Source organism: Magnolia sinica, chromosome 7, assembly GCF_029962835.1.
Source record: "Magnolia sinica isolate HGM2019 chromosome 7, MsV1, whole genome shotgun sequence".
NCBI classification, from domain to species: domain Eukaryota; kingdom Viridiplantae; phylum Streptophyta; class Magnoliopsida; order Magnoliales; family Magnoliaceae; genus Magnolia; species Magnolia sinica.
Genome location: NC_080579.1, coordinates 95865470 through 95937558, shown reverse-complemented (window position 1 = coordinate 95937558; position 72089 = coordinate 95865470). Strand labels below are relative to the sequence as shown.

Sequence of the window (72089 nt, the reverse complement as noted above, 5' to 3'; positions counted from 1 at the left end):
CACACCTTGCATGATGAAGTCCCTATTTGAAAACTTAACTAAGACAATTTATCCAGGCTTAGCTCATGATATGTGTGCGACTTAACAAATTGCGTACTCTATGAAATTAGCTGGAACATGAGACTTCTATCTGGAACATGAGACTTCTATCATAATTATATTCCAGTGTGCATTCAGTTCTTCCACATTTTCAGCTTCTCCCACACCTGTTGAGCACCATTTCTGATTTTATTTTGTTTATTTTTATTTTTAACATTGCAGTTTTGCATGTTGGAAAATTGTAGCCTAAACCTTCTAATTTTCCAAATTCAATCCAACTAGCATTTGGATCTGATTCTGAGTCAAACAGGCCTGCCTAGACAAGGTTACCTTTTGGCTGGGACTCAAAAGAGTTAAATCAATGCCCCTTTTAATGAAGAGTATTCTTTCTTCATATATGGACTTTGTTATGTCTGTGCTGTGATCTGTCTTGTTGATAAAGGACCCGAGATACCTTGCTCTCACATGTCATTAGAAATACTTTGTTATGTACATTGACTACGCTGGCACCTTCACCTAATAACTTTATCAAAGGCAATACCTATTACAGGAATGCCCTTGGGTATGCCTGCAGCGATCTTGACAGCCCAATAACCATTTTGGTCTTAAGCGATAACCAGTTTCACCAAAAGATGTAGTCTCCGGAGTATATCGCACCTGAGTAACTTGTGAGGATTTTTTTTTCCCCCTCACCACTTAAGAGATGCACATGAAATATCTGTAGGATAATCATTTGGACCATTATTCTTGCCCATCAATCAGACATTGGAATTTGCAGAAAAGTCTGCTGCATTCATGTATGATCTTCTCACCAATCCCACATCTAATGTTGCCTATTAGTATGTATTAAGCACAACTACGAAGTATGTTAGGACTTGAGAAAAATGCTGCATTGGATCTATTGCTTGCAAACATGGATAAACATCTTCTGAGGGACTTAAAGATGTATTTTTGGGCTCAAGTGCGCAGTGGGAGTTCAGGATGGTATATGAAGGCAGAAAATGAAAGCGTCCAACTGATTTTTAATGGATGGAAAGAAATTGAATTCACAACACCTTAAATGGGACATCCTACATCCCACCAGATGGTTATCACCAATCTAGTCATTTTTTCCAAACCACAAAGCTCAGAGACTTATGCTGAGCTACATGCACTTCCATCTGGCCTGCAACTTGACAACCAAGGTTGGGTGATGCGTGTGCATGAATGTGGACCATCCTATTGGATTTTTTTTTTTTCCTTCTTCTTGTAAAACCTCCATCATTTTCATACATGTGAGTTGCACGTAATGGATTGATTGGGTAATGAATTCTGGCAAGTTGATCATCATCTAAGCGGGGACAAGGAAATTGGGATCAGCTACGTGAATCCTCTACTGGCATGTCAAAGGCCATTTACTCGGTTAAATCAGATACTCCATTGCAATTCTGAGGCAGGTAATCTATGCAAACGTGGCCTATCTGATGAACCGCTTGACAAGTACGTAAAGTAACAAGTGGAACCATGTGAAGTTGGATATGGAGCAGCGCATGAAGCTGATATTAAGGGCCTGTTTGGATACCATCAAATAAGTTACTTTTCAACTTATTTTAAGTCATTAACCTACTTTTTGCACTAAGGTTTGTTTGGTAAGCATCATTCTAAAAGTAACTTAATGCTAAAAGATAGTTATCTCTCTCTCTCTCTCTCTCTCTCTCTCTCTCTCTCTCTCTCTCTCTCTCTCTCTATATATATATATATATATAGCCTTTTGACCTATTACTTTTCTACTTCTCTCTCTGAGAGACAAAAGAGCCCCCGCATGATGGACTGTCCCCATCGAAGGTGGGGCCCACACGATGGACAGTCCACATCTAAACTTGGAAACTCGCTGTCACTAACAGTTCTAAAATTAAATTGATTGAATAATCCTAACCTCTGCTTGATGGACAATTGTTCTTTAAAATTGGACCATTGAATAATCCTAACATCGCTATCACTTCCACAGAAGAGCCTTTGTTCCAAAAGCAGTAGCTATTCTAATCCCCCAAAACCGACCAATCAGTTATTTATATTTTTGTAAATGCTGTTAATAGTTAGTTTGATGATGATTAATACTTGCGATTGAGAATGACAATAAACAACTTTTATATATATATATATATATATATATATATATATGTTATCCTTGAAGGATATATTTTTTAGGGGGATATGATATTCTTGCAGCCTATGGTATGGTGCCTCAATATTGCTTGTATGTTACTAGTATATAGTAGATATTATTAGGTTAATTTATCAAAACAAAATCTGTTTATTCAGTTTAAACACATTTTGTTATCATTTAGCTAGATGTTGAATGTGAATTACGATTAATTATGAAATTGTTTGAGTATAGGACAATCAGTTGCCAATAGAACGAGAACAACATCCCGTTTGGTAGTAGAGGTAATACTTCTAGCCGTGCACTTTGAGCAGTAGCTCCTTTGGAGTCTGCTTTCACGTCGGCCCAAGGGTCATAGGGTGGAACTAACATATATGTCCGTTGATTCTAAAAGAGATACAATGTTTTCTGTTTTTGTTAGTTAGTCTTAATCTATGCTTATACCAATTGCCTATTAGAAATATTTTTATTTTTTTGTTTTTGTTGTTGTATTATAGGATAATCAATTGCCCATTTGAGGATTTCTATGTTGCCAGACATAAATTGAGTGTGTTCATAGATGCATAGAAATTCTCAAATTGTCTATTTTTAGATAGTTCAATGTTGGATAGTGATGTAGAGCGGGTCGCGGACAGTTACATGGCCAAGATGGATCAGAAAAGGCCCGGTCAACGACAGAAGTGATCCAGACCATCGAACCTTAAATCGGGCGTATCTTGCAATCCGGAATGAGTTATCTGACGTAAAATATATGATTTTGGGGTAGAACGAGCTACTGAAGCCAACCTTGCGCAGCCCGGAATTGCGAAAAACCCCTGGATCGATGGTCATTTCCCTGTTTTAATTTCGTTTTTACTATAAATAGTAAGTTTTAGTTTGATTATAACTCTTCATCCGTCGGGCTTTAGGAGTTGCGCCCAACGTGAAAAGAGCTTAGAATAATTAGGAGAACGGTTTGGTGAAGCCAAATAGGACACTTACTATTTTTGGCCAAAAACCTCGCGCACTAGTAGACATCACGACTGTCTATAAATAGTAAGTTTACTATTTATAGTAAGTCGCGGATTCTAGGAGTTTGAGTTGTAGTTTGATTCTAATTTCTTTCCCATTGCTTGGCCTCCCACGAACACAACGCGGCATGGATTCGGTGTTCGTGGTGGTAGATCGTTTCTCAAAGATGACGCACTTTATCCCATGCAAGAAGACCTTCGATGCAACACACGTAGCGAATTTATTTTTCAGGAAGGTCGTTTAGCCACGCAGGGTCCCCAAGACCATTACTTCCGATCGTGAGACGAAATTCATTAGCCACTTTTGGCGGACTTTATGGAATCGATTTGATACACGACTTCAATTCAGTAGTGCTTACCACCCACAGACTGATGGACAGACCGAAGTTGTGAATCGCACGTTGGGAAACCTCCTTCGCTGTATTTCAGGAGAAAAACTGAAGCAGCGGGATTTGGCCTTGTCTCAAGTAGAGTTTGCATTCAACAATATGGTGAACCGCTCGATAGGGAGATTACCGTTTCAGATTATCTACGGACAAATGCCTCGCCAAACACTTGACTTGGTCCCTCTGCCCAAGCACCCAGGCACGAGCATTGCAGCAGAACATATGGCAGACAAGATCATGGGTATCCATGTAGAAGTGCAGACCAAGCTATATGTCTCGAACGAGAAGTACAAGGAATAAGCGGACAAGCAGCGGCAACAAAAAGTGTTCGAAATGGGCAACCGCGTTATGGTTCATCTGCGCAAAGAGAGATTTCCGACCTAGACGTACAACAAGTTGAAAAATAAGAAGATTGGACCGGTACCAATTATTCGAAAGATCAATGACAACGCTTATGTTGTTAATCTCCCAGATGACATGGCAATCTCACGGACTTTCAATGTCACGGACCTAACCGAGTATCATGAACCAGAGCATGACGAGAACTCGAGGACGAGTTCTTTTGAAGTGGAGGAGACTGATGTAGAGCGGGTCACGGACAGTTACATGGCCAAGATGGATCAGAAAAGGCCCGGTCGACGACAAAAGTGATCCAGACCATCGAACCTTAAATCGAGCGTATCTTGCAATCCAGAATGAGTTATCTGACGTAAAATATATGATTTTGGGGTAGAACGAGCTACTGAAGCCAACCTTGCGCAGCCCGGAATTGCGAAAAACCCCTGGATCGATGGTCGTTTCCCTGTTTTAATTTCATTTTTACTATAAATAGTAAGTTTTAGTTTAATTATAACTCTTCATCCGTCGGGCTTTAGGAGTTGCGCCCAACGTGAAAAGAGCTTAGAATAATTAGGAGAACGGTTTGGTGAAGCCAAATAGGACACTTACTATTTTTGGCCGAAAACCTCGCGCACTAGTAGACATCACGACCGTCTATAAATAGTAAGTTTACTATTTATAGTAAGTCGCGGATTCTAGGAGTTTGAGTTGTAGTTTGATTCTAATTTCTTTCCCATTGCTTAGTACCCCTATTTAAAGGGTTGTGAACTCGTTTTTATTCATCAATTAATCAATTTCGAATTTATTAGAATTTATTTCTATTTTCTGCTTTCTTTCCTCGTGGATTCGAGAAGTCTCTGTGAAGAGTCCAGAGAAGCTCCTTGGATTCGGAGTAGTTATCCTCATCACGTTCATCCCTGCGTCAGATAGACAGTAATGTTTTCATTTATTCTAATTTAAATGCACATGCTTGTTTCGGTTCGTCTCTCCTAATTCTTTCTGGATATATTTCTTGCATTTACTTCCTCATCAAATTTTCACACTTTATGTGGATAGTTGACGTGTAAATCAAATACAAGATTAATATATTCTGGAGAGATAATGAGAGATGTTGCCGAAATTTTGAAGTGGCATTTAAATTGAATAATGAAAGCATTATTATCAATTCAACATTTAATGGGTAACTGATTTAATTATTTTTTATATTGATGTTGTAGTATAGGATAATTAGTTGCCCATTTGAGGATTTCTATGTTGTCAGACATATATTGAGTGTGTTCATGGATGCATAAAAATTCTCAAATTGTTCCTTTTTTGACAGTTCAATGTTGGATAGATATTAATGTTTTCATTTATTCTAATTTAAATGCACAAGCTTGTTTCAGTTCGTCTCTCTTAATGCTCTTTGGATATATTTCTTGCATTTACTTTCTTATCGAATATCCACACTTTCTGTGGATAGTTGATGTGTGAATCAAATCCAAGATTAATATATTCTTGAGAGATAAGGAGAGATGCTGCCGAAATTTTGGCGTGGCATTTAAATTGAATAATGAAAGCATTACTATCTATCCAACATCGAATGGGTAACTGATTTATTCGCTAAGAAAATTCTTTACTAAGGTCTAAGAATAAATGAAATTGTTTTATATATTTAGAGATGGCTAGTGAGGATGAAGTCCCAACTACCCCTGGTGTCGGTGCCTCAGCCACATCACCATTTGTTGTTAAGGGAGAGGGGTCTTCAGCTGCAAATAAAGGAAAGAAACGGTCAGCTGTCTGGGATGATTTTGAAGAAGTAGTAGTTAACAATGTCACCAAGATCAGATGTCTGAACTGCAAAAGTCTATACACCAAAAGTGTCGGAGGGTCGACATCTCATTTAAACAGACATAGACAAAGTTGTGTAAGGAGACCTAGACTTCCACCTTCAGGCTAACAATTGCTATCGTTTACAAAGTCCGAAGGATCTGCTTCTGAAAGTACACTTACCACTCATAAGTTTAAAAAAGGGAAGCTGAAGGAGTGGTTTGCAAAGCTTATTATCATTAATGAGCAGCCATTTAAGATGGTAGAGAGTGAAATATTTATGTGATACAGTAAATTATTTAATCCTCAGTTTGAGAAGGTCTCCCGTGTTACTGTGAAGAGGGAGTGCATGAAGATGTATGCCAGTGAGAAAATGAAGCTAAAAACAGTTTTAAATTCGGTTTCAAGGATAAGTTTGACGTCTGATATGTGGACGACGCAAAATCAAAGAAAGGGTTATATTTCATTGACTGCACACTATGTTGATGAAAATTGAAAACTCTGTAAGAAAATATTGAACTTTCGCCACCTTCCACCTCCCCATTCCGATTTGATTATTTCAGATTGCATTTACAACTGTCTACGAGATTGGGGCATTGAAAAAAAAGTCAGTTCATTAACTTTAGATAATGCTTCGACAAATGACAGTGTAATATCATTCTTATGTATCCAGTTCAAGGCAACCAACAATCTATTTTTTGAGGAAAAAATATTTCATGTTCGGTGTTGTGCACACATTCTCAACTTAATTGTATAAGAAGAGTTGAAATCAATTGACCAAATTATAGAGAATGTGAGGGAGAGTGTGAAGTACATAAGAGGCTCGCCGTTAAGATTGAGTATATGGAATGACATCGTCCAACGTTTGAATTTGAAGTCTCTAAAAACGTTGAGGCTATATATATGCACACGTTAGAATTCGACTTTTGAGATGTTGGATTCAGCCCTGGAATTGGAATATACATTTCCAGAATATGCAGCACGTGATAGAACATATGCTTGGTTGCCTACTGAAGATGATTGGAGCAAAGTGAAAGAAATTTATAAAATTTTGAAGGTTTTTTATGACTGTACGAAAATATTTTCTGGCAATAAGTTTCCTACAACAAATATGTTTCTTCCAGCTGTGTGGAAGATAAAGGATGCCCTGAAGAAAGCTGCTAATGACGGTCCATTTTTCTCCAAATCATGACAGGTGGTATGCAAATGAAGTTCGATAAGTACTGGGATGATTGTCATTTGATAATGTCCTGATTTGTTGTTCTTGATCCTCGGTGCAAGATGAGTTATGTTAAGTACATCTTCATGAGAATTTATCCTAATGAAAAGGTAATATCTGAAACCTTGAAGGTTCGTGACGCAATCGAAGCATTGTACAAGGCGTACACAACCACAGTGTCCACACCAAGTGCTTCTGAAGTTAGATCGCATGTTACTTCAAGCTTCGATGATAATTACATGTCTTTCTTAGCAAAAGAAAATACAGACACAGACACGAAAGAATCAGAGTTAGACATGTATCTCAAAGAGTCAGTCGTACTACGGTAGGATTCAGAGTTCGATGTTTTGGAGTGGTGAAAATTGAGAGTTACTGAAGGAAAATACCTTACACTATCGACGATGGCACGGGATATTTTGTCAGTTCCTATTTCAACCGTGGCATCGAAATCTGCTTTTAGCACAGAGAGTAGGGTCGTGAGCAAGATTAGAAGTTCCCTTGCACCAGATATAGTGGAAGCATTAATTTGTACACAAGATTGGTTGCGTCCGAGTCTAGGAAGTTATGATCTTGATGAGGAAGATGAGAAAAATGTGAATAAAACCGCAACACATGAAACAACAGCAATATGATGGATGTTTGGGATAGATGTTATGATCTTGTTAGTTTATTTGAATTTGCAAATGCTGTAATGAGTACTCTTTTATTTTTATTTATCTATTATGTTGACGGATGTTATGCAAGCTGCGCAATGCATTAATGACTCTTTTTTAATCTATAAATCGCTTTTATTTTATGTCGGTATTTCATTATTACTAAAAGGCCTAAAATACTTTTCCAACACTGTGTAGATGTCTTTAAGCGAACTTTCGATTGACGTTTGAGACTATGATTTCTTAATCCATTCTCCAAAGTCTGGAAAGTTAAAGATTTTCTGTAATTTGTGTGGAGCCAAGTTTGTTAACAAAACTAATTGGCTTAGATTACACTTATCCTGTTGGGGTGGAGATGCAAAACTATGTCCTAAAGCCTCAAAAGAAATCCAAGTTCTTTTCTAAGCAGTTCTTAATTCAAACAAAAAAGCTTCTACTCCCCAATCCAAACTTTCTGAGGCAGAGAAGGAAGCTAAATTATTAGCATTGGAAGAAGAACAATTCCAACTTGCCTTAAAACGCAGTATGGAAGAGGCATCTACACATCAGTGATGTCCTCCAAAACCACATGATGTCGAAACAGGTTCAAGCTGCAAGGGTAAAAAGAAAAATAGTAAAAATTCAGCTAAGTTTCTCTCCAGTCTGGGCGCGTTTTACAGGACGTTAGGAACTACGTATAAATCTTCTCACAAAAATAGTTTAAAAATTTTAATTCAAACTATACAAGAGGAGGGCAATAAAAAGTTATCTCTACCTTCTGAAGAGAGAGAGAGGTGAATGAGTACATATATGAAGATTTAGATAGCAGCTCGGGCTCAGCAGATGAATCTCTTCGACAGTAGTTAATAGTGTATGACTGTATTCGGTTTGTATAAAATATTTTATTTTATCCTTTGTCGAATATATGTAAATGTAGTAAAATTATAATATATCCTCTCTCTCTCTCTCTCCCTCGCTCTCAATCTCTCTATCTTGCAATCTCTCTCTTAACTTTTGGGATAGTTCACTGTCCATCTTTTAAGTGACAGTGACTTATCCGTTAATCGAGGGCCTTGTAATGGGACGCGAATTACCTGCAAAGTGACGTAGGGATGAACGTGATGAGGATAACTACTCCGAATCCACGGAGCTTCTCTGGACTCCTCATAGAGACTTCTCGAATCCACGAGGAAAGAAAGCAGAAAATAGAAATAAATTCTAATAAATTCGAAATTGATTAATTGATGAATAAAAACGAGTTCACAACCCTTTAAATAGGGGTACCAAGCAATGGGAAAGAAATCAGAATCAAACTACAACTCAAACTCTTAGAATCCGCGACTTACTATAAATAGTAAACTTACTATTTATAGACGGTCGTGATGTCTACTAGTGCGCAAGGTTTTCGGCCAAAAATAGTAAGTGTCCTATTTGGCTTCACCAAACCATTCTCCTAATTATTCTAAGCTCTTTTCACGTTGGGCGCAACTCCTAAAGCCCGAAGGATGAAGAGTTATAATCAAACTAAAACTTACTATTTATAGTAAAAGCGAAATTAAAACGGGGAAACGACCATCGATACAGGGGTTTTTCGCAATTCCGGGCTACGCAACCCAGCATAGCTGGGTTGGTTGGCTTCAGTAGCTCGTTCTACCCCAAAATCATATATTTTACGTCAGATAACTCATTCCGGATTGCAAGATACGCCCGATTTAAGGCTCGATGGTCTGGATCACTTCTGTCGTCGACCGGGCCTTTTCTGATCCATCTTGGCCATGTAACTGTCCGCGACCTGCTCTACATCACAAAGCCCATCCCATGAACTTGCTGTAAGGTTCGAAACTGGCCCGAACTCGCCCGATTGCTGACCGGGTCGAGTTCGGGCTGGACAAGTTGGCCTGGTGACTGGGCTGGGCCGAGTTCGGGCTGGGTGTGGTTGGTGACCGGGCCGGGCCGGGTTGAGCCCAGTTCGACTCGGATCGACTCGTGTACACCCCTACTCAACATTAATGATAAATAGCCACATCCAAAGCCAGCCAGTATGATGGACAACCCAATTCAAATGGTGTGGCCTACAAGATGGACGGTCCAAATCAAAGGTGGGCTCTGCATGATGAGCAATGGACTTTGTAGTAGGGCCTCACATGATGGATGGCCTACATCGAGGTGTGTCCCAAATGATGGACGGTCCACATCAAAGGTTGGACCTGGCCGACATCCAAGGCAAGCCCTGCATGATGGACGACCCACATTGAAGGTGGGGCCCACATGATGGAGAATCCACATTAAAGGTGGGGGGCATACTGATGGACAATCCACATTGAAAGTGGGGGGCATACATGATGGACGGTCCACATTGAAGGTGGGCCCCACATGATGGATAGTCCATGTCAAAGGTTGTCCCTAATGTTGAGTGGCTCACATGATGGACGGTCCACAGGATGGGCGATGGATATTGAAGGAAAACCTCACATGATGGACAATAATATTGATGGTAGGCCTCACATAATGGACAACTAACATCAAAGGTGGGCCCTACATAATGGACAATGCACATTAAATGTCGGCCCCTAATGATGAATCACACACATCCAAGGTGGGCCCAACATGATGAATGACCCACATCAAAGGTGAGACCCACACAATGAACAATCCACATCAAAGGTTGGCCCTACATGATGGACTGTGAAAATGAGGGTGGACCAAACAAACTCGAGGGATAAATACTTATTTGATGTTGGGAACAAAACATGCTTTTATACTTTTTAGCTGATAAGTTAGTTATTTAACAAACAAGCTTATTTACTAAATAAGTATATTTACTGAATAAGTAGAAACCAAGATAAGCTACTAAAGGCATAAGTAGCTTATCTAAAGTAACTTACAATCCAAAGGCCCCCTAACTATCCTTTTAGCCCTCACCGATGCTAACTTTGAGATGGGCCATGTTGAATCTTGCATGCCCTTGCTTTTCGAGTTGTTCTTGCCTGTGTTTGGCAGTCTGACAACTCATCTGGGGAATTCGACCGTTCAATAAGAAATTGAACACAAGGTGCAAATTGCATGCTTGAGACTGAAGAAAAATGCACCCTAGTTAATGAATGTCAATACTATATAATGAGCTATTCAAATACAGATATCATAATATCAATACTCAAGTGTCAAAGACCCACAAAATCTTAGCATTTCGTCTGCAAGCATGATTAAGTTCGGCTTTGGATATGTCATTGGATTGCATTGACTTACCCAGCTCAATTAGCTGAATGACAAAATCATGAAAGGTATTTGCAGTTCCATCCCTTAAAAGCTATTGCAGTTTGGAGCCTACTCTCTCAATACAAATGCCAAGAAACAAAATCACAGATTGGTCTTTCCTCCAGGGCCCATGTGCCAGGAAATCAATCAATATCCAGAGTTAAAGCGTCAATCCAACCCTCATGTCCTCCACATCAGATTAAGCACACTTGAAGACGCTCCTGCAAAATCGTGACACTTGAACATTTGAATCAAAGCAAAACATCCTTATACCACCATTTTGTGGGGGAGTTTTAGCCATGCTCAATCTGATGTCGAAGTGCATGGGGCCCACCAACTAAGGGACTAATATCCCAAACAGACCCTTAATTGAGCTAGTCATTGCGATTCAATCCAACAGTGTAACGACATACTGCGTCGAGTTCAAGAAAACCATTTGAGAGAAGTCGACCTGTCAATACATACTGTTGTTAAGTAAATTATTTGGTTGCAGATTGTTGATTATAGTTGATGCTCGACAATACAGAAATGATGAATGGTAGCAATCGATGGAAGATATTAGATGGCGCACACATACTAGAAAGCAGAACATCCTTTCCAGCAGCAACATAAAGTCAGTTTACAACACATTCAAGCAAAGAGCCATGCCAAGTACAGAGAAGAAATGATCTCATACCACAAACTAGACTGGTGAAACATGGAAAATTCAACATGACGATAGATTTTCAAACTCAAATAAGCATACACGTCCCTGACTCGAACCTTCATGCATGAAGACTGTGGAAAAATCCATGGAGGTAGCCACCAGCCATTATCAAAGAAACAAGAGATACCACACCTGCCGGAAAGAATTTCCTTGTCTTCTTGAAACGAGAACCCATCATGCCCAAAAGTGCAACCGACAAGCCTGAAAAGTTTTTTTTTTTTTTTTTAATAAATAGAGAAGTTGAAATGGATGAGATAGCATCAATGAACTAGCACTGCAGGAACAGTCAAGTTGCAAACAAGAGATCACCATCTCTTACCTAGCCCCAGAGATGCTGCAAAAGTTGGCCTCACTGGAAGCTCTGAATACACATAGAACAATAGTGCGGATGACAAGCTCCCAGCAGCTAACGACTTCTGGCTACCGCTTTTTATGTAGCCCATGACTCCACCAACTGTGAGTATATCAAATAGACCATTATAAATTTCACTTACATCTATACTATATATAAGGCCACTAGCTTTTAGACATTTTTTCCCCCACAAATAGTTTTCCTAGAGTGGAGAACTTCAAATTTTGAAAGAGCATGGACGAGATTGTAAATGAAGTTGCGGATATTTTGGGAACTGGCAAATGTGGTTGTTATCTGTTGTATGGTTAAATCTGGAAAAAGCCTGCAATGGCTTATATTTTAATTACATATTTTCAATTCTCTAGCTTGAACTTCCCATCGTTGTGTGTAGTCTGCATGAAGCGTAATAGGGAGGCCATGTAACAAAGGCTCTATTGGCTCCACTATGGTGACTGTGTGAAATACATACTGTACAAATATTGCACCGGCTCATGTTTGGATGTCATCCAAAAAAATGAGGAAAAGCTAAAGCTTGAGTGGGCCATAACATAGGAAATAGTGGAGATGGGTTGCCCACTGTGAAAACTATGAGCACCCTTCTCTCTCTCTCTTTGCGTGTAGCCTGCACCTTTGCTATAATTTCTCCAGGTTTTTCTTTCCTATTTTGGATCCCCCTCCTCCCATTAGCACTACTCTAATACATCCTGCATTATTAGATATGGGGAAATGAATTATTTACAAGTCCTTGAAAAGGCTTCCTCATTACCCATGTTTCAGATGCATAACAATGACTTTGTTGTGCTATGACAGGGTAGGTCATTAGTTGCTTTCACTCATCTGGCCTCGACGGCATCAGTCATTCAAGTGCAAGTTCTCAGCTTTACAAATAGAGTCAAGCCAATTGTCAAAAGTTGCTCAATCAATGATTTGGATGGAGGGAATTCTCTCAACTCCATTAGATGGCTTCTGGGAGATGATCCGCCTCATCAAAATTTCAAGTCAGGTGATGTCTACTGTTGGCATTAGTGGGTCCAAAGCGATGCAAACCATATAACTTTTGAGATTTTAAGCATATAAAAAAAAAAATGGGAATTATAAATCATACATATTGTCTAACCACTTTATAAATGATAATTCACACTAAAAAAAGAAGGAAAATAAAAATAAAAATAGAGTCTATTGATTTGATTTGTATGATAAATGCAAGAAAATCAATTAGGACTGTTTGGATGGGAGTAAATGGAGGTAAATGACATTTGAGGTGTATTTGGATGGGAGAAATGAAATGGGACTAAATGGACATGTAAATGAAATACTCCCTCTCGGAGAGGATTTGGAAGTAAATGGGGTGAAATGCCCTTTTGAGCTTCGCACAAGTAAACAAGGGTGCTGCCACGCACACGACCGCCACACACATGGCACACTGATGAGACTCTAAAACAATGCAATTAGCAGCTACATCACTAAAATCATGCCAGTAGAATGATCCAAACTGTCCAAAGGCTAGTCATTTAAATGTACGGTTAAAAAATGTTGGCAAGTTGATTGCTTGTGATCCTTATGTTTGTGGCCCACCTGAGGCTTCCTCATTTTTAGTAAAAGTATATATTTCGATGGGCTTATTACAATCATTCTGTAAAATATCACATACGTACGCTAATTTGGGATATTAGAGCACACTTAGGATATCACATATGTTCCTGCGAATATAATGAAAAATTCTAATGCATTCCAATTCCTCCCATTTACTCCCATCCAAACAGGATATTTGGATTTCAAATGCATTTCATTTACTTCCATCCAAACACAACTGAGTAAGCCATTTACTCCCAATTCATTTACCTTTAATTCCATTTCCCATTTACCTCCATTTACAAGCTCCCAAATGGGAGAATGAACTGAATCTTGGGGTCATTTGGATGCCTGTAAATGGTTTGCAGTCTGTGTTGGGATGCTGAAAAATGCTTGTAAATGATTTATAAGGTGCAAATCATTTACAGCTTTCAGCTTCATTTGATTTACAGGTAAAAAGCTGTGATTTCATTTTACAGGAAAGATTGGCTCTCCATTTACAGGATCTAAACAATTTACAGGCTATCCAAACACAGACAATCATTTACAACTTACAGACAAATAGGATAAGCTGTAAATATTTTACACCTGTAAATCATTTGCAGGCATCCAAAAGATCCATTATAGATGCAGATGGGTTTTCTTCCAAGTACCAATATTTAAAAAGAGGAATTGGGTGATGCTGGGTTCAAAAGAGAGACAGGCCGTTATGTGTGACAAGTAGCTGGAAGCCAATGGTGTGTTCATAAGCCATCTGATTGGTGGGTTGCACATCTACCTTTGGATTGGGTGGACGGATATTCATTAACAAAAAACAACAAACCAACACCTCACTTATAAAAATAAAAAATAAAATTGATTGGAGGGGTCCAAATAGAAATAGAAATAGGAGAATGGGATGGTTTTGATTTGGGAAGTGAAAGTTAGAGGGGGGTGAGGGGATAGAGAGTCGAAATTCGGGAAAAGGAAAGGAGAGAAGATACCTCCTACCAAGGCAGCATAACCCAATGTTAATTTCTGAGACAGCGACATCCCCGACATCTTCTCCCACTCTCTTCTTCTGCTATTGCTGCTGCTGCTGCCTCCCAACACAAGAAGAAGATGAACAACTACAGTTTCCCACACGCGCCCCTTGTGTTATAAAAAGTCCACCCTCTACAATCCAACCACTCCCATACCATACCTGTTAATTCCGCAGCCGCCCACAAGTAAGCTCGTGTGCAAAACTGAGCCAAGCCCAATATCAGATTAAGACAGAAAAACCAAGCCCACGACCAAGCCCAAAAAATTTGGTTAAAGCCAGCCCAAATTGTCCCACAATAGATTTATTGGTTTCATCTGTCGTCACAGAGAGAGAGAGAGAGAGAGAGAGAGAGAGAGAGAGCCAACGCAGTTAGGCAATGCAGAAGTCAATGGCAGGGCAGTAGCCACGGTGGGAGTAGCGTTATAGGGAGTGGTTGCGTAGAAAAGATAGCATTGGGTCGGGTTCTGTCATGCTAAAATGACCTGAGCCCAAGCTGGAGTTGATGAAGGGGTATGGATAGCTGTATATATGTATCTTATACTCCAATAAGGGCCTGTTTGGCCGGGCAGATTGGATGGGATTGGAAGATAGATGCCGGGATAGGCCAGGCGTGCCAAACAGACAGGGGATCCTGATCCCAAGATAAAGCAATCACATGGATCTTAAGACAATCCACTGACATCACCATCATTACCTTTAAATCCCATCCAATCAACCCTAATCCCTCTAAAATTGCCTGGGATGTGTTTGGTTCGAGGGATTAGAAGGTTTAATCCCGGGATTGGCTGGGCGTGCAAACAGACCCAATATAACAATCCCGGGATATAACAATCCCATAGATCTTGCACTAATCCACTGACGCAACTATCATTACCTTGATATCCATGCAATCGACTCTAATACCATCCAATCTGCCCGGCCAAACAGGCCCAGATTAATAAGATTAATGGATTAGATGAACATATGCTAACTTGATATACAATAACAAGTCCATCTATTTATTACAATTAGGGAACTTAATCCACTCCCCATTGTAGCTTTCCATGAGATGGGCCAGATTGTTTAGATCATCTTACCCAAACGTCTGGCAGATTCACTGATCATGCAGGCTCGAGGACACCTTACCCATAAAATGATTATTATTATTTAAAAAAAAAAAAATCAAAAGTTCAAACATGCATATTTTGACCATGAATGCTCACTTACACAGTTACATGCCGGTAGCTTGGATGACATCTGCACATGACACGTTGGCCGTATGTGCCACGGTCGGTTGAGATGTATTATGATGTTTGATTTGACATGAGAAAAATCTAATCCACAACAACCCAATAATGTCCCATTCATGAATACTGTTTCTACTCCAATTACTGTTCAAAAATTTTGTCATCCACTCCGTACATATGGTTCACCTCTCCAGGTTCGGAAGCAGATTGCGTGGTGTGCCCTCCTTGGTGATGTGTTGACGTGATCAAGTTTTATGGACTCCACCATGATATATGTGTCATATCCAAACCGTCCTTACATTTAGAGAGAACTTTTTTGAGCTTGAACCCAAAAATGAGACAGATCTAAGATCAGGTGGACCCCACCATATAATTAGTGGAGATTCAACATCTACCATCCAAATCTTCTTGGAGTTTACAGAAGTTTTGGATCAATCTGATATTTGTTTTTTCACTCTTTATCCAGGTCTGTGTGACCTTATGAACTAGTTAGATGGCAAATAAACGTAATGGTGGGCTGTAGGAAGGTTGCAATGGTGGAAAAGATTGTCCCCACTGCTTCTTTCTGTGGTATGGTCCACTCTAGCTTTGTATCTGCCTCATAATTTGGATCATATCTTAAAATGATCTAAAAAAATGGATGAACAGTCTGGATATAATATATACATCATGGTGGGACCCACATAACACTGAAGTCGGTGGTATGTGAGTCCACTTGAGCTTTGGATCTACTCATGTTTAAGTCATCCCATAAAATGATCTGGAAAAATGGATGGACAGTGTGGATACAGCACATCCATCATGATGCCCCTCACAGTGCTTGAGGACGTCAACACACCATGCAATCCAGTTACTACTGCAGGTTCACGCCGTATCCCAAAAAATCAGGTTGATTAGCCACGCCACATTGAAAATTTCAACATAATGGGTGGGTCTACCATATTTTGTAGTCCATCCAATCCATTCATAAGACATCCCATCAAGATAAATGGACAGCCCAAAATCAGGACTATGGTGGGCCAGACCACGTGATTTTAGAAATTTTAGGAATGACAACCCAAATTTTGGATTGTCAAAAACTTTTTAGCATCCAAGGAGAACATAATGGACGGAGTGGATGTGATGAACAAATTACAATGGGACCTAGAACGAACGTGACAGAGGACCAGCCTCTCTTTTGTGGAGATAGAATAGCTGGGATCCAATGAATAAATAAAAGTTAGGTGGGCCTGTGGTTCGAGAATGCATAAAACAGCAAAAAGTCCGGACTCATTTCAATCTCGCCAACCTAATCATCTGTCTCACCCCATCTCGACCGTACATGATGTTGCTCCGATTGTAGCTGTTCATCTGGTGAGCCCTACCTTTGTGGGCATGGACCCATATTCTCTCCATTTCCACGGATGATTAGAATCGATGGTTGGAATTTAAAATCAGCTAACGGTTCTCACCAACTTCACGACCTCAGCAGAGTGTCATTGTATATGGGGTACACACGGCTTCACGTACTACTCATCCGAACTATTCATGAAGGTGGAACTATCATGGGTTGGTTATAATCAAAGCATAACGTCAACTGAGGATCCTAACCATCCAATTGGTGGCACTGAAATGGGCAGTTAAATGAAAACTAATCAACGATCCGGATTCTACTGGGAAAATCAATGGACTAAGATATCTCATCTTGATCATGCCCTACTAATCAACCGTTTGGATAAAAGAATGCCCCTTGCCTTTTATATCCGTCTCATTCCAGGGCTCTTGTTCTAACTCGACCTCGTGAAACTCGATGGATGGACTGGATGTCACACACATGTTGGGGTGGACCCCACACTACATACGTTTAAGCTTTTCACTGTGGGTACGTGAAATTAGACCGATCAACTTAAAAGTCGGCTACAGATTCAGATACACAGCAGACTGTACGATCTAACCCGACACAAGTTTCATGCACACGTGTAGAACGGACGTTGGGCATGAATTTCGGAAGTAAGAAGCAATGGATAGCCCTGATTTTCATTCCAAATGATTTTTATCATGGGTCCCACCATTTTACACGGTTTGGATGTCCCGGATACGGTAAAAATTAGGGTGGGGGAAAGGTGCAGGACGGACGGTAATCTATACTAGTGCCGGTAGGAATCCGAGTTCCAAAGCATAAAATTAGCCAATCTGAGTCGTCTAACTAATAAACTGGGAGTCTGGATCTCTCGAATCTCGAACCTTGTCGCACAAAATATCTGAGCTTTGAGTGCGATGCGTCAAGCGACTCATGCCACATGTCCGACAGATGCAGTGCGGAGTGATGGACGGCTGGCATTCCACTAAATGAGAAGGCTACAGAAAGAAGGGCGTAGGGTGAACACGTAGGCATTATTGGGCAACGAGCTACCATAGTGCTCCCTCGTCTGCAGCGGACCGTTGAATGGGTGAGATGGGGTCCAGCATTGCGTTTGGATGAGTATGACAGATGTCATCATTACACTGGGGACACGTAACAAACTCCAATATGGTACGACTCTCTACTTACGTTAGTTCCGACGTCCGACCGATCGCTCCTCTCCTCCTTTTCCTATATTTATTTTAGAAAAAAAAAAAACAGAAGATGGCAGCAGCAACATTGATGTTCTCCGGTAAAGGTACCCGATGGACCCGGCTCGACTCTTCGGGTCTTTATTTTTATTATTATTATTATTAATTTTGGACCAGTTTAGAAGTTATGTCGAGTCCTGACGCTGATTGGAATTTGGGTCGAGTGTCCATCACAGAACTTGGTTAACTACCGACGTGTGAGGTGAAGTCCAAGGCAGATGAGTCAATTTTATCTGGTTGACGGTCAAGTCCAAGTCAGTTCAGTCAATTTTATTGGGTTCATGGTCAAGTCCAAGTCATCTCAATCAATTTTAATAGGTTCGTTCTTAAATGTGAGAATGCAATGGATTCCATTGCACTGTAACATGATCATTATGATGCCTTTGGTGACCTGTTATGATGAATTTGATTGGACCATTTGCCCTTGTTAGAGGTGGGACCCATATAAACATATCTTAAAGTTATTTGGCTCAATACATACACAATTACACTGCATCACTGGCACCAGCAAGTGGCCTTAAAATCCCACCATGTCGAGTCACAAGGCAACCCATATCTGAGCACAACTAGTTTACATTAACAAGACATTGCACCTATTTAGGAAATAGTAAATTGTGTGCATTTGCTTTCCTTTCCTCAACAAGAGAGCACACACTCCCTTTATATATATATATATATATATATATGGAAAAGGTACAATGTGCTCGACCTCACATGTCCATCTGACGCAGGGGAGCACGTGAGGTCGAGCACCGTCTTCCTCAAGAGGATAACTATTCCGAATCCACGGAACTTCTCTGGACTCCTCACAGAGACTTCTCGAATCCACGAGGAAAGAAAGCAGAAAATAGAAATAAATTCTAATAAATTCGAAATTGATTGATGAATGATTAAAATCGAGTTCACAACCCTTTAAATAAGGGTATCAAGCAATGGGAAAGAAATCATAATCAAACTACAACTCAAACTCCTAGAATCCGCGACTTACTATAAATAGTAAACTTACTATTTATAGACGGTCGTGATGTCTACTAGTGCGCAAGGTTTTCGGCCAAAAATAGTAAGTGTCCTATTTTGCTTCACCAAACCGTTCCCCTAATTATTCTAAGCTCTTTTCACGTTGGGCACAACTCCTAAAGCCCAACGGATGAAGAGTTATAATCAAACTAAAACTTACTATTTATAGTAAAAACGAAATTAAAACAGGGAAACGACCGTCAATCAAGGGGTTTTTTGCAATTCCGGGCGGCGCAACCCGACGTAGCGGGTTGGTTGGCTAAAGTAGCTCGTTCTACCCCAAAATCATATATTTTACGTCAGCTAACTCATTCCGGATTGCGAGATATGCCCGATCTAAGGTCCGATGGTCCGGATCACTTCTGTCGTCGACCGGGCCTTTTCTGATCCATCTTGGCCATGAAACTGTCCGCGACCCGCTCTACATCACCATCCCATGAGGTGGAGCTATGTGGGCCCCACCGTGATGCATTTCAAACATCTACCCCATTAGTCAGATGCACCATTCCATCGTGGGCCTAGGTCTCAAAAATCAAGTCAATCCATTACTTGTGTGGGCCACACCACATACAGAAGTAGGGAGGGGCCGTGCACCATTAAGACATTCATAATCATTTTTTGGGCCCATCGAGATGTGGTTTGCAAATCCAGCCCATCCATTATGTGTGTCCCACTTGGATGAGGGTTCAGGCCAAGTTTCAGTAGCATTCAAAACTCAGGTAGGCCCCACCAAGTGCTTTTATATGTTTTAACGGTGTCTTCACATGATTTTAGATGGTATGGCCCACCTGAGTTCCGTATACGGCTACTTTTTGGGATATCCAATACTTTAGAGGGGACCCATCAAATGCACGGTATTGATGGTCGACACGCATCACAGTGGGGCCCACATAGCTCGACCTCACGGGAGCTTATCATGAGGTCGAGCGCATAGTACCTTTTCCCATACATATATATATGAAGGGGTTATTTTTTATAACCTTTCATATAACATTAATTTTAAATAATCATTTTGGAGGGAAAATGATTCCTTTGGTGGGTGAGGCTATAACTTAGATTTAGGTCAACCTGAAATTGATTGACCCAACTCAAGTCGGTCAGATTGCTTTAGGTTGTCAAGGTCATCGGGTTAGGTTGGGTTCAGCTTGAGCAAATTCAAATTAAATTAAGTTAGGTTGGGAAAAATGATGTACAGCGGGTCGCAAACAGTTTCATGGATAAGATGGATCAGAAAAGGCCCGATCGACAACAAAAATAATCCTGACTATCAGACCTTAAATCGAACATATCTCGCAATCTGGAATGAGTTATCAGACTTAAAATATATGATTTTACTTTAAGTATATGATTTTAGAATAGGATGAGCTACTTTAGCCACCCACGTAAGCAGGATTTATAAAATACCATTAGATCGACGGTTGTTTCCCTATTTTAATTCCATTTTTACTATAAATAGCTAATTTTAGTTTGATTATAACTTTTCATCCGTTAGGCTTTAGGACTTGCGCCCAATGTGAAAAGTGCTTAGAATAATTAGGAGAACAATGTGGTGAAGCCAAATAGGACACTTACTATTTTCGGCCGAAAACCTTGCACACTAGTAGACACCACAACCGTCTATAAATAGTAAGTTTACCATTGATAGTAAGTTACGAATTTTAGTTATAGTTTGATTCTAGAATTTCTCTCATTGCTTAGTATCTCTATTTAAAGGGTTGTGAACTTATTTATTTCATCAATCAATCAAATTACGAATTTTATAAAATTTATTTCTATTTTCTTGCTTTTTTTCCTTGTGGATTAAAGAAATCTCTATGAGGGGTCCAGAGAAGCTTCGTGGATTTAAAGTAGTTATCTGGAGGAAGACGATGATTGACCTCATCATGTTCATCCCTGTGTCAAATAATTACATGTATTTGAGTTGAGTCGGGTAGATTGGGTTGGGATGAGTAAAGGGGATTGTGAGTTGAGTTAGGGTTAGGCATTTTATGTTGGTATTCAGGTCGAGTCAGTTTGGAGGCTGAGTTTTCCTAAGGTTGGCTCAACTAGACCCGACCTGCCCGGGTTGCACCCCAATCAGTGTAATTGCAATTCATACAGTTTCAAATATAAGGGTAAACTTTTTTTTAAGACTTTTCTTTTTGAAAACAAAGTTCAAAAATTCTGCTTTGTCCGGCGTTTGATGTCGATTTACCTCTCAGCCATGTTAATTTTTTGCCTTTTCCTTGCATTCTTCTAGTTTCCTTAGATGAATCAAGACTCTAATTGTCGGATTTCAGCCTTTTTGAATGACACCAACAATTTATTTCATAAGGCAGCCCTTAGATAGGGGATGCCAAAAAAAAAACACTCTTAGTTAGAATATTTCATGTTATCAATTATGTACAAGTCGTGGTGACGATTGATGTTGAAAGCAAAAACGCCAAATTATCAAAAAGTTAAACTAATTCCGCCGAGGGCCTTTACTTTTTTTTTTTGGGTTTTTTCCAATGTAAAAAGTAAGACTTGTGGTGAAAACAATTTGATTATTACTAGACGATTCAATTTCAAAGACTATCGTCTCTCTTCTCTGATCAAATGTAAAAGTCTTGTCAAACGTAAAACAAATTCTTCTTCCGCTTTTCCTTCGATTCAAATAAATTCTTAGATAGAATTCAAATTGAGAAATAAAACGAATTTGCCTTGACAATTTTTGCCCATATGAGAAAGAGTGGATGCTACGATAAACTATTTGCATTTGGTTTTTCTTCCTTAACAAAAAGAGTACAACCTTTATCTTGGAAAAGTCTAATGGAGAGAAGAATTTGCCTCATTCATGACATTTTAAATGATAATTTTGGAGGGAAACTATTTTAAAATTAAAAAGGAAAAATATTTTAGATATTACCTCATATATATATGTATATGCTCACCTACGTACCTGTGCACTTTTGCACACGTGTCTTCGGCATCTAATCTGAACGGTACATGTGATGCGACATCCCATGAAACCCTATCAGTCTAATTTTCATGCTGATCTAAAACTCTAGTGGCCCCACCAAGTTTTGGATCAAAGTATATGTTAGACCCTAGGAATTTCATGGGGTGCTGCATCACGTGGACCGTTGAGATTTAAGACTCATATAACATGTGATGAGTTCCCAAAAGGTTCGCATGAGTTTCATGCGAACTAGTGCGCAGCCGAGCATTTGGAGCATTTGGATATATATATATATATATATACACACACACACACATATTGTAAATGATAATTTTGAGGGAAAAAAGATTTCCTTGGTGGGGTTGCAATCAGACCGGTTGAAATTCAAAAGGAAAGTATTTTCAAGAACTTCTGGTTAGAAAAACGAAAAGGGTAAATAGTTTACGTAATTGCCCTGACGCAGGGATGAACGTGATGAGGATAACTACCCCGAATCCACGGAGCTTCTCTGGACTCCTCACAGAGACTTCTCGAATCCACGAGGAAAAGAAAGCAGAAAATAGAAATAAATTCTAATAAATTCGAAATTGATTAATTGATGATTAAAAACGAGTTCACAACCCTTTAAATAGGGCTACCAAGCAATGGGAAAGAAATTAGAAGCAAACTACAACTCAAACTCTTAGAATCCGCGACTTACTATAAATAGTAAACTTACTATTTATAGACGGTCGTGATGTCTACTAGTGCGCAAGGTTTTCGGCCAAAAATAGTAAGTGTCCTATTTGGCTTCACCAAACCGTTCTCCTAATTATTCTAAGCTCTTTTCACGTTGGGCGCAACTCCTAAAGCCCGACGGATGAAGAGTTATAATCAAACTAAAACTTACTATTTATAGTAAAAACGAAATTAAAGCGGGAAACGACCATCGATCCAGGGGTTTTTCGCAATTGCGGGCCCGGCATAAGCGGGGTTGGTTGGCTAAAGTGGCTCGTTCTACCCCAAAATCATATATTTTACGTCGGATAACTCATTACGGATTGTAAGATACGCCCAATTTAAGGTTCGATGGTCCGGATCACTTATATCGTCGCCGGGCCTTTTCTGATCCATCTTGGCCATGTAATTATCTGCGACCTGCTCTACATCAGTCTCCTCCACTTCAAAAGAACTCGTCCTCGAGTTCTTGTCATGCTCTGGTTCATGATACTCGGTCAGGTCCGCGACATTGAAAGTCTGTGAGATTGCCATGTCATCTGGAAGATCAACAATATAAGCGTTATTATTAATCTTTCGGATGATTGGGACGGGTCCAATCTTCTTATTTTTCAACTTGTTGTACGTCCCGGTCGGAAATATCTCTTTGCGGAGATGGACCATAATGCGGTCGCCCACTTCGAATACTTTTTGTCGCCGATACTTGTCCGCTTGTTCCTTGTACTTCTCGTTCGAGGCATGTAGCTTGGTCTGCACTTCTGCATGGATGCTCATGATCTTGTCTGCCATATGTTCTGCTGCAATGCTCGTGCCTGGGTGCTTGGGTAGAGGGACCAAGTTAAGTGTGTGGTGAGGCACTCGTCCGCAGATAATCTGGAACGGTGATCTCCCTATGAAGCGGTTCACCATGTTGTTGAATGCAAACTCTGCTTGAGACAAGGCCAAATCCCACTGCTTCAGTTTTTCTCCTAAAATACAACGAAGGAGGTTTCCCAACGTGCGATTCACAACTTCGGTCTGCCCATCAATCTGTGGGTGGTAAGCACTGCTGAATTGAAGTCGTGTATTTAATCGATTCCATAAAGTTCGCCAAAAGTGGCTAATGAACTTCATGTCACGATCGTAAGTAATGGTCTTGGGGATCCCGTGTAGCCATACGACCTCCCTAAAAAATAAATTCGCCACGTGTGTTACATCGAGGGTCTTCTTGCATAGGATAAAGTGCACCATTTTTGAGAAACGATCTACCACCACGAACACCGAATCCATGTCGCGTTGTGTTCGTGGGAGACCAAACACGAAGTCCATTGATAAATCCTCCCAAGGACCGTCAGGAACAGGTAACGGGGTGTAGAGGCCCGTATTCTGAGACTGCCCCTTGGATGTCTGACAAACATGACAACGTTGTACGGCTTTTCCCACATCACGTACTAACTGCGGCCAGTAATACCACTCTTCCACAAGATCTCGCGTCTTGTCTCGCCCCAGGTGTCCACCAAGGCCACCTCCATGTAGCTCCTGAATAATCTGCTCCCTCAGAGAACTTTGGGGGATGCACAATCGATTCCCTTTGAAGAGAAAATCGTCCTGTATATGAAGGTCACTGGGGTGACCTTCTTGACACTTCATCCAAGAATCTTTGAAGTCCTCATCCTCGGCATACAGCTCCTTGAGATAGTCGAAACCGACTACCTCGTTGCTCATTGTAACTAGTAGTGATGCACAAGGCTAAGTGCATCGACCACCTTGTTCTGCTGCCCTGACGTGCTTTTGAACGAACGTGAATTTCTGTAAAAATGCAACCCATCTAGCATGCACACTATTCACGTTAGTCGACTATTAATAAACTTTAATGCTTGATGGTGGTGTACAAAACAAACTCTCTTTGAATCGAGATAATGCCGCCAATGTCGCGGTGCCTGAACAACTGCATATAACTCAAGCTCATAAGTCGACCACTTCTTTCGGGCTTTGAGCTTCTCGCTATAGAAGGCTGCCTGCCTTTCTGTGATAATACTCCTCCAATTAGCGTATGAAGCGTCACACTCAACCTCAAACAATTTGTCGAAATTAGGAAGCACCAAGACCGGTGTTGTAGACAAACAATGCTTAATCTCATGAAAGCTCTTATCAGCTTTATCGGTCCACTGAAACGGGCCTTTTTTCATGCAATCTGTTATAGGCGCGACTATGGTGCTAAAATCTCGCACAAATCGACGATAGAAAGTCGCCAACCCATGAAAACTCCTCACCTCATGAATATTTGTCGGGATCGGCCATTCCCTAATAGCTCGCACCTTTTCATCATCCACACGAATACCTGTGGACGTTATAACAAATTCTAAAAAAAAATAGGCTGTCAGTTAAAAAACTACACTTCTTCAAGTTGAGGTACAACTTGTTAATTTGTAGGACCTGCAGCACCTGCCTAAGATGCTTCCTGTGCTCCGCCTCATCCTGGCTATATATCAATATGTTATCAAAATATACTACCACAAATCGGCCAGTGAACAGTTTTAAAACTTGATTCATCAAACGCATAAAAGTACTTGGAGTGTTCGATAGGCCGAAAGGCATGACCAGCCACTCATACAACCCCTCCTTGGTCTTGAATGCTATTTTCCACTTATCATCGGGTCGGATACGAATCTGATAGTACCCGCTCCTTAGATCTAGTTTAGAGAACACATTGGCCCCTTCTAGCATATCGAGCATGCCGTCCAACCGTGGTATTGGGAATCGATACTTGATGGTAATTTTCTTGATTGCTCGGCTGTCGACACACATGCGCCAGCTTCCATCTCTCTTTGGCGTTAATAATGCTAGTACGGCACATGGGCTCATGCTCTCTCTCAAGAGACCCTTACGGATCAATTCCTCCACTTGCCCCTGAAGTATCTCACACTCCTTCGGACTCATCCGATAATGAGGGCGATTGGGCAGGCTAGCCCCAGGGATGAGGTCTATGTGATGTTGGATGTCCCTCATGGGGGGCAATCCATCAGGTAAATCCTCAGGCCAGACTTCTTTGAATTCGTTTAGCAACAGTCTTAAACTTGGAGGGATGTTTGAGGGTTCCTCTTCCTCGCCCTTTACTACTACGGCGTATACCTCGCCAGTTTCTTTGGATTCCTCCATGAAATCCCGAATGGTCAAGAGGGAACTCCCCTCCACTTTAGAGGCTTCAGGGTGGTTCTCTGGTGCCATAGGGGCAAGGATTATTTTTCGACTATCCTTGACGAATACGTAAACATTATCTCGTCCCCTATGGGTCGCATCACGGTCCGACTGCCAGGGTCGACCGAGTAACATATGACAAGCTTCCATATCGACCACGTCACAAAGTATTTGATCCTTATAATTTTTGCCAATTGAAAACGAGATAGTGCATTGTTCAGTTACCTTGGTCTCATTCACCTTTTTTATCCAGCCAATAGAGTATGGGGAAGGATGCTTCATCGTTGGTAGCCGCAACTTGTCCACCATTACTCTCGAGACGATATTTTCACTACTACCACTGTCTATGATCACATCACAGACCTTTCCGTTGACGGTGCACCGAGTACGAAATATATTGTGTCGCTGTGGATGTAATTCCTTTCGTGGGGCATACAGTAATCGCCTCACAACTAGAAATTCGCCACGATCTTCGCCCGTCACTTCATCGCCACCTGCTGTTTCTTCAGTAGTTTGTTCATGTTCATCAAAGCGATGGTCTTCTTCTGCGGCCTCATCTTCAGTGCCCCCTTCGTTTATAGTCAAGTGCGCTGCGGGACGTTGAGGACAAGTGTTTGATAAGTGGCCTGGTTGGCCACAGCGGTAACAATTATTCAACCTTGGCCGAGTATAAGGATTTGGAATCCTACTCGGACCTGCTGTTGTGGGTGCTGCACATTAAGGTCTGGATGAGCAACTCCCCGTATCACGGTTTGCGGTTGTAGGAAGTTGAGGTACTGAATCTTTTCCTCGTGGCAGCACTGGATCCTGCGTGGGACCCGTCATGGGGGGTCGATTTGAAGGATATGGACGAGCAAGAGCTCTTGCAAGTTGTGTTTCTGCCCTACCCGCCAATTGAACTGCTTCATCCACGGTCCCGACTGGGTACATCTGAACTCGATCCTGAATTATCGGTCGCAACCCACCTATAAATCGTGCCACCTTATGTGACTCGATTCTGCAGATCGTTTCGTGTAGCCAACCGTTGAAATTCTTCGATGTACTTCAGTGTGGTTCGATTTCCTTGCCTGTAATTTTGATATTGTTGGAATAATATCTGCTCATAATCACTGGGGAGAAATCGAGATCGAAGAAGACGTCTCATCCGTGGCCATGATGAGATGGGCGCCTTGTTCTAGCGGACTCGTGAGAGTTGTAATTGTTCCCACCATGCAGAAGCACCAGATTTTAATTTAAACGCTACCAATTTTACCCTTTTATGATCTGGCACATCCATGTAATCAAAATATCTCTCTACTTCGGCTAGCCAATCGAGAAAATCTTCTATACGTAATAAACCATTAAAACTAGGAAGTTCAGCCTTACCTCGATAGTCTCTTTCAGCACGATCTAGATGATCACCTCCATGGATTGGTCGTCGAGCAAAACCCTCATTAAGGTCCTCGTCGCTAGAACTTGAATCATCTGGTGTAGCCCTACGGTTTGCCACTGGTAGTGCTCTACGAAAATCGGGATTGTGTCGTACAGCAACCATGGGTGGTGGAGCACCGCCTAGGGCTCGGGGCGGAAGTAGCGCATCCGCAAGACGGTCGAGAGTTGCCTGCAGCCCTTGCATGGTCAACTGACTCTCCCGGTGGAAAGCTTTCATTCTTTCCGAAAGATAACGAATCCCTGGATCACCGTCCACAGGATTTTGATTCATACCTTCGTTGTTTGCCATCGGCCCGAGGGAAATCCTCGCTTTGATACCAATTGACGCAGGGATGAACGTGATGAGGATAACTACCCCGAATCCACGGAGCTTCTCTGGACTCCTCACAGAGACTTCTCGAATCCACGAGGAAAAGAAAGCAGAAAATAGAAATAAATTCTAATAAATTCGAAATTGATTAATTGATGATTAAAAACGAGTTCACAACCCTTTAAATAGGGCTACCAAGCAATGTGAAAGAAATTAGAAGCAAACTACAACTCAAACTCTTAGAATCCGCGACTTACTATAAATAGTAAACTTACTATTTATAGACGGTCGTGATGTCTACTAGTGCGCAAGGTTTTCGGCCAAAAATAGTAAGTGTCCTATTTGGCTTCACCAAACCGTTCTCCTAATTATTCTAAGCTCTTTTCACGTTGGGCGCAACTCCTAAAGCCCGACGGATGAAGAGTTATAATCAAACTAAAACTTACTATTTATAGTAAAAACGAAATTAAAACGGGGAAACGACCATCGATCCAGGGGTTTTTCGCAATTCCGGGCTGCGCAACCCGGCATAGCGGGGTTGGTTGGCTTCAGTAGCTCATTCTACCCCAAAATCATATATTTTACGTCAGATAACTCATTCCGGATTGCAAGATACGCCCAATTTAAGGTTCGATGGTCTGGATCACTTCTGTCGTCGACCGGGCCTTTTCTGATCCATCTTGGCCATGTAATTATCTGCGACCCGCTCTACATCATGCCCTAATGCTTATGACATTTTACCTTCCACTTATGTCATGTTTTTTGCTTTCCTTTGCAGTCTCTTGGGTTATCTTTAATTTAAATAGGCCTTAAGTTATACTTTGATGATGCAATTATATTACATCCAATATAGATTTTATGGGTTATTATGAAAATATCATACTAATTTTACAATTGTAACTTTCTGATTATTAGCAACTTGATTGATCTTTTTGCTGTAACATAGTCATAGATTATACCCTTTATGATTCTAAAGAGTCATTTTTGTAGTGCAATCTTAACCATCCCATAGGCAATCCTATCCAATGTTTACAAAAACAACGGGTAGAAAAATAAGGACAAATCAGGGATGCATTGCATCACCCATGAATCAGTTTGATTTTTGCATAGTAGCCCATAAAATCTTTTTCTAGACTCAAACGGATACTTTAGACCGGACCCTTTGACAACTCTACATGGACAATACCAAGAACCCGCATGTGCCAGGTGCACTAAATCTCCATACACGTGTACATATGTAACTCAATCAACCGTCAAGATGGTGGACCCACTTATTAGGCAATGGTTTTAAAGGTAAATGGTCAATGGTCCAAATAAACAAAAGGAGTTTCTTTTAATAGGCAGATGGAACAGCCCAGTCAAACCAATTTTGGGGTTGTGCCCCATCTACCGTGGGCACACGCCATTTTTCTCCCACCAAAACCACACATGTAGAATATCCTATCCGTGCAAAAGGTGAGGCCCAACATGATGATCTTCCAAAATGAAAATCAGGCCACCACTCTTTGAGTAGGCCACACCATTATACCAAGGCATACCGACGGTTCTCCATCGATTTTTCTGGTGTGTCCTGCTGGATGAATGGATCAGCCTGATTTCTTTGGATATTGTAACCAGGCTGCGGCCCACCTTTTGCACGGATTGGATGTTCTACATACATGACGTGTTGTCATGAAAAAAATTGCTTCACGTATCTGATCTTTCTATCAAATAGCATTCCTCTCATCAGGAACGATGTATGAGCCGCCGTGTTACAAACACTGCAACCATGGGACGATCCTAACCACTCGATTTGCAAGCTTTGATATATGAGAAAATCTCACCGCTCATTTTGCAGGAAATTGTTCGAAGTGCTAGATGACTTAAGATGGCAATTCAACAAGTCCCAAGTACTGTACACACACCGAAGTTTTGTGTAGTTTCAGAAGCTGTTTGGTTGTTTCATTGAAGTTATCTTTTGGTGGACCACTATTTTGATTGGAATCCATTAGGAGAGGGATCAACATCTGTATCTTTACTCTCAGGGTACGATGATATGGATTGTACCTTTTAAATATCCCCACCAGACAGTCCTGATTATCTACTCAAGCAACCCCATGGGATGCAAATGGACCACTTAGTAGGAATGTAATGTAGTCAGCTTCCTTCAACACATTCCTTGTCAACAATTTTATTTTATTTTATTTTATTTTTTTAATTGGATTACATTTAAGATTTAACAGGACCATGGATTTGGAAGATGTGGACGTGATTCAAACTGTATATCGAAGACCTGATCATCAAGATCCTAATTAGAGCTGGGCACGGGAAGACTCAACTCAGCAAACTCGACTCGTCCGACTCGTTCGGATCTAACTTGATCCGAACCGAGTGGGTGAGTCGATCCGAATCAACTTCGTCCAATCCCAACTCAAACCGAGTCAAGTTTGAGTTCCCCAATAACTCGACTAGACCAAGCCCAAAATCCAACTCGGTACTGACTCGACTTGATTCGAAACTCAAGTTGTGCATATATATATATATATATATATATATATATATATATATATATATATATTGTTTTAAAACTCTCAGTACATCTATATTTCAAAAAAAACTCTGATTTGACGTTTCAAATATGAGATACCATATAACTGATAGAGAGGTTGCAATTCTAGCAAGTGAATCTAGGTTTCAAGTGGTGATTTCAGCCCGTGAGTACTTGCTGCGCTCAACTCAACCCAACTCTGTACTTGTGACTGGGTCAAACTTTGTTCAGATTAGTCCAGGCCAGACCCAAACTCCGATTGGGTCGAGCTTGCAGGACTTGGTACCGAGTAGGGTCATGTTCGGGTCAGGCCGATCAAGTCGAGTCAGCCCTAACTCGGTCAACTCGACTCAATGCCCATCTCTAATCCTAACTGTTCAATCAATTGAGATCCAAATGGACCATGCAACTTGTGGCAATGCTATAATTGAATAATCTAAAGTTCATAAATAAGATGGACTGTGCAACTGAATGACCAACAAAGGCAATTTTTCTGTGAATGGATATTCCAAGAAGGGCGCCACCAGAGAGATGGTTAGGATAATATCACTAGAATTCGCAGCATTTTTGACATTTTTCATTTGTTTTTAACTTATGTAACCGAGACCGCAGAATTAAGGGTGTGGGCAGCTCTGGTCCATGAATAAGCACTTAATGATATTTGGGTCTAATTAATCAATACAAGGGTCAAAATCAGGTCTATTTGGTTTGGAATAGAAACCAGGGTCTAGTTGGTTAACGACTCTTCTACCTCCATTATAGTCTTACCAACTTTTATTATTTAAAACCCATTAAAAAAATAGAATAAAATAAAATAAAAACACATGTTTTTAGTACATAATTGAATCTGGATCCCAACTTATTCAATTTTTATACGAGTTTTGGAACCAAACATTAGAATAGCAGTTCTTCCTCAAAAATAAACATGATTGGAACTTCCGGGATACCTGAATTTTCTTGGGTTCAGATCTGGTGCCTCATATCCAACCTCATATTAGTTGGGCCCAGGCAAAGACTACATTCGCGCCTGACCCCAACTGCTAACGTAGTCAAACGCACAACAAAATAAATGGGTCATTTTGACAATATCATTTGTTCTTAGTTGATGTCCCCACTTGCATTTGATTACTGTGATGTTGTGGCTACGGCTCTTGGGAAAAGGAGAAGAAAACAACATTTTAATGGAAATTGATAGATGTTTTTATTGAAAAGCTAATCAAATATAATTAACATAATGTCTTTATATTTAGAAAAGTTACACTGGGTTGATGATTGCTGTTATATGCTTTGCTTACCATGTTTACAACAAGAAAAGAATCCTAGCCATGAGGGAGAGATCACCATATTCTTTCCTACCATAGTTTTTAAATTCGCAAGGATAGATGAATATCTAAAATTGAGTATAAAACTAATATCATTGAATGAATTATGTTTATAATACACTTGATGTGCTTGTCCAATTAAAAACACCCTACAATCCTATTTCAACTTAAAATATATTTATTTTTTTTCAAAAAATAATAAAATTTACAAAAAATAGTAAAGACGTATAAATGGAAATAAACTTGTAAGGCACTTTTAGCTGACGTGAATAAGGACTTTGAGACAAGATGCGAATTTTAAAACCCTAGTACTAATGAAAAAACAATAATGACGAAACTAAGTAAAAATTATAAGTTTTGAAGTAAAGCAAAACTTTGACCATGAAAATTGCCTTTCATATTAGAGAAAGGAGAAATTCAGTAAAGCAAAACTCCCACCATGAAAACGGCCTTCTTTTTCAAGAAATCCACTAGGGCTAACAAACTAAGTCAATCAGTATATCATAAGGGTCATTGAAATCTATCCAATGACATATTGTATGCCTAAATATGATATTCAAGAAATTCACTAGGGCTAACCAAGTCAGTCATTTGTTTTTTTTTATGGCGAGGGCTTACCCGAAAGCTTGTAGGTTTGTTCATGAAAATAAATAAATTCGCTTCCTTAAAAAATAATCTGATATTCGATAATAAGCTGTCGTTATTAGAACATGTAGTGCCATTTAGGATGTTTGTTGCCATAAATCAAGCTTTCACCAAATTTCTTTGTTGTTCATGAACTTGTCGGCAACCTTTCCACTTTAGATTCGATGACAAGAAATTACATGCGATTAGATTTTTGAACCACTGGGACCATGAATTATTAAAGGACATGCAAAAGGTCGAGACAAAAAAATAACGCACAGAGAGCAATGAGTTTCTCTGAGGTGATGAAATTGTGGGAGTGTGGTGGTTGATGCAGCCACAATAACAAATTGTACTCCTGATATATAATAAATTAAGAGAAAACATTACAAATTATGAGCCCTGATTTAAGTGGATATATCTTCAATAGAAGAATATTAAAGTGATTTGATTTTATTACTATTTAATCAGTGTATTTCCAATGGAAAATCAAGATGAAAATAGTCCTTCCTCCAATTTTTCAAGAAACAAATGCTTATAAACCAACTTGAATTTTTGACAGTCCATTTTCAAGTAAAGGGTTGAGTAATTAAAGGGTGGTCCAAATTTTCTAAGATGAGAGTCTTTCTTTTTTTATGAGACCCCTTAACATAGAAGGTTTGGACCACTTAAACGTGACCCTTAAGTCACATAAAGTCCTTGCGTATCCCATAAGCATATGGGAGAATAGAAAGAAATTTTTTAGAAAGATCCAAGTGAGAAAAGAGTACAGAGTGTATCCCTGGCAACTTGGGCCCACCTGTAGAGTGGTCCCATGATTAGAACCGTCTATGTTGTAAAATCTTATAAGAAACCTATGAAGTGACCATCACAATCAGGACATGGATTTAAACAATGAAAATAGAAAATTTTCAATGGCTTGTATTCAACTCTAAAAATGAATGGAGGGTTCAGATTATTGAAATAACTTAGAACGTGGGATAGGGGCGATTTTTGTTCCATGTTTGATAATAGGGACCTGATTAATAAATCTAAAATCAGTCGTCCAAAGCAGGTCGCTGCAGCAACCGTTACGGCAGGCCACGTCAACGATCACGACCCGGGAATAAAGGGCATGGCTCAATGTTGGAAAGCCACGTGTCTGATTCATGACGTGTTCCTATCCCCTTCGTACGGGCTCTGTCTATCGCAAGAAACCGATGGTTTTACGCCACCCCCATCTCAACATTATTTAAAAAAAGAAAAGAAGGTTTAAATAGGACGGTTTTATTATTATGTTGGAAAGAGAGAGATATAGAGGCGGTGGGAAAGCTTTTTATATGAGTGAGGAGAGAGCGTGTGTAGATGCCATGGCTGAAAGATCAACGACGAAAGAGTGCTGCCTCTGTGGAGATATCGGCTTCTCCAACTCACTTCTTCCCTGCCCTTCATGTGGTTTCAGATTCCAGCACACGTAAGCTCTCTCTCTCTCTCTCTCTCTCTCTCTCTCTCTCTCTCTCTCTATCTCTCTCAGAAACTCTATTTCCAGAAGAACCCATTAAATCTTTTTCTCTTTCTCTTTAACTATTTCAACTCTCTGATTCTTCTAAAAACGGATTTGAGTAGAACCCATTAAATGATTCTCTCTCTATCACTTAGAAACTCCATTTTCAGAAGAACCCAAGAAAAATATCTCTTTATCTTCAGCAATTTCAACTCTCTAATTCTTCTTAAACTGGATTTGAGTAGAACCCATTACACTTCGTCTCTCTTTCACACACACACACACACACATAAAAGACTGATTTGTTTTGTTGGGGGATGGTGCGATGGATGGCGCAGGTACTGCAGTGGGTCGTACCCGAAGATAGACATGGAGACATGGCGGTGCGAGTGGTGCCTTCACGACGAAGCAAAGAAAGGAGGGAAGGCTTTCAAGTTCCTAGTCGAGATACCAGAGTCGTCGCTGCCCGAACGAGAAGAAGATCAATCTCCCTCAAACCCTAATGACGAAAAGAGGATCCGCCGGAGGAGAGAGTCGAGAGACTATGACAAGCGCCGCGGAAATCCCAAGCGCCCCAAGTCCTTTGATCGATGTCGCCGCCTCAACTGCAATTCCTCGTCTTCCCCTCGCGTTATCGGCCGTCGTTACAAACTCCTCGCCGATGTTCTCTGCTGATTTTCTCCTCTTTCTTGTTTATAGTTTTTCTTTCTTTGTTCTTTTTTGTTTTTAAAATATATATGTATATATAAAGAGAAAATGTGATATATTTCACTCGTGTATCTACCCTTCTCTTCTCTTTTCTTCTCAAGCGTGCCAAAGCAGAGTACGTGTGCAAGATCTTGAGAACCATGCGAGTCCATTTATCAGAAACTGATACCCTCGTTAAGGGGCACACGGCTTGGATCTTTCACACGTGTGCCAAACGCGTTGGGATAGACGCGCTTTGGGTGGATTCTCATTTCTGTAGCAGAAAAACATAACTTGTGAGCTTGGAATTTCTAGTTTTAGTAGAAATCCTAAAAAAAAACCCGAAAACGGGCGTCTCCTCTCTTTCCTTTGTGTGTAGATGAGCATTTTGTATGGTTTTGGAAAATTCTACCAAAACAGAATATATCACAAAAATCCAGGATTCTATTCCTCGTTGCTCTTAACCCTCGTTCGGCAAATATTAACCATTGGATCAACAGAAATTTGCCTCATTAATACATTATTTACATCCACTATCTTCTTACCCAATTAATGAAGTAACCATCACTCCCTCGAATTAGATTTCTTTTAAGTTGGGTTGGCCATGCGTGCTGGAGTTGGGAGGTCCAGGGCCCAAAAATCAGGCCTGTCTGATTTTTGGGTTTCACACCTGCATTGCATTTTTTGCGTGGCATATAATGGTTGGAGTGAATTTTATATACTCATTACCGCCCATAATCTTACGTGTGGCCCATCCTTATATTTTAAGGAGATAATTGTGATGTGTACGTGGATCCCGTCCAACTATTAGATAAGTAATCATACATTAAGTTTAAGGTTAAAAAATTAGGCTGACACGGGATTCATGTGGTCCACGCCAAAGGAAACAGTTATAAGAGATGTCTACCCTTTATTTTTGTAAGGACCCACGTAAAAATTAGGCACATTTTTTTATTCATGTGGACCACCAACTTGTACATTAATTGTTTCCAATTGTGTGATCTACTTAAATCTTTGATGGGGCTGAATTTTGGGCCCTTATATTTTATGATTACTAGATTTCACAATGACATCACAGTGGGGCTCACCCGACCAGCCAACCTTCGATTCCCAACTTTTGTTAAAGAAAAAAAAATCTAATGGTAGATATTCACGTGATAATTACTTAATTAATGGCATAGCTTATGAAAATCTTTTTGCAAAAAAGTATTAGGATATAAATACTAAATACCATATTAATGAGCCAAATATTTTGTAAAATTTCCCATGATCAATGGCCTTAAGTGTATACAAAGTGTATAGGCCCATTAACCCATTTGATTAATTGATGTAGGGAAGAACATGAGGTCAAGCACCATCTTACTCAAGGGGATAACTATTCTCAATTCACGGAACTCCTCTGGAGAAATTGATTGGTGTCTACTAGTGCGCAAGGTTTTTGGCTTCTAGAAATTGATTGATGTCTACTAGTGTGCAAGGTTTTCGGCCTCACTATGCTGTTCTCCTAATTATTCCGTGCACTTTTCATGTTTGGCGCAACTCCTAAAGCAGCTTGTCCTACCCTAAAATCATAGATTTGATGTCCAATCACTCATTCCTGTTTGTGATATATGTTAGTGTCTGGATCATCTCCGTCTCCAATTGGGCGTCCATCTTGGCCATGAAATTATCCATGACCCGCTCTACATCATTAATCGAATTGTTAGGACCATCACTGCTCATTTTTTGAAAAATCACTTCTGTTAGGCAACTCTAACCATCCTATCCATGGATTGTTAAAAGGATGGCTATAGAATCATGAACGGTTTAGATCATCCGATCGATCTTGTGATTTTGCATGGTAACCCATCAAATATGTTCTCAAATTAAATGGACAGTTGAGATCGATTGACTGGACTGTTCAAGCGAACAAATGCAACCAGGACCAGTGCACCAGAGCATCCATCTTCGATATCTTAGTGTAAAAGCGTATAGGGCGCTGCCCCTTACCCATCCACATTGAATTTTACGTACAGACATGGAAGATCAGATTTGGTACGAGTTAATTGGATGTAGAAAAGGCTAAAGATTGGATGGATAAGATCCTCCAATATAAAAGAATTTTTCTGGGCCCATGAGATCAACGTCCCGAATAATTGAGCTGGGAAGCCAATGCAAAAAATCTTTAAGGGTCAGGAATCTTACTCAAGTCCTCGTTTGTAAGGTGATATGACAACTACTCTCTCTCTCTCTCTCTCTCTCTCTCTCTCTCTCATAACCCCAACACAAATAGTGGCTCGAACGAACCAACCAACTTGCTATTATTGAAATTCATTGAATCCCACCCGTTACCATCACTTTATTTATTATTATTTAAAACAAAAATGAAATATCGTCCTTAGTTATAAGTGAGCTGTGAGACTCGGAACAAAATATCAGTGCGTCTGATACGTTTCAGTACACAGTTGGTATTAAGTACTCTATTATTTATTTATATCTACTTCGCGTACTTCCTTGTGAAACTCATGTTGGCATGGAATTATAATAATTTATATACATTTAAAGAAAATAAAAAATAAAAGATTTGATATCTATGCCATCCATGATTGATCGACTTCTACAATATTTCTTATTCAGCTGCGTACAATCTTTACCAAATATGATGGGAATAGCCATTTTTTGCCCCAACATTGGTTAACAAGGTATATTTTTCATTTAAAAAAAAAAAATTAAAAAATGTAACTACTTAAAGAAAGCATTGAAATTTTACCACATAAGGGGATATTAATATAAATTACATCCACTTTCTTTAGCTCAATTCTTTTTATGTGTTTAGCCTATATAGATTCACACAAAATATCTAATTAAGGCAATCATGCAAAAAAAGCTACTGCAAATCATACCTTGACAATTGTGTGACATACTTTCCTTATAACATGAGTGGATCAGAGGCTCAAGTGGGTCACAACAAGAGAAATATTAAGATGTGTGGCTCCTTTTCTCTTTCTTAATCCCTCCTTAGCACACCTGCATGTAGTCTTTACATTTCCTCCCATTGTATTAGGGCTTGTTCGTTGTTGTAAATGAGTAATGGTTTACTTACTTTTACAAATTTATGGTAACATTACTTACATTTGACTGCAATGATAATTTTATTATATTATTTATTTCACCTAAAAATCATTATAAAAATAGTTGTTTTATATGATGAAAATATAATTATTACAATTTACTTCTTTTATAAATGTATTAGGCTATTGATCTATAAGCCATTATTCATGTTTAAATAAGTGTCTGGAAATAACATTTCTTAGGAAGTTGGAAAACCAAACAAGTAGGCATGTGTGGTGCTAGCTTACCTATATAAATGCTTTTCAGCATGTGTGGTGTTTGCCGTGTTGTGTATGTCCATTCAACCCGTGCATCAAGTGAGCCCCACCTCACTTCAAGCGAGTCTTTGGAACAATATACATCACCCAAAAGCTTCCAAATTTAGGTGGTCAGATCAGCCTTATTTTGGGGGGCATCCCAAAATTTTGGTGATGTGGATTCCATTAAAAAGAAAAAAGAAAAACCATGTGGCCCACAAGCAGAGCTAGAGAATAAGCTCCTTCATCACACATTGTTAGAGGATTCCACCACATGTAGCTTTGTATTCAAGTGGTGAACTTCGTAAGGAACGTCTGTCCCCTTTCGCGTGACACATATGGCGAATGGTATGGGTGGATCCAAACCATCCACCGTGCTAGCTCCTCTCGATTCACCGGCCCTCAACTACTGGCTGAAATATAAAGGAAGATGGCCATCTATCCTTGTCGAATGTCGACTGACTTGATTGATAAGTGTGCTTTTTTACCATCCATTTGAAAGCCACTATTTTTGTGGCCAGAAACATCGCTTTTCACACCATCAATTCATACATTAGCTGTATGTTAGTGGTACTAGACCTACTGACTTGTACGCGTGGCCGTTCATCACGTTATCTTATCATGGGGCCCAACATTTATTTCACATACTTGTAATGAACAAAATATTACATATTTGAACCAATCACAACTGTTGTAGGGCCTACCTATATATGCTCAATCTATATATTTATCAGTCATACCATCCATACCATTGATCAATTGAGACCCACTTAATAAAAGTCTTACATGTGGAGCATGAAATGGATTATTAAATGAATGTCCAGAATAATCGTTTCAGCAGGATTTTGGACTGTAGATTGACAGTTCTGATAAGGAGACTTCTTTACATGTGGGTCCCACTGGTGCTATAAATATAGGCCGTCCAATACATCATATATCTTGTGGTGAGGAATGATTCAAGCAAAAGAGTCGCTTTCAGGCCTACCTGCTGTGGCTTTCATCCTTCCAACATGTAACCAGTTCATTCTGAGTTCGTTTTGCCTATCTGCGGCTAGAAAGGATCCAGCTTTTGTCGGCACCCACTGTGGGCCACTTGCTGTTATGGTCCAATGATTTGAGCGGTCCATATAATCTTTCCTAGTATAAATAATCTATTCTCTTGTAATCAAACCTAAATCGGTCATGATCCTGACCTGACTCTTTTTAATTGGATGTGAGCCATTGGATCTTGTTTTCATTTTTCTATTTTGTTTAGTGATGGTTCCAATGTCTGTTTACTTGAATGTCCTTAGGGTGGACCGTTCACATCAAAGTGGTTTTAATCATTGCACCACCTAGCATGTGTTCCCTAGTGGGCTGCTACACATGCACTGGACCCAAGTCCCTATAAAGGTAAAACCAACCATTTAGGTGTGAACCAAACATGGTTTTTTTTTTTTAAAAAAAAAAAAATCAGAAAATTGTAGAATTCTTAGTCTTTTGAGAGTATTTAGCTAATATGTTGTGTACAAGACATCTGAGCCGCCGAAAAGGTGGACCGTTCCCTGAAAATCTTGCACACAAGAACCTATGCAGTACATTGACAACGTTGGCTTGCATCCATGGGTCCCTGACTGTGGGCCCCACCATGATGTATGTACCTTACATCCATGCCGTTCATCCATTTTCATAGCTCATTTTAATGCATAGTGAGGCAGATCTATGTCTTTGATGAACAACACCACAGGAAAAAATGGTGATGGAATACCCTCCAAGAGGGAGTCACCGGAATGTTTATTTGCCATCCAACCTGTTCATAAGGTCACAAAGACCTGGATGAAGAGACCACACAAATATCAGCATACTAAAAAACTTTTGTGGCCCACAACAAGTTTTTAATGGTCAATCACCATTGTTTTCGGTGGGGTGGTCCACCTGAGATTAGGAACTGCTTCATTTCTGAGATCCATTCATCATGCCCTAAAATGGAGTGGATGTATGGCACATACATCATGGTGGGCCCTACGGTCATGGATCCACCGAATCTGCATCCCGGATCTAGGAAAAGCAAATGGATGCCTCCTGGATTTACTCAAGGCCCATCTGATGAATGGATCGGTCTAAGCTTTGCAGATAGTGATCTTCAACGAGGATCTTACCTTTTCAATGGATCAGATGTTGCATGCACATAACTAACTTTTTGCACACAGTGAAAGTAAGAATTGTAATGTTAATTGAGATGGATGTGGACATTCACCATGGTATTTTAAAGCAAGCTTATTGCTCAAATATATTAAAGTTGTCCAAAGTAACTTTTTATTGGAATGTTATATCGAATTTCAGCTTACCAAATCAAGAAAAGAATCAGTTAAAAAGAAAAGAAAAGAAAAGAAAAATAAAACATAAAAAATCAAACTCATTATGAGAGATGAAAGAGACTATTACCTTTTTTTAATTTCCATGAGTGCGACATTACAAAGTCGATTCTAGTGGGGTAGGTAGTATCAGATCCCACATAAGCGAATTGAGGATTCCTTTGTTTTTTTTTTTTTTCTTCTAATTTTTGTGTTCTTCACTTCCTCTTGTTTTATCTGGCTACTTATTATTGTAGCCGAGGGTCTGTCCCCGTTCATGAACATTCACTCAGCTGTTGGACACGTGGCATGCACCTAATTCAAATTAAACGGTTCGAAAAATGTAGCGATCTTATCGGACAGGCTGTAAGAAAATAAAATTGCACCCAACCAATCGGATTTGATTATGACCTATCATAGTGGGTCCCACGATGGGATAAGTCCTTGTACTACTGCTCTGGTGGACTTGTGATTTAGGGGACGCTTAGATTGCGTACTGAGTAAACTCTGTGGGGTCCACATAAGATTATGTGTTCTATCTAAGCCGTCCATCCGTTTTTCCAGTTCATTTTAGGTCTTGAGCCTCAAATTGAAGCACATCCAAAAGCTCTCATGGACCACACCACAGGAAACAGTGGGGTTAATGATGTCCACTCTCGGAATCTTTTTAAGGGTTATAGTGATGTTTATTTATCATCCAACCTATTCATAAGGTCACACAAACATAGATGAAGAGGAAACAAAAACACTTAAAAAGTTTTCAATGGTTACTTGAAAAAAAAACACTTAAAAAGTTTTCAAGCGTCCAATTCTCATTGTTTCATGTGGTGTGGTCTACTTGAATTTTGTATGTGCTTCACTTCTGAGCTCATGCACTTATAAAATGAGTTGAAAAAAATGATTTGACCGCATAGATAAGACATATACATCATTATGGGCCCCACAGAATTTACTTAGTACTTTCGTTCCAGTAATAAGTTTAAAAGGCTAATTAAGTGAATAATGATCTAGTGGGTTAAAAGTTTTGGAACCTTATATTAATATATTAATGCACATAATTGCATAGGTGAGGGGACCAAATATATATTTATAGAAAAGAAGCTGAAGAAATTCAATCCATCACAATTTCAGAAGAGTCTGCTAGATAATGTCCATTTATATTTGAAATGCATATGAATAGGCTGCATGGTCCAAAAATACGATCCTTAATTATATATTGATGACAACTACTATGAGACCCATCTATATGCAATTTAAATACCTAATGGTTAAATCCAACCTAATGATCATGTAGGGCCCACTTAGTATAACTCTTACATTGCCATGAAGATCACGTGGTGTAAGAATACCGCCACTTCACCCAGGTTTTGAATGTTTTTGCTTGAGTTAATTATACCTCACATGTATGATTTTGTGTGCCTGCCACTGTATCACTACTCTTGGTGCAGATGATGGACGATTCTCAGTAGTTATAGAGAAACGGATTTTCCGGTGACCCAACCATCAAAGAAGACGGAACGTATATAAAGATAGATTATTATAATATTGTACTGTTACCTTTCTAAAATTGATGACAAACTAATATTTTTAAAGTGAAGAGGTTTAATATAGGATAAGTTATACAAAATCTAATGAATGGCTAGGATGAAAAGAATGAAAATAGTGATGTAGAGCAGGTCTTGAATCCAAGATGGAGTAGAGAAGGCTCGATTGAAGGCAAATGTCACTGGGACGGTCAAAACCTTAAAACAGGCATATCTCGCAAATTAGAATAAGTTACTCGACGTACCATATATGGTTTTAGTGTAGGACGAGTTACTGTAGCCAATCAACCCAGCTATGCCGGGTTTTCCACGCCTAATTTGCGATATTCTAATATATCGACGGTTGAAAGTCAATTTTATTTTCATTTTTAAATATAGTAAGTTTTAGTTTGATAGTAACTCTTTAAATTTTAAGATTTAGAGGTATGTCCAACATGAAAAATGTTTACAAAAGTTAGAAGAATAACTGGTTAAGTCACACGGTACACTTATTATAAAAAGTAAATTTACTATTTATAGTATGTTACGAATTTTAAAAAGTTTTAGTTGTAGTCTAATTCCGAAACTTGTTGCATGGTTTGATATCCTATTCAAAAAGCTCATTTATTTCACCAATATCAAATTATAAATTTTATAAAATTTATTTATTTATTTTTTCTACTTTTTCTTCATGAATTTGAGAAGTCGATGTGAAGAGTTATAGAAGCTCGTGGATTCATAGTAGTTATCCTTGAGAAAGAAGGTGGTCAACCTCATCACGTTCATCCCTATGTTAATTAGAAAGTTTGATCAGGTCTACCATGTATTATAAGCTTCAACGAATATAACTTTCCAATCAGTTCTCTATTTCATGCATATAATGTCTCATTTGAAATGAGCCAGCTCTTAGTGTTGTCTGATGCTAAAAGGCTATTATGCTCTTGATGATTTTTTTAAAAAAATATATTATTTTTTAAGTTAATTTTGAGCTTAAAGCTAAAATTTACCCTCTTTTATAAGTTGTTATTTTTAATAATTTAATATATTTAAAGGTCTGGAGTGACTTTCGAATATATTCATGTCAGAGAGTTTTAAGCCGATCGACTTCATGTAACAATATCAATCTTTTTTCAAACTTTCGTTTAGTAAAATCAATTTGAAAATTCTTTATATATGCTCTTGTATTTAAAAGCTATATTTAATTCGAGAAGAAGATGTTGATCTCCTGTTTCATCAGCGTCAGTGCCAAGGGGATGTGAGGGATGATATGATCTGATTGCCCCCACAAAAATATGTGGATTCCAGCAGTGGTTGTGTAAAGAGGAGTGTTTTTCTTAAGAAAAGCTACTGATATGAATGAGACAGGGAAGCAGTGAAGGAATGTTCAATCACCTTGACTTTTGGAATATAGCCTATCGAGGTGGTGGCTCATAAGAACAACAGTCCTGATCACCACATGTGGCCCACTTGTATACTGAGGAGGGAAATGCATTTGTATTAAGCCAGACAGAAAGGAATTGCATGGTGTCCTGATGAGTAGGGCTTGTAATTAATTGATTTTGACCGTTGATCTGATAGTTTGCACGGTGGATGTGAGATTCCTATGGACTCTTTCACGTTGTAAGATGGAAACCAGCCGATCTTCCTACTCGGCTTCGGTACTGACCCCTCCAGTATCGAGCTGGTACTGGTCGGTGCTAGAAAATTTCTGTGGGCCCAGCATGATGTATGTTCCTTATCCACGACGTCCATTCATTTTTCCCAATCATTTTAGAGATTTGCACAAAAACAAGTAGATCTAAATCATTGGAACACTTAGCATGTGGGCCCAGTAGCAGGCAGAATCAACTCATTGATAAATATGACTCTCTCCTTATTTTATCTCATCTGCCGCTCCACTTACTTATGGGGCTGTTTGGATCAACCAATAAGCTGTCAAGTTAAAAATAAAATAAAATAAAAAGTTGGTAACTCTTTTTTAATAATATATTTGGTGAGGCAATATATATATATATATATATATATATATATATATAAAATTTGATGTGGTTATTATTTTAATTTAATTTTTTTAAATGCTTCAAATTTTAGTTGATTTTTAATTCTCTAACAGTTGTTTTCTTTTAAGCACTTTAAGGGCCCCTTTGATTTGGTGTGGGTATAAGTAAATCTTGGTAAAAGCTCAATAACGAAGAGTGCCATCTGTTTGAAATATAATGGGGAATATCATATCTTAAATTTCAAAATAAACTAATCAAAGTAAAATTTCTGTTAGCTTCTCCGTGATGGCATAAACCAAAATAAGGTAAATCCAAAGATCGAGTGGACCACATTAGAGAAAATTGTGAGTTCAGTGGTAGGCGTCATTTCCTTTGATGTGGTCTAATAGATTTTTTGATTTGTCTCATTTTTTTAGTGCATGTCTTAAAATGACTAGCCAAAGTAATTGAAGCAACATAGATAAAACAAATTTACCACGGTTAGGCTTATAGAGTTTTAGTACATTCACATAAATATTGTGGGACAAATCTTTACTTGTCAAATCCATTTGGAGAAAATATCAAAATAAATTATTATTAAATTATAGATAACATCTTTCTTCCACTCTCTTAAATACACAAATAATGGATAAAAGTCTTATTTTGTAGCGGCATATTCCTAATTTATCAGCTAATCAAGTGGCCCAAATATGTGTGCATGTGTGTGTAACAAAAAGAAATAAATTAATTATCTTTATTCGATATGAATGGATTGTCTAATCAAGGATTAGAAAATACTTGCAGAATATAAGTAGTAAATATAAAATTAATTAATCAAGTTGGGCAGAACTAAGATGATTCAGGCTATGATGTTTGTACCCAAAGTTGGCTAAAAAATTCAACCAAGCCACATATGATTGGCACAAGCCTAGTTCAAAGCTAAGTTGAGCTTAAACGGCCATCAGGCTTCTTGTGATCGATCCTCATCCATGACTACCGATGAAAAACATGTAACTCAAAATTAAATGACTTAAATGATGGACCCCACTTCAGATATTTTATAAACTAAATACATGAAAAATATATAACTCAAGGTATACTGTCATATAGTAGGTCCACTTGAGATGAATCATCATAAACTAACATGAAAGGGTTAAATAATATTTTAGTTTGTTAAATTCATATATACCTAGTGAGCATTAATTTGTATATTTAATTTCAATTTTAGAGCCTCTATTTTTTAAACAGAGTTGAAAGTTGTTCCATATATTAATATATGTATTTACCCAACTGAATTAAAATTTTACTAAGAATTAAAACTTAAATATTATTTTTAGATTTTGCCGTTTTTCTAAAACCCACGCGTGTTACACCGTACAAGGTATGGATTTTTCATCTGGCAAGGCAGGCGAGTCTGATCATCAGATGGCCCAAACTTGTACGGATGACGAGAAGTTGACCATGTTACACGTGTGGCCGACTTGTGAGGAACGGGCCAGCCTTATTTTCCCATTCTGGGGCCCCGGAACTGGAGGCCGATCTCCTGTCACTGGGGATATGTGGGCCCCACAGAGATGTCTTTCACAAATCCACTCCGTCCATCTATTTTAAAAGATTACAATAGGACAGAATTAGAGAAATCAGGCAGATCCAAGAATCAGGTGGGCCACGAAAACAGAAACAGTGGGAACGGAAATTTCCACTGTTAAAACCTTCCTCGAGCTGACCATGATGTTTATATGCTATCTAAACCGTTCATAGGGTTATTTCCACTCAGATAAACTATAGACAGAAATATCAAACTGAAATAAAACTTCTGTCGCCCGCAGGAGTTCAATCCCCACCGTTTCTTGTGGTATGGCCCACATAAGTCTTGGGTCATCCTGACTTTCAAAATCCTGTTCTACTGTGGTCTTACAAAATAGATGGATGGAGTGGATTTGTCACCGAAATATCAATGGGCCACACACAGCCCTGTTCCCGGGTTCACAGGCAATCCTCTTCCCACGGAAAATGCATGGTAGGACTCACATAGGTACTCGGCGTAAGTAACGATGGCACTTGTCCAGCTCGATTGTCTGTCCCCTCAAATATCTGGCTTGGAGAGAAGTGTACGGTTGAAATAACAGAGCCTCGACAGTTGCCACATGTCACAGTCTCCACCACTCTTTATTGTCCGTTGAAAGTTGAGACACGTGGTACACGTGTATGACATCGACCTTGAATATGCACTGACCAAAAGACAGCTGGTCCACTGATCATGTGGCCCACATCTGTGCGTTCATCATACGCTACGTGTCAGATTTATCTGACATTCGATTTTTCTCACACGAAAACGTGGTCAAGTGGATTTCCATGATTCCTTAGCTAGAGCATGCTGATAATAGCCCCACAGGGTAACTTGCCTAGGCCTCACACGTGTACATTGACACGTATGACACGATAAGGAGCTTCTCTAAAGCGCACACGCGTTTGCGACATGTGTCCCAACATGATTATAGGTGCGAGATGCAATCCATCCATCAGGTTAGTCCGACCTTGTACATGTTTTCCAAAAAATATTCTGTTTTCCCAATATTCGAAACAGTTAGATGGGCTGAAAAAACTTTAGCTAAGGATTTCAGAGCCGTACATTTTTATTGAAAATGTGGTCCACCTGACCAGTGGATTAACCTGAAACTTGGATTAGGGTATGAATATACTGATTTTCTTCTGATGGATGGAATGGATATTGTATCCATCACACCATGCTGGCACATGTGTAGCGTGTGCATGATCTTCATTGCACACGAGTGAGCGGTTAGCAAAGCTCTTTATATGTGTCTTCTTTTCGTGGATTGTATTTGTAGGCTTTCTGGAATCAGATCTTAGTTGGTTGTTTGCCATTCCTTGTCCTTATCTCTACCTTTAGAGGATGAGATTGTTTTGTTTCTGTCGCGAGACGACTCAGGATACAGCGTTTGTCGCCAGACTTGCTCCCCACTAGGGCCCACATGCTAGGATGGTTGGATGATTTAAACCGTCCGTACTCACTTTATTACCTGAACTAAGCTACCCAATAACAATGATTCATTGATTATCCTAAGCTTTGATTTTTAGAGTTGAATCGAGCCACTGAAACTTTTATTTCCTCGTTCTAAATTCGTTTGTAGATAGTGACTTTCATAATAATCCGTTCATAATATTTATTTAATCATAACCCTTAGAGCGTAGATACCACAACATGGACAGTTCCGATCATCAAACCAATCAGCACGTAAGGCCCAGTGGCTGACGTCACGCACTTGGGCCTTAGTCGCGACGGAGGAAAAACGTACTCCTAGAAGATAAGTATCACGTTTAAGATGGATTTATTTATTTGGTACTCTCACAGTGTAGATGTTCCCAGTCGTACACCGAAAAAAAAAATGTACGTGGGGCTGACACTTGATTTAATCTCAACCCTTCAAACCATGGGAATCCAGTTTAAATATAGATCATACCACAAAATCAAGCCAATCTAGCAATTATAACCTCTGTCGAGTGGACATCCGTTGTTGTTCCATTCAAATAGTTGACTTGGTCTCTTTTAAACCGTCCAATAGATGTCTACCAATCAGATAGTGAGAGCATCATCTCCTTGTAATTTTTTATTTATAACCCATCCGAAGTGGGTCCCATTATTTGGACTGCTTTAATATCATTTAAGCGTAGGTCATGTGCAAACCTTAAGTGCATGCGTATAAACTATCACGCTCTATCATTGTACTAAGTTCTTCCTAGTATTCAAGGCGGCTGGAAGAGGACGCGGACCGTGTAGTTAGTGAGTAACCACGCAACACCGTGGTCAGTAAACTCAGTGGGACCCACTGTGATGTATCTGCTTTATCCACGCCGTCCATCTGTTTTTTCAGTTCATTTCAGTGACAAGGAAAAAAAATTTATGCATGTACAATCTCAATTTGATCACACCAAAAGAAACAATGGAAATTGAACGCAGACCGTTGAGAACTTATAGGTAGGCCACAGAAGTTTTCGATCAAGATGATATGTGTGTTTTCGCTTAATCCATGTCTTTGTGACCTTACGAACAGGTTGGATAACAAATAAAAATCACTGTGGGCCCTAGGAAAGTTTCAACGGTAGGCGTCATTAAATTAACAAACATCCGTGTGTTGTGCTTAACCTAAGCTTTGGATATGCTTTGATTTTGGGCTAATGAACTAAAGTTAGTTGGAAAACAGATGGACGGCGTGGATAATAATACATACATCGTAGTGGGCCCATAGAGTTTACTCTCCACAATCCACGTCCGTTGGATGATGTAGAATCTCAGTAGAAGTGTAATGCTTCACTTCAGTGATCCATTTGAAAGGTTGCCAATCTTGACCATTGACTGAACCGGGCTTCACCTTTGTTGCATTGGGCCCACTAATCAGGCGAACAGACAGATTGACAGATCTCCTTTACTTTGGAATATTAATGATTGAGGTTTCCTAGTTTCAGTAGCTACTATAAAAAAAAGCTGCCACTTACCCTGCAGTGGTGGCATGTCCCAAAAGCCAGGTCCCAATGTTTTATAAAGTGAAAACTTCAGTTCAAATGCATTTACAACCCCACAAATTACATTTATTTATTTATTTTTCAAAACACGCCCCTCACAGCCACAGACTCACAAAGTGCATTGAATTTGATTTGATTGGAAGAAACATGTACTGTATTACTGTCTTTGAATAGTTGATATTTTATAATGTTTATTTTTATTTTTTTTACCTATTTAACCTATTTATGCACACACTACACACTGAATAGGCACTCGATCCCATTATCTTAATATTAAGAGAGAATATATTTATCTAGAGTCAAACTTTAACACTTCTTAATATAATTGCTTCTCTGCGTGATATTCCGGAGAAACAATCATCATGATTCCCATTAAGCATGAGTTATAGCAAAATCCAATCACTAATCTCAACCCTAACGTCACTGGTTGTATATCTGTGTTATGGCTTCAAGTATGGGTATACACGAGTCGAGTTGAGTTGAGCTTGGCACAGCTTAACTCAGCTCAACCACTAGTTGGCCCCAGCTTGAACTCGGCTCAGCTCGGTCCTCGAGCCTGATTGGCTAGCTCGGCTTGGTTCGGTGACCGACTCAGACTAACTCGAGCTAAATTTAAGCTAAGGTCAAGCTCAATTTACCTATGCAACATTTTCACAAACATATGGATTGCACTTTCAAATTCTCACTGTATGTAAAATAACAGTAGTGGTTTTATAAGTATTTCATCAAATACTTTATAGGCAACATCAAAATCAAGAAAAAAAATATTTGTTTCATATATATACCTTCCTTGCCACCCGTTGACACTTCATTGAGTCATTTTATCAAACACTTTGTGAGCAACATCAATATCAAAGTAACCGAGTTACCAAACTGGTTCAATTTGAATTGGAGTTTGATCTGAGTATAGTCGAACTTAGTTCAAAATTTTTTTGAACTCAAAAAATCAACTTGACTCGGCTCAAACTCAATTTCAAACCATGTCAAGCGAGCTAACGCGGTTCGTGTACAGCCCTACTTTCAAGTGTAGACTTGCTTTACCTGTCAACACTCAGTCAGCCATCTAAGTGCCAAATCGGATATTGTACTGAGTAAACTCTGTTGGGCCCACATTGAATGTATGTGGTTAATCCACACCGTATTGAGTAAACTCTATTGGGCCCACATTGAATGTATGTGGTTAATCCACACCGCTCATCCATTTTTCCAGCTTATTTAAGGGATTGAGACCAAAATTAAAGTATATACAAAGCTCAAGTCGACCATACCATGGGAAACGGTGGGAATATTGATATCCACCGTTGAAACTTGATAGGCCCCACAGTGATGTTTAATTGTCATCCAACCTGTTCATAAGATCACATAAGCATGGATGAAGGGAAAACACAAATATAAGCTTGACACAAAACTTTAGTTGCCCTCAAGAAATTTTCAATGGTAGACATTTGATTCACACTGTTTCTGGTAGTGTGGTCCATTTAAGATTTGGATATTCTTCATTTTTGGGCTCAAGCCCTAAAATTATCTAGTAAAAGGGATGGAAGGAGTGGACATATATATATATATATATTACAGTAGACCCCCACAGAGTTTACTCAGTACTTTTAGCTTACTGAGTTACCCAGTGAAGATAGAAGAAACAAGAGAAATTATATTTCCGCTAGAATTCAAAATAGCTCATAACGCTTGTAAAGCGCCGTGTAGATGAAGATCCACCCCTAGATATGCTTAATTAGGATCACTGTAGACACTCCATTTATGGTAAGAATGGCCCCTAGATATGCTTAATTAGGATCACTGTAGACACTCCATTTATGGTATGAATGGTGCCATGTGATAATCATCCAACATAAAAGATGCTCTTGAATTTATTTTTAAAAGTATATTTCCATACTGTTCTCTTTACAAAATTTATTAGAGAATTCTATAATATTTTAGAGATCTCTATACTATTGTATGCAATTTTATTCTTTTTTAAAGGATTCTCTACATTTTTTTAAATCTTTTATAGCTTACATTAAAAGTCTCTTCCCAACTTCTATTTAACAAATGAGCAGAATCAAGTCCATGATTTGGCCCAACAGGAATGTTCACTTAATAACACGTAGTACAATAAAGAAAATAAAGGCCTTATGAGAGGAACAGAGATGAAATAATATTTTAATGTGTTAGATCATTTGGATGAAAAAAAATCCTATATAAGAAAACACACCTTTTAAAATATTATTATTGAATGGGCCAAATCAGATAAGTTGAATTATTTCATTTAATTAATTAATATTTTCAAAAACGAATAGACATATTAGGTAGGGATTTGAACCTCCCAAGATGCAAGGCATCATGCACATGCATCCATCTAACTAATATTCTAGTATGCCCACCCTTTGAGAAGAGCTATTTATTGACACATGAGCTAAAGCATGATATTGATTTTTTTCTTAAATCAATGGACCCACTTAGTTAATTTTTCATGTGGGACTAGAATTTTCTATAAAGAAATACATGTGGATCGTTTTACCAGTGTTTCTTCAAACTACTCAGATCATATGTCCAGAGAGAGAGAAGGAGATACATGCATGGGTAACACTTAAATAAAAGTTCTACCAATGTGGGACCCATCTTGCCAAATGTCACCACACCAATGGCTGCTTTTTATCTCATATCGGGAGTGAAATTGCCACCGTCTGTAACCTCTTGGTGGGACAGATAGATTGAGGGGCCGTATGCATGTATTACTCAGAAAAACATGAACACTCACATAGTAGACCGTAAATAAGGCATAGTTTTAATGCGATCTAGACCGTCCAAATTACTGGCCCAACTGAGAATGGAGCATAATCGAAAACTAGTACTGAGAAATAATGTTAACTATTTTATTTTATTTTTCCACCTCAAATTTAGACCACATTATTTTAATTTTAACCGTCCATTTTAAAGCTATTAGTTGGATGGTTAGGATTGCTTTATAAATGTGATTTTAGATATATGCTCCATCCACGATGGGACCCAATTTTTGGGTGGTCTGTATAGCTTAACGTCGGTGCCACATTTGAGAAGATTGAGTCACACCATGTTTTAAATGGTGTGAAACTAACATAAGACTCTGGGGGTCTTTGGAGGTCTTTTAAAATTGAGAGAATATTGCGTGCCTCTCTCGGACGCGGATTTGCTGCGCAAAGCTTTCGCAAGAAGTTCCTGCGGTGGGAACTCATGTGGGGCCACCATGATGTTTTTGATAAATCCAACACGCCCATCCTTTTTTTGACTTCATTTTAGGACAAATGAGCAAAAATAAACCGGATCCAAGACTCAAGTGGGCCGCAGTAAAGGAAAAGGTGGGTAGCGAAATTTCTACTGTTAAAATCTTCCTAGGGTCGACAGTGATGCTTACATGCTATCCACATCGTTCATAACATCATTCCTACTGGAATGAACTGAAAACAAAAATACTAGCTTGATTTAAAACTTATGTAATCCCACGAATATTTCAATTGTGGATGTTTAATTCTCCCATTTTCGGCCAACTTGACTCTTGGATCCGGATCAATTTTGTCCTCTTGTCCTAAAATGAGTTCACAAAACGGATGGACGTAATGGATTTATCAAAAACATCATGGTGGCCCTACGTAATTTCCCAGCGCAGGAACTTGCCTTTGGCAGGAAATCCGCGTCCGCCTCTCAAGACCAATGCATGCTCATGCATCCGACAACGGAAGGGAATTATACGGAGATTGCTTTGTCATACGAGCACGGCTAGCGCGACTTGCATAAGCAGGTGTGGAGCGTACATAGCGCCACATGAGTAGAGTTTTCATGAGATCCAATCCGTTCATTAGGTACGTTGCCTGTCTTTCGCTCTGAATCTCAGAAATCAAAACTATTAAAAACACACGTAGGCCACACCATACAAACAGTTGGGATTAAATGCCCACCATTAGTTTTGTGTGGAGTCCACTATTTTTAGTCCAATCCATTCATCCAACTTGCGTCATTTTGATGAAATCATTCCCCCAAAAATCACGGTATTCCAAAGCTAAGATGGACCATAACACGTGAATTTAGAGGTTTTAGGTATAATTCCTGCCAAAGAACGTGGCTGTCACTTTCCATTTCCGGACCCGAATCATTCGGGTCGGAGCCGTTAGAAACGTATGGTAGGATAGGACGCACCCTCCAACAGACTCGGCATTAAAAGCCCGCACAAGACGCGCCGGCGAGAACTCGGTCGGGTCAAGACCCAGACAAAAGAGGGAGGAAAGACTCGACTCCACCGACACGGCCGAGTCACGGCCGAGTCAGGGGGGTGCTCTCACCTCCGGAATATAGGACCCAAAAACCATGAAAAACATCAAAGTCCAAGACCCTACCGAATCAACCAATGACGAGCTAAAGCAACTCGCCCCTCCTCCATTGAAGAACCGTAAGTTGTTATCGAAGCAGCTTTCGATACGCGAGACATCGCTAGAGGCTGCATGGGAGAAAAGGCGCCTTCAGATCTTGAGGAAGGATTCTATAGAGTTGTTGGATGAGTCGACGGAGGCAGATGGGTTCCGTTCTCCGAGGTTGTCAGGACGAGGACTGACGGATGAGGATCTTAATGAGCTGAAAGGGAGTATTGATTTGGGATTTGGGTTTAATGAGGAGGATGGGCAAGGGCTTTGTGATACTCTTCCGGCTCTTGATTTATATTTCGCGGTGACTAGGCAGCTGTCCGATAAGAAGATTCGGTACTCACCGTCGAGCCCTATGTCGAGTACGAGCGGGTCTTCTTCGACGGTTGGAAGCCCCAAGAGCCCTGATGAATCTTGGAAAATCTGCAACCCTGGTAATGTTTTTACATTCCTTTCTTTCTTTCTCCTTTTTGCTATCTAACCTTCTGTAACCACAACAACAATATAACAGAACGTGTGTTGACAAACCCCATTTATTAAATGGGCTCAAACATGGGTCTGGGCCCAGATACAACCAGGCATATGGACATAGACCCAACTGAAACTGGGAGTCAATAGGAACGAGATCCAAGAATGGGCCCATCTAATAGGCCTAGTATGTAAATCTCAAGACCCAAAAAGGAAAATATCATATAAATTTTTTATAAAGAAAATGGTCAAATAAACAAAAGCTCTAAGAACTAAAAACTTCAATTTTAATACAGTTTGATTTAAAAAATGTGTGTATATTATATAAATAAGGTTAAAATAGAAAACTTTGATTCTGTATGTATGGAAAATAAGTGTATATAGAAAGTTGAATGGTGTTCTTTGATTCGCTCAAAAATGCATTTCCAACAATCCTCTTATAAATTAGTTTATCTGTACTAAAAAAATTTCACATTCCATTCAATTTTATCAATGGGTGGCAACCACCAATTCCTTTTATTCTTAAATTACCGCCATTTTAAATTTTTTGGATAAAATGTGTTTTTTTGGGAAAAAAAAAAAGTGTTTAATTCGGTTTACCCAAAAAATAATAATCTTTTTTTTTTTTTGCTTATCTTCTGAAATATATGGAATTTTAAATGTTCAATCAGTCATACAAGTTTTTAATTTTTCCAAAAAATACATATTTTAAAACGGACTTTTGTTAATTAGGCTCAAACTTACCTATAATGTGCAAGGCTTGAAAATCAGACCCACCAGAAAACCCCATTAACGGGCAAAATCCCGGGTGTGGAAATCCACTGGCCAGCAATTGAAGCCTGGGCTTGATTTTCTTTTTTTTTTCTGGCCTTATAAATAGATGGGCCAGTTGTTGAGTTGTTGATATAAGTCGAAACCAGGCTTGGAGTTGGGTCATTATAAGGATGATTTTGGATTGCAGTTGATGTACCATTTGTAGAGTGACCATTAGGATGGTTAGATGAGTGGGGACAGTCAGCAGGGTAACAATGAGAGAAAAGAAAGAAAGAAAGATTGAATTGTTTTGTTTGATTTGGTTATTTTGGTAGGAGATAATCCGCAGCACGTGAAGACGAGACTAAGGCATTGGGCACAAGCAGTAGCATGCTCTGTGAGGCAATCTTGTTGATTGGAATAGACTTGTACATACTCCTGCCGCATCAATAATCAATGATTACGCCAAATTCCACATAATCCAACATCTATGGATGATGGTGATGCCCAGCTGCTTCCAAAGATAAAGAAGCACATGAGGTGGCTCAAATCATCATTGCAAGAAACTAGGACGAAAAATGCTTGCAAAGGAATGGCGATTCTATGAATCTTTTTTTCTTCTTATATTTAGTTGGAGATCCTTTGATCTCTTCCTTTACTCTCTTTTTTTTTCTTGTTTTTCAATTCGATTTTGCTTCATTCGCGCAAGCATGTCTTGTTTGTTTGTTGGAAGAAGCATCATGTAAAGGCATTGCATTGGTCTTCAAAAGGCAAAAGCACAGAAAATCTGGAACTCTGCAATGCCATTGCATCCAACATGGTATCAGCACAGAAAATCTGGAACTCTGCAATGTCATTGAATCCAACATGGTATCAGCACAATGACCGGTAAGATTGGTGAGCATCTATAAATCCATCAGGGCATGATGCAGATCAAGGAAGGCCATTCATTAGATAGACCTTGCCATGTCTGTGTCATCACCTGAAAATCAAGCAGGTTCAGTCCTTGGGTGGCCACGATCATTGAAAAAAAAAAACTTGCCACAGAAAATGGTTTCCACCCTCAAATAAGCTCACCTCATACCAGTTCAATAGACCGGGCATGGCTCCGCTTGGTTTCTTGAGTTTTTTAGAGAGGGAAAAAAATTTGCTGCTTTACATGAACTCATTTCAAATGGAATTGTGGCAAAAAGAACAAGAGCCCCAACAAACAGTCCAATCCTTTTCTTATTGGTTTCACTCAGTAATACACCAATGTACAGTGAATCACAGGACACAATGTAGAAAAAGATGCATCACTAGACAAGTTGTGGACAGAGCTTGAGCAGAAATTCTTCCCAAGCAAAACCAACTTTGACACAGAAATCCCAGTTTTACAGGGAATGTCCATGCACCCAAGTGGAATTTCTTTCACAATACAATCTCCCATGTGAAGCTCAGCAAGCTGAAAACTGGCCCCATGAATCCATATGCTCCAAAAATGTTGAACCTATTTACACGGCTAGATTTCAATCTGCATCCATCCCCTCAATCCCTCCTGTACATGAAATAGGACTCTTTCCCAACTCCGCGCTGTCTGAAACATCGAACATCCCTGGTCTGTCCTCAGGCGGGCTTACCTGGAATGCCTAAAAACAGGGTCAAGTGTGAGCCTTGGCACGAAACAAGTGCATATAATAACCAACTAGGAATTCGGGATCGTAAGCACAAGAGGCACAAATGGTTTTCTTAACTACGACCTTGTATGTTGACAAACGCTGACATTAACCTAGACTCTACTTCAAAAATGCCCCCCACAACAGTAGCAAATAATTAATTTTTCTGCATCTTATATACACATATTCAAGAGGCATTTTGGATCACAAAGCCGTGGTGGACATCATAAGCCAAAGTTATGAAGGTGCATACATGTGGGTCTGTGTATGCATTGCATGCATGTGTGAAGTGCTCATGCGATATGCTTGATGCAAGTCAAAACCCACCGAAAGATAGTTCTCTGTAAGTACATGAGCTGCTCAATTCGCATTAGCTAGAGCTTTGGGAGCTTCCATTCTCGAGCAAGAAGAGGTACCGAAACCTTGAATCAAAAGGGATGATGCCAAAGCTCCGGGCACCCAGGAGCCTCTGTTTCCTATGGGACGTGCAGTCTCGAACCATGGCTGCTTGTTCGGGAGAGAGGAATCGACAGATCCAGTCGGCCAGCAGTGAATCCTCCACTACCCCTTTTGCATAACAATGCAAGAGCTTTGGCACTAGCAGTTTCCCTTTACTGCTGATGCCAACAGATGCATGGATATAATCCCTCAAGGAATCATGGAGCTCCTCGATGACATTATCGGCTTTGAAGATCCTCAGCTGCATTATGTAATAAATGATGCCATTTTTTATCAGATCTAAATAACAAAACATAGAAAGAAAGATGGATGAGCTAGGTAATGGCATGGACATGACTGTGTTAGTCAAGCATGATATTTTTGGGGGGGTGATTTGTTGTGCTCAATTAAAAATAATAATAATAAAATAAAAAAAAATAAAAAAAAAATTGAAACACTTCATTATTAAAGCCTGCAATGGTACAGGTGGGCACACTTCGGAAATTTAGCCATTGATCTGGTGGTACGATTACTGGAAGGGCCATGTGCCAAAGCATTCCCTATCACAAAATCCTAGCTATACAACAAATTTTGATAATTACATCCAATGGATCACATTTAATGTGATGGCTGGGATCACTTGTTGGTGTGAGGGTTCCCTCCCGTCCGGCAGTAAAATATTTGGATGGGCTAGAGGTGTTCCCAACATGTACGGTTAGTTGAGCAAACAAAAGATCAATCAAAGATCAGGGTTCCTCTATTTGTTTTACTAAATGTGTATGCAAGTGTGACATCAATGATCAATGACTTTGGGAAGACCATGGATTTTATAAACGTAAACTTTCTGTTGGTTACATACCTCAATAGGGTAAGTATTCAACACGGTTTGCTTGGTCAATGACTCTCAAGGCCTGTATACATACTGGCCGCTCCTTGAATTGGATTTGATTAGTCCAGTTTTTTACAGTTTGGGTGGGGGAAAGAAACAAATTGGAAAAGGAGCCCATCTAAATGTCTTTCTGATTCCACATAGGACTTTTGGTTAAACCAAATGGCCGACTAGTTCTGATCAGAATCCTTTTGGATGAAATTCCAAAAAGGTCGAGAGAATCACTGCTGCATGCAAACAAGCCTTTAGACAACTATCAGATATCTTCTTCTTCTTTCTGAGAAGATATCTATATTCATCAAATCAGAAGGGTGGATGGAATTCCCAAAATACAAAAAATGCCTTGAAGCTCCAGATTAGTCAAGCTGAAGGACAATACAATCAGTGACCCTGGCAGCCATGGCAAATTAAATGTTTAGCCCTGCAGCCAACTTGCTGTGTCAACTAATGCAATAACATGCATGTTCGGCTCTATCAACAATGGTATAAATGCCAACAATATATACCAGGAAACACAGCTTGTCTAAGTTATCAGTGCCATAACAGTAGCATAGCAGGATTCAAGATTATCATATCAAACTTCAAATTTCAGTTAATTGGCGGGGTTAAAAATTCGCTAATCGCCCAAGCTGACTCAGCTGAGTCAGCCTGGTTTGGCTGAGTTCCAAGTACCACCCTGAACTCAAATCTTATATGAAAAGGGCCCTGTGGATCAATTTTTATATAATTGGTGAACTTGCAACTGACTTGGCTAAATTGTACTCAGAAATCAGGATACAAGTTAACTAGTTGAGCCTATAATGTCAACTATCACATGATGACCAAACCAATAGCCTTTGCCAGCATTCCTATTGCAGCATTGATGATTCAGTCAATGAATGAAAACATGGAGGATAATAAAGAGGAGAATGGGTGCTTACTGCAGGTGAAGAATACATCCCGCAACTGAGAGCAAATGCTACCAGGGGCTCTGGGTTATCAATAGAATATTTTCTCTGCTCCTCTGATATCTTGAATTTATGAAGGGCCAGAACCAAAGCCTGACAAGAGAAGCATAGTAGTACGAACCATGTCAAGCTTCCATAGAAAACATATGAAGAAGAAATATGCATGGGACTCAGAGAAAATGGCACTTCCCACCATGTCTCCTCAGTTAAATATTCATATAAATATATGGACATTTAACATATCATTACATAAATATAGAGCACAGAACTATGTATGCATTTATATAGAAAGACATCAAGGATATGTTTGGGTGTCTGTAGAAACTAAAAATGCAGGTAGGCAGGATGCTTTCTGCCAAGTAATATCATTTGTCTCAGATCCTAACTGATGTGCAAGGGATATGATTTGAGGTACATAATGTAGTTCTGGGTTTTCACGCGGCTACAAACACTCAGCAGAATAGACCAAAATATTCTGTCTCAGATCCTAACTGGTGTGCAATGGATATGATTTGGGGTGAATAATGTAGTTCTGGGTTTTCATGCGGCTACAAATGCTAGGCAGAATGGACCAAAATCTTCATTCCTGGAAAGCCGTGTACCTCCAAACACCTGGCGGGGGGGGGCGAGGGCACAGGCACGGGCACAGGGATAATTTGGTCGGTAAAGAGATTGTTAAAAGCACTCAATAGGAAAATCCCTGTTACAGTGGAAACATCCATTTTGGGGGCTGAAAATAAAATGCCAATTGATAATATAATATTTTGTGAATGATAAGAAAATCAAAGATAGTAAAGGTTTTTCAACAAAGCCATGCGAACATTTGTCCAACACAACAAAAAGGCATGGAGTCCTTGTAACATAGATTGCATACTATTTGCGGGCGATGTGTTGGAGGTTTCATCTTTAGAATAATGTATTCAATGTCAGCTGCACTAAACGAATGCCCACCAACAGTGTAAGATGCCTGCAATCAGTTATGACGTTTTGATAAGTATCTCCATGCGTGGAAGCACTTCTCCAATTAAACATCGAGGCAATCACAAGAAGCAAAAATTACAAACCAAACCTTCTGCATTAAAGAGAAAAGTTTGATGTCACTCTTTGGAACTCCATATGCCAGATAAGCCTGAAAGTTCCATGAACAATGACTTTCAGTCAAGACCCAAAATTAAGGAAAGGAATAATATCTTCTAGATGGATAACAGGAAGATACACGGGACACAATGCAGCCAAGAAAGACATGAAACAGATAAATTTTTTAACAAATGTCATTTGATAAATATTTCAGTAACAACTATAATTTTTAAAAAATGAATGGGCAATGACATGATAACCAAAACTAATATGAAGTTTTCTTAAATACATCATGTCATATTAATATTATACATTGGGACTTTAGCCTTTGAATCTGGATCGTCTTCCAATGATCTAAACTGTTTATACGAAGACTCTCAATTTCTATGGTGGATATACAACAACTAAAATCTCTGAAATTGGATTATCTCAACTGCTAATGATTGTGGATGTGATTGTAGACCTTATGATTGTACGGCCCACCTGGATGAATGCAATAAGAGGCCACAAAGCTGTACAGCCTACTTACTCCTTAGTTTTGTCCATGTGTCCTTTTATTTACTTTATTAGGCGCACTTTGTCATATTGTAAGTAGGTGAGTGGTATTTTTATGTATTCATACCTTTTTTTTACTTAATATAAAAAGGAGAGAGTATGGACATACCTCTCTCCATTCTCTCTTTTCTTCCTCTTTTCTATTTCCTTTCACTTTTACAGAACTCTACATGGTGTCAGAGTGGGTTTTGTTCTTATTTACACTGCTTTCTTGATGTAGAGCGGGTCGCAGACAATTTCATAGCCAAGATGGATCAAAAAAGCCCGGTCGACGACAGAAGTGATCCGGACTGTCGGACCTTAGATCGGGCATATCTCACAATCCGGATTTGCGAAATACCCCTGGATCGACAGTTGTTTCCCTATTTTAATTTCGTTTTTACTATAAATAGTAAGTTTTAGTTTGATTATAACTCTTCATCCGTTGGGCTTTAGGAGTTGCACCCAACGTGAAAAGAGCTTGGAATAATTAGGAGAACAGCTTGGTGAAGCCAAATAGGACACTTACTATTTTTGGCCAAAAACGTTGCGCACTAGTAGACATCATGACCGTCTGCAAATTCTAGGAGTTTTAGTTGTAGTTTGCTTCTGATTTCTCTCTCATTGCTTGGTATCCCTATTTAAAGGGTTGTGAACTCGTTTATTTCATTCATTAATCAATTTCAAATTTTATAGAATTTATTTTCTATTTTGCTTGCTTTCTTTCTCGTGGATTCGAGATGCCTCTGTGAGGAGTCCAGAGAAGTTCCGTGGATTCGGAACAGTTTTCCTCTCTCTCTCTCTCTCTCTCTCTCTCTCTCTCTCTCTCTCTCTCTCCATTCTCTTTTTCCCAATCAACTATTTGAAATTTGGCTCTTTTGCTTTGAAATATTCAATCCAAAAAACTTCTTCAGGCATCCCGCATCCAAGCAGAGCCCTATTACAAAAAGAGCTTGTATAAAGTCATGTCCCAATGTATCATATTGCCATACATCAGGAAGTATTCGAGTAGACCTCAACTATAATATATGTCTAACATACGATATTACAAAAGTGGCCAAAGATCAGCATGGCTGGTGCAGTGTTGTCGTGACACATAACCACATGGCATGTTTAGACAGGAAGGGATGGGCTTATGAAGTAATGGTTTTTCATCAGGTTCTTCAAGAATATTAAAAAATGGCTAACAAAATAGTCTGATTTCGCCAAGTTTGTGAGTTTTGGATCTAACTTCAAAGTACCAAATCAAGATTTTCAAATAATCAATCAATACGCGAGTTTTTTAAGTCTTTGATTGAGCTTCCTGATTGATGACTCCGAGTTTTCAGGTTTTAAGGAAACCTCATTAACCCCTGGAGTCAGAGCAAAGTCTGATCATGCCACAGTAATAAGATTATTTTTGTTATGGAAAGGTCCATCGTGATAGGATTGATTGTTCGTAGTCCTGAATTTTCTAATGTGGGAGAAATTACCAAACATAACTCACATGCATGATCAAGGCATTGTACAGATTAATCCAAAATGCCAGCTTTTCATTGCCATTCATGCAAGCCAGGTTCACTTTTGCCAACTGCTCAACGAGCACTCTGCATTGACATGAGAAGGAAACAAATGAGGTTATAACTACTAGCAAACTCCTGAAATCAAACATTCAATTTAAATGCTCTATCAAGTAGAAAGTGACTTCCAGTATGCGCCAATGTGTTCATAGCAATGTCCAGAAACTCAATGATCAACAAAGAAACTGGGTTAGTTGACTCACCAGTTCTGGGTATTGAACCACAAACTCATCTTTTTTATAGAAGTGAGTTTATTCATTCACCTTGTCATGTCCTACTAGTAAACCAAAGACCCATTTTCATGTTGAAACCAAGTTTTTGAACACCGATTTCATGCTAAACAATTGCTTGGGCTGTCAACCGGATGGGTTCGGGTTGGGTCCTATAGTACCCTTATGCGGTTAATTGGGTTCAGATCTAGCTCAGTCCAGGTCCTTACGAGTTTGGGTCTAGATCTTGAAGACCCGGACCTGGATCTGATCAGGTTCAGTTACCCAACGCATCTTCAGATCTAGGTTTCGAGTTGGGTTCGGGAAAATTAAGAGCATTTACATGTTTGGGCCTACCCAATGGATGGATTAGATTGCGCACGCCTATGCAACTTTGACACACGCATGGTGTGTACTGGTTCTAGGTATCGAAACACAAACTCATCTTTTATAAAGTGGTGAGTTTATTCATTCACCCTAGCATGTCAAATTAGGAAACTAAAGATCCATTTTCATCTTGAAACCAAGTTTTTGAACATTGATTTCACACGAAACAATTGCTAGGGCTGTCAACGGGATGGGTTCAGATCGCATCCTATAGTACCTGTACCCGGCTAAATGGGTTAGTTCATGCGGGGTCCGGGTCCTTTTCGGTCTAGATCTAGATCTTGAAGACCCGGACCCAGATCTAATCAGGTTTACGTACCCATCGGGTCTTTAGATCTAGGTTTCAGCATCTACATCATGTTTGGTCCTATCCAATGTATAGTTTAGATTGGGCAGACCTATGCGACTTTGACATGCATGGTGTGTAAATAGGCTCTCATTCATGTGTAAGACTAAGGAGATCTCATTTCTTTTACTAGAATATGTGTGTGTGGGTGCATGTGTCCAGGACCCAACAAGACCCGACCTGACTTTAACAAGATCCATGTGGCTCGAACCTGACTAGAACCTATCTTTAACTGGATCCAAAAGGTGTGACCCGAAACCAAACCGAGTCTCGCAAATGAGACCCGGACTGATAAAAATTGGGTTTGTGCCAATCAGACACCCACAGGTCCGGGTTCCCATTGACAGCCCTAACAATTGCCACCTATGGATAATGACACCAAAATTTTAACATACGTCCCTGGTCAGAAGATTTGGCCAGTGATGTAGTTACATCGAACAGTACTCACACATGTGCTAAGTAAGATTAACAAAAAATTAAGATCACAAGTTTTGTATAAGTTGAGTAGCATTTAACCTGAATCTTTTAAGAGCCGCAGCAGCATATTCAAGCTGGTTCTTCCCAACGGACATCCAAGACACCTCGGCTGCTGAACTGTATCTTCCAATATTTATCCAATTTACCTTTTCATGAATTTTGTAAGGAACAAATGCATTCTCTGCCACCATGACTTCACAACTGCATTGTAACTCTACGGTGGGACTCCTGACTGATGAAGGAACTATGGATGAATCTGAGAAGGATAACATGGATGAACAGGAAAGGTGCCCCTGTGGGGACAATGGCGAAGGCATATGCTCTGAAGAAGAGAACTTAGAAGACAGGCTGGATGAATCTGCTAGACAGAGAAAAATATCTCTCATGCACCTCACCATTTCTTCTGAAAGCTGATTAGGGTGGTGGGAAAGGTCCTTCACAAGAAAATCCTTAGTTGTCTCCTCCAATCCATCTGGCCGTAGAAGTGGAATATCTGTCTCTGTTTCTTGTTTGTCTCTGCTACATGATCCTGAGTTCTGTGTTGAAAGCTCATGATTAGCTTCCAGTTTTGAACTACATATACTCTAAATTCAAGGGTCCATTTGGAACTATCAAATTAAATGAAATTATAAGCATAAAGAAGTGGAAGCAACCAAATTGAAGGATCCTTCTCTAGCATTAATATTGAAGATCAGGGCTCCAAATTACCTGTGTCACTTTCAGGTTGAACTTGAAACAATGTAATTGAAATTTGAGGCTACTTCCCATTAAGAATACTAGGAAACAATATTAACTTCTAGTATTTCCCTAAACACAACGTTAACAATTCAATTTCCTTGAGCTTCCAAATGCAGCCTATATGTTTTCAAAGCTAGATTGATTACTCAAAAAACTGGCTATGTTGGCTTTGGCTCGAAAAATACTTGGTCAAGTTGAAGGGTAAAAAGGTGTTCCTAAAATCCAGGAAAAAAACCTTAATTGACTTCTTGAAAGGATTTTTTTTTAAAGAAAAAAAAAAATCAAACTTTAACATCCAAAAGGCAACTCATCTTCATCATCTAAGCTTTATCCCAGCTGAGTGGGAGTTTTAAGCTCTCACAGCCGGTCCCAAGCCCAGATAAAGAAGAACATTACGTCAGGTTGGCAGCTGGTATCAAATCTCCGCCACAATTTTTTTTAACAAGGAAACCATTTGGTATAAAGGATATCACAGCATGTTAAAGAACAAAGAGATTTAACCATCTAGAGAAGTAAAAAAAAATTCCCATGAACATGAATTCGGACCTCCTTTGCTGAGCATACATCTGATGGCCTGCTTATTGTGATTGATTGTGAATGTCCACAATCAGCAGAAAAATATGACTCCAATGAATGAGATATCCGCAAACCGCTGTGCTTCGAAACTCTCTGAGGTGATATCTGCTGGACAGTAAAACATCAACACCCATCAAAAAGCATCATTGACAAATTCAAATGGAATCAGCAGGAAAAAAAAAAAATTGAAGGAAAAAGAGAGTACCGGCTCTTCTGAAACAGTAGGAGAGTATGGTCGTGGTGATGGTAATGGTGAAAGTAAATGTCTTAAATGATACTCTGTAAGGCGGCGTTCATTCCTCTCCTGACTAAGTTGAAAATGCAAGGCAATCAATTCTTCTTCAAGCTTTAGAACTGTGATCTCGAGCACAGCTATGTTAGACAACAGCTCCTGAGCCTGCAAAACACATGAGCACAGAAATAGCAACACAAAGACCCAATAATTGCAAGTTATGATTACCTAACAAGGTAAGGAAACACACAGAACAAAGACATGAATATAGGGAGGTTACCTTGACGGGAATCTGGGAAGGAGAATCAGACAAAGGTGCAGAAGTTTGAGCAACAGCATTTGCCAAAGCAAAATGCAAGTCGATCTCCTCTTGTAGCTCCTTTTGTAGTTTCTGAACCTGGGAATTGCAATCAATGCAGGGGAGTTTGTCTTTATTGGCAATAAGCATCACTGACATGTGGTAATGAAATGAATACTGAGATTGATAAATGGAAGTATTAGGAGTAAATGTACAGTCCCCATCAGTACGCACCACGAAACTTAAATCTCTCAATTTCCTACAGCTTGCTTAGAAGGGTATTCATATCCAACTTTTGTCACTCCTATAAGGCAAGCCTACAACCGTACTCCCTCTACTCCCATCAAACTAATTACATCCCTTAGCAATTAGATGGCATGAGATTGTCGCTCCTTTTACATCTAGATGCAAGAATCTTTTAGTCTGTGTTTGGATCAAGGTATTAAGTAACATCAATGGATTCCACTTAAAAACTTGCCAAGCCAACTACCATTGGAGACTCAGCAATAGAACTACAGGCTCTGACAACCTGGACTGAAGAAGAAGAAGAAGAAGATGTGGGTTACACACCACAAATGGAGCTTAGTGATAGAGAAGAAGAAGAACATGTGGGTTACACACCACAAATGGAGCTTAGTGATAGACAACAATTAGAGCAATTTTCATCAATGTGTGTATTCAATCCTTCTAATTAAAAATTAATACAATAATATTCCTTCTGCAGGTATCTTTCAAAAAAAAAAAAAAAAAAATCCTTCTACAGGCATGAAGGGCAATGCACTTACATCCTTTTCAAGCTGGAATCTATAAAGACGCATTTTCCCACCGCTCTCCCTTCCTTTTGTGGCACCTGGGGTCTTAACTTCCTAAAGAACTTGTAACATTAGAATAGGTGAATAAACAATTATAATTTAAAATGAACTGGACATCAATTCTTGGCATACATTGATGTATGTCAAATGCATAGCAAGATGTTTATATTTCTGATTCCTAGTAAGTTGTCCTTGCAAGATTAACGAGTCAAGGAACGAGTGTATGATCATTAAGGCAGGCATATACATGGTATACCTGATTTTCCAGTTTGGATTTTTCAGTTTGGACGAGTGGGGAAAATGGTTCAGCGACCCAAGCCATTGGTCTTCTAAGCACCACCATGGATGGACCATCCTATAAGAATCTCCCCAACAGGAGTGACATAGGACAACCTAACTTTTCAAGTTGTGGCTCAAAAATACATGGTTAAGAAAAGGAGTACAGCAAAAGTCCCCATCTAACTGAAAAAAGGCCTAAGCATGGTGGCTAGGGTCTTCCAATCTGAGACAGTTCCAAGGCATGGTCCATGTCCATGTTGGCACCTCACGTACCAATGGTCCAAACCATTGGACAATGGACCAACTTGTTCAAAACAAAATTAGAGTATGCATATGAGGATCATATAAATGCTCTGAGTAAAGATTCTCACTAAAATTTAAATCCATGAACCAGAAATCCAACAGCAACAAATGAAAATATTAAGTTCAATTCTGCAGACAGAACTAAAATGAAAATGAAAATGAAAACAAGAAAGCCAACAACTATCTCCATTCTCCGATTACGTCTCCTAAGATCATTTCTTCTTCGTTCTGATGTTTTCTAATTTCTTTATGTTGATCTAAAGCAAGTAATTCTTAAAAACCAAAAAGAAACCCACAAGATAAGGGCAGTGAATCGATCACACATTATATAGTAAATTTTCTCCCTATTGAGTATAATGTTATAGACAGAACAGAAAAATACAAACATGAGTTAATGAAATCCCCTCTGTTTTTTAATGGTTGAAAAGAAAAAAATGTATGGAGCTATTTCGGTTGTCCAGTTAAATTCCAATGAACACATCAAAACATATTAAAAATATAAATGATACTAGCCATCATCACCATCTGTCGCATTTCTCTTACATCAATGAATTGCTTCAATTTAGCATCTAATGGAGGTTAATAAATAAAACAAGCAATAAGTATTGAAGCTATTGATACCCACCTCTTTTTTTTCTTTTTGATTATCTAAATACTGATTTCAATTTCATTTGCTTCATAAAAAATAAAAAAAAATAAATAAATAAAGGAAGCTAGACTGAGGTATTATACAATGTTTGGGTGAAATACAGTAGTGTAAGGGTTCTCATTTTGTACAAGTTGGTACCATGATTCAGTGATCTAAACCATTGACATTATGGTCCCCACTGTGGCTAGCCTGTGCACCAAAAGTAACATTTATGGAGGACTTCCTAACCCTTGAATAGGTGGCCGACAAATAGGGAGTTACAGAGAGAGAGAGAGAGAGAGCAAGCACAGTAATGATGCCCACAACCAAAAATGAAAGGAAAAAAAAAAACAACAAACAAACAAACAAATACTCTATAGGTAGGATCTTCCAGTCCAGTTGATTTTTGTTGCATACACCATCCAACTCGGTCCTTAACATCAACGGTTCAGATCACTAACTCATAGACCCAACTTGTAATTTGCAAGCATTGTGTAATAATACCTCCAAAAAGCTTAAAAAGAACAAAAAAAAAAAAAAAAAAAAAAAAAATCCAATTTCATCACCTATTCTAACTTTTCAACATTGTTCCAGTTTCCAATTCACAACCCATCTCTCATTTCAGCAATCAAAGAGGAAAATCTCCAAAAAAAAAAAAAAAAAAATCCAAAAAAAAAAGAAGAAGAAGAAGAAGATGAAGATGAAGAGAGTTTGGTGATGACAATATACAGAAATGTACCTCCAAAGCAGTAGATATTGGAGAACCATCTCCGGAAGATGAAGCGGACGAAAGGCGAGAATCTCTTCCTCCTCTCTTTAAATATCTCTGAATAGAGCTTCCCCTGTCATCACCATTCATCCCCACCCCTCATCAAAAACCAACCCACAAAATCCACATTTTCAAAAGAAGAAGAGTCATTGAAGATTTGGAAATTTCTTACAAACTCATGGGCAGAATCACACCATGCGAACCAAACACCTCATTTCCCAGAGCTTCAGCTTTAAGACAGAGCATCTCCACATAAACCACAAAAAATATATGTATTGAAAATAAAAAATCAGAGAGAGAAAGAGATAAGAGAGCTTCTTGTGATGAAAAACCCAGATGAGAAAAACCCTTTATTTTCTATTCCTCGGATTTTTCTTTTATTCATTTTTCAGTCCTACTCTCTGCCATCAAAACCCAAACTCCAAAATTCGCCGACAGTCGAAGGAGGAAGAAGAAGTGAGTGGAATGAAATATCCAACTATATATGATCCTCGATCCGAAGCTTTGCACCGTACTGTACTCGGGTTTTAACTTCTTTCTGGTGAAGTCCACGTGTTTCGATAATCCAGACCATTGGTCTGTTGCGTCCTATCATGGATTGACCATGAGCCGCAAATCTCCTACAGTAGAAGATCCTCTCCGTCAATATTTGGACCTATTTGCTGAGGTTTTCTCATAACCGTCTATTTTGGAAACCAAAACGAAATGTTAGGTGTGATGTATCAAAATGATTGTTACGTTATAAGAAATAAACAATAATATCTAACATACCAACGGTCTGGATTACTAAATTGTGGGGCCCAGTTATAAGAATTGAAAGCCCGAGTAGAGTGAGGAAAACCGAGGATGGAGGAAGTGATATTAATTCATCCGGGTTAAGAGATCCCCAGAAGGACGCTTTATTCCCGCTTTCAGTAAAGAGAGCGAGATCACACTGATGCGAAAAAGGGTGCTAAATGTCTAAAATACCCTTCCATGACTCCTTACGAGACCAAAATACCCTTTGAGATGCCCCTTCCGATGGTGCAAGTAATGTCTCGCGACTTACGAGGGTTGCTACGTGAGATCCAAGGCATCATCCGTTGTACACGTGTACGTTGAGATCTGAGTGCAATTCATAGCACACGTGCCAAGGTGGTCCATTGGATGCGAATGGCCTGCAGCCGGGCCACACGTGTATATGTTTTATCCAGGCCGTCCATCCGTTTCTACAGATCCTTTCAGGTCATGGTCCCAGAATTTAAGCATATCCAAAGCTCAAGGGGACCACACGACAGGAAACAGTGGGGATAATTATATCCACCGCTGAAACTTTTACCGGCGCGGATTGAAGTGTTACCGGAGTAACAGCTCAGTGCCGGTTAACGTCACCGTAGGGCTCAACTTGATCATATGTTGTATACCCACTAGGATTCATCCGTTTTTACGTCACATTTTAGGTATAGGTTTCAAATAATGAGCGTATCCAAATCTCAAGGTTGACCACACGACAAGAAATGGTGAAGATTAATTGCTCATCGTTAAAAACTTCTCAGGCTTACTGTAAGTAGATCCGTTATATTTATTTGCCATCCAAATCTTAGGTGAACCACGTAATAAAAAATAGTGATAATTAACCACTCACCGTTAAAAACTTCTTAGGGCCCACGATAAATAGACCTACAATGATTTTTTGGCCATCTAACCCATCAATCAAATCTGAATGAAAGGAAAATACAAAGATTAGCTTGATATTAAACCTACGTGACCTACAAAAAGTTTCCAAATGGTCATTCACAACTTTTTCCAAACGTAGAATATACCTAGGATTTGGATCAGTATAAGGGGGTCGTTTGGTACCATGTACTGAGGGGATTGAATTTGGCTGCACAGAGTAGGAGGGGGGATGTTTCAAATCCAGGGGTTTGAAAGTTTGTAATATCCACTGTAAGAGTTTGGATTACACCTGAAGTCATTTCAATAGTTGCCGGTATAATATGTGTGCCACTATATTATCATTCTATTGGGCACATAGCCCACTGATAATAATCGGCACCATCGAAACATTGTCCATGTGAAATAGCATCGTCCCAACGTTGTCTATGTTAATCAATGATTAAAAATCATTGGTTAGTCACTCAGACATGATCTTATGCTTGCAGCTCATCTGAGACTTGTAATTTCATCATTTTCAGGCAAAGCATATATTTCAATGGGCTTGTAACAACCATTGTGTCAAAAATTACATATCTCACTAATTTAAGATATTAAAGTTGATTTAGTAATTAAATTCAAACCCTCGTGGATATACCATACATAGGTAGTTTTGGATTAAAGTTAATTCACACTCCATGATGCCAAATACACCAAGAGGATTGCAAATCCAGGGGGTTTCGAATCCCAGGGGTTCCAAATCCATGCTCCCAAACAGGCCCTAAGTTTTGAGATAAAATCCTTAAATAAGTTTAAAAAACACAGCATGGATATGAAATACATTCATCAAGGTGGGCCCCACATAAGTAAGGATAATACCCATTAACTTGTTATTCAGATAATAGTTAATCTGCTCTCTCTATTCATAAGGTCACAAAGACATAGAACATGGGAAAACACAAATATCAACTCGATCTAAAATTTACGTGGCCTTGGGAAGTTTTTCAACCATACATGTTTAATTTCTATTGTTTCTCAATGGTCCATTTGAGCTTTGGATGTTCTATAATTTCAAGTTCATCTTCTAAAATGATGGAAAAACATAAGGACAGCACAGACGAGACACACATCACAGTGGGCCCCACAGAGTTTGCTTCTCCTACAGTTTTTTGTCATGGAGGCACACTTTGATGCTTGTGTTATGTCCACTCCGTCTATCTATTTTACTAGCTCATTTTAGAAGATGAGTAATAAATCCAAAGCTCAAGTGAACCACACCATAGTAAACATTAGGGATTGAACCAATTTAAAACTTCTTGCAGCCACAAAACTGCTAATCAAGTTGAAATTTGTGTTCTCCTTTCATCACTGTTACTTTATGAACTAAGCTGGCATATAAATATCATTGGTGGACTGGAAAAGCTCTACCATATGCTAGTTTATTCTTACTATTATTTGGAGTGTGGTCCACTTGTATTTTGTATCTGCCTCATGGTTGGACTCATTACCTAAAATGGACCTACGAAATGAATGAACAAAGAGATATAACACATATATCATGGTGGGCCCTCGGTAATGACGCTTCTAGTATACCCAGGTCCTCGTACTGGTTAAATGTTGTAGGCCTACTATGATGCAAGTGTCACTGTCCTTCCATTTTTCCAGCTTATTCCAAGGCATGAGCACAAAAATAACACAAATTCATATTTCAACGGACCACACCACAAGAAATAATGGTGGTTGAATGCTTACCACTAAAAATTTCCGAAGCCCATTGTAATTTTTATTTGCCATACAGCTTGTGTCACACAGAACTATATAAAGTGAAAATACAAATACTGGCAGCTTATGGCCAAGGGCGGCTCAACATTTTTGAGGGCTTTAGGCAAGTCATAAAAAATGAGGCTTTTTAGTTTAAAAAAAATAATAAATAAATTTAATAAATTTAAAATTAAGTCATAAATTTTCTTGAGTTTTTCATATCCAGATGCATAGTTTCTACCAATCATTCTAAAGATTAAAAAGTTGACACAAATAAGTAATAATAATAATAGATAAACAAAAGCTAATTGATATAAATAATAAATTGAAATATAAATTCTTGAACAATATAACCTAATGAATATTAGATTTGTTAAAGCAGTAACAACCAATGGATTAAGACTTTAAGAAGCCGATTTGCCGATTATTTGAAAAATTGTTTTGCAGATATTGTTTATCAAAAGAATAGAAAATACTTTAAAATTGAGAAGCTGTTTTGCTTAGTAAAAAAGTCAGTTGTGTTGTGCGATTGTTTTGCTGTTTAGTAAAAAGAACAATCTACCACTAATAATCTAATTAGACATTTGTGTGCCACTGTACCGTTACAAAAATGAAGTTAGAATTTAATTTTTTTTAAATGACATTAGAATTTAATTTTTTGATAACTTAATTAGTAATAAAGTAGGTAGTTGTGGTTCTAAGTTTTAGTAGAAGAATTTATTGGAAATGGTGCTATTATTTTGAAAGAAGACGATAGAATTAGGCAGTTATTATTAATAATGCTAGTTTATAGAATTTGTTTTTTATTTTTAATTTCAAATTTGTAAACTAATTTTTAGATGTTTCTATTTTGTAGGCTTTTCAATAAGTTTTATTTTAAAAAATTTAGACTTTTTTTCTTCTTCTTAATTTTAATTTTGCTATAATACAAGACCTTCGTAATTAAGAAATTTTAATTTTACTATAATATAAGGCCTTCATAATTAAGGGCCTTAGGTGATTACCTCACCTACTTACCCCCTACTTATGACAAACTTCCATGGCTTTTAAGAAATTTTCTGTGGTCCACCTAGGACTTGAATCTATCTCAATTTTAAACTAATGTGTTGAAATGAGTTGGCAAAATAAACAGACTATGTAGATAGGGGACACACACACACACACACACATATATATATATATATATATATATATATCGTTGTTGGACACAGCACCAACCTTGGATAGGCCGCAATCGAATCTAGAGTTAGGATATGGTGCACCCAGGGTAGGGCCTGTAATTTCAACGGTACAACCGTAGCTCCACATTGGATGGTACCTCGCATTGAATGTCATTCATATTAATAACTTAGTAAGTTTACAGGCAAGGCTCATGCCCATCAACTCACCACGTGATGATCCGGACCATTCGATCTCCAGATGTGTACGTTACATGCTAAGAATCTCACTTGCATCAGATCATCACCGTTCATGCCAAAGTTACAGGGGGACTTATTACATGCGTTCGAACTAATGGTACTGCCACACGTTCCAGCTGTGCCGGCTCCATCAATGATGTGAATGTGGAATCCAGACCCTACATCAGGAGTGCCTCCTCATGTTCACCGTACCTCTAAAAAAAATCACCCTTGCCAAAGCAAAGTGCGATGTATCACAGAGAACAACGTACAATTATGCCGAAAACTACT

General features: G+C 39.1%; 5 protein-coding genes across 11 annotated transcripts in view; 3 read left to right on the top strand and 2 right to left on the bottom strand.

The window, feature by feature from the left end:
• Positions 1-185, top strand: part of LOC131251836 (protein TIFY 3-like) — an 8736-nt gene extending 8551 nt beyond the window's left edge. The window contains exon 5 of the mRNA XM_058252823.1: positions 1-185. This exon is cut by the window's left edge and continues 140 nt beyond it. Within this exon, the coding sequence (XP_058108806.1) occupies positions 1-14 (14 nt within the window). The 3' untranslated portion in view covers positions 15-185.
• Positions 186-10350: 10165 nt separating this feature from the next.
• LOC131251835 (protein FATTY ACID EXPORT 7-like) lies at positions 10351-14636 on the bottom strand. Of its 3 annotated transcripts, none has more exons than XM_058252819.1 (4): positions 14446-14636; positions 11858-11992; positions 11671-11739; positions 10351-10650 (listed from the first exon to the last, which is right to left on the bottom strand). In XM_058252819.1, the coding sequence occupies exons 1-4, from the start codon at positions 14501-14503 to the stop codon at positions 10505-10507; spliced, it is 408 nt and encodes a 135-aa protein (XP_058108802.1). In that variant the 5' UTR covers positions 14504-14636; the 3' UTR covers positions 10351-10504. The 3 variants fall into 3 exon arrangements, with proteins under 3 accessions (XP_058108802.1, XP_058108804.1, XP_058108805.1); XM_058252821.1 differs by having other exon boundaries at positions 10369-10590; positions 14446-14631; XM_058252822.1 differs by lacking the exon at positions 10351-10650 and having other exon boundaries at positions 11407-11739; positions 14446-14620.
• An 18992-nt stretch (positions 14637-33628) lies between these two features.
• On the top strand, positions 33629-34598 carry LOC131252189 (uncharacterized). Its single transcript, XM_058253054.1, has 2 exons — positions 33629-33802; positions 34171-34598. The coding sequence occupies exons 1-2, from the start codon at positions 33669-33671 to the stop codon at positions 34505-34507; spliced, it is 471 nt and encodes a 156-aa protein (XP_058109037.1). The 5' UTR covers positions 33629-33668; the 3' UTR covers positions 34508-34598.
• A 17717-nt stretch (positions 34599-52315) lies between these two features.
• LOC131251834 (uncharacterized) lies at positions 52316-54513 on the top strand. The gene is made up of 2 exons (XM_058252818.1): positions 52316-53068; positions 54191-54513. Exons 1-2 carry the CDS (start codon positions 52582-52584, stop codon positions 54268-54270), a joined length of 567 nt encoding a protein of 188 aa, XP_058108801.1. The 5' UTR covers positions 52316-52581; the 3' UTR covers positions 54271-54513.
• Positions 54514-55052: 539 nt separating this feature from the next.
• LOC131251832 (uncharacterized) lies at positions 55053-67593 on the bottom strand. 5 transcript variants are annotated; one of them, XM_058252814.1, is made up of 13 exons: positions 67181-67499; positions 66979-67081; positions 65003-65083; positions 64200-64316; positions 63893-64084; positions 63658-63795; positions 62413-62909; positions 60882-60981; positions 58854-58913; positions 58659-58751; positions 57758-57877; positions 55838-56210; positions 55053-55474 (listed from the first exon to the last, which is right to left on the bottom strand). In XM_058252814.1, the coding sequence occupies exons 1-12, from the start codon at positions 67252-67254 to the stop codon at positions 55881-55883; spliced, it is 1905 nt and encodes a 634-aa protein (XP_058108797.1). In that variant the 5' UTR covers positions 67255-67499; the 3' UTR covers positions 55053-55474; positions 55838-55880. The 5 variants fall into 5 exon arrangements, with proteins under 5 accessions (XP_058108797.1, XP_058108796.1, XP_058108798.1 ...); XM_058252813.1 differs by having other exon boundaries at positions 55053-55483; positions 67181-67494; XM_058252815.1 differs by having other exon boundaries at positions 55053-55483; positions 63658-63792; positions 67181-67489.
• Between the last annotated feature and the right edge of the window lie 4496 nt (positions 67594-72089).

Coding starts and splice junctions, on each gene's coding strand:
- LOC131251835 (XM_058252819.1), bottom strand. CDS start 14,503: ATGTCGGGGATGTCGCTGTCTCAGAAATTAACATTGGGTTATGCTGCC. Junction 11,993..14,445: donor TTATGCTGCCTTGGTAGGAG/GTATCTTCTCTC, acceptor ATATACTCACAG/TTGGTGGAGTCATGGGCTAC. Junction 10,651..11,670: donor AAGGAAATTCTTTCCGGCAG/GTGTGGTATCTC, acceptor ATTTTTCTTCAG/TCTCAAGCATGCAATTTGCA.
- LOC131252189 (XM_058253054.1), top strand. CDS start 33,669: ATGAGTGAGGAGAGAGCGTGTGTAGATGCCATGGCTGAAAGATCAACG. Junction 33,803..34,170: donor GGTTTCAGATTCCAGCACAC/GTAAGCTCTCTC, acceptor TGGATGGCGCAG/GTACTGCAGTGGGTCGTACC.
- LOC131251834 (XM_058252818.1), top strand. CDS start 52,582: ATGAAAAACATCAAAGTCCAAGACCCTACCGAATCAACCAATGACGAG. Junction 53,069..54,190: donor TTGGAAAATCTGCAACCCTG/GTAATGTTTTTA, acceptor TTATTTTGGTAG/GAGATAATCCGCAGCACGTG.
- LOC131251832 (XM_058252814.1), bottom strand. CDS start 67,254: ATGCTCTGTCTTAAAGCTGAAGCTCTGGGAAATGAGGTGTTTGGTTCG. Junction 67,082..67,180: donor GTGATTCTGCCCATGAGTTT/GTAAGAAATTTC, acceptor TGGTGATGACAG/GGGAAGCTCTATTCAGAGAT. Junction 62,910..63,657: donor ATGTATGCTCAGCAAAGGAG/GTCCGAATTCAT, acceptor CTTTCAACACAG/AACTCAGGATCATGTAGCAG.